General features: G+C 36.3%; 1 protein-coding gene across 3 annotated transcripts; it reads right to left on the bottom strand.

The window, feature by feature from the left end:
• Positions 1-39,924: 39,924 nt before the first annotated feature.
• LOC149774645 (toll-like receptor 2) lies at positions 39,925-71,540 on the bottom strand. 3 transcript variants are annotated; one of them, XM_089944837.1, is made up of 2 exons: positions 71,457-71,540; positions 39,925-43,817 (listed from the first exon to the last, which is right to left on the bottom strand). In XM_089944837.1, exon 2 carries the CDS (start codon positions 43,618-43,620, stop codon positions 41,206-41,208), a length of 2,415 nt encoding a protein of 804 aa, XP_089800963.1. In that variant the 5' UTR covers positions 43,621-43,817; positions 71,457-71,540; the 3' UTR covers positions 39,925-41,205. The 3 variants fall into 3 exon arrangements, 2 of the variants coding, with proteins under 2 accessions (XP_089800963.1, XP_089800961.1); XM_089944835.1 differs by lacking the exon at positions 71,457-71,540 and adding an exon at positions 59,386-59,785; XR_016416733.1 differs by lacking the exons at positions 39,925-43,817; positions 71,457-71,540 and adding exons at positions 47,149-48,655; positions 59,386-59,793.
• Positions 71,541-72,089: the final 549 nt, after the last annotated feature.

Below are 72,089 nucleotides of genomic sequence, written 5' to 3'. Positions count from 1 at the left end.
CCGCTAGGGAGACAAACAACTAGCGTCAACACCCTAACTATTGAACTGCTCAGATACTTATTTCAGAATATATACATTTTAACAACTTACATCATTAAATGCCGATAAGTGTAGGTGCATCACCGCGTGTTGGATTTGCATAAATACATACATAAAGATATACATACATACATTCATATATATATATATATATATATATATATATATATATATATATATATATATATATATATATATATATATATATATCCGTGTTATGTCTTTTACTTTGTGCATATGACCAGTGCGATTCGACGCAAATATTCTCGGTATTTGCCGCAGAACTTCCCGATAGCATACTTATTATACACTTATTTTGAATAACAAAGATAAATGATCACACAGGATAGTTATATATGTGCTTTTGGAGATATCAACTCAATGAAATGACGTGTCGCATTTACAACAAACAAAATTAGAAAATATATGACTGGTTCGCAACACTCTAATGTGCGGCTGTATGCCATTATATAAGGTTTTATTGTCTATTATTGTCTTTACGAAATGATCTTTAGTTATTGGTCTGAAGCCTCGAAACACAACACAAAATTTGTACATGGAGTCGCTATGAAAACTATGTTTTTGCCACTGACATTAGTAGCATTTTAAGGAAGAGAAGTGCATTGAAGGAGACTACAGAGAAGAATTCAAGGACATTATATAAAGAGATAATGAAATATTTGCTTAGAGGAGTACTTGTAAGTAATTGTAAAAACTGAAATACATACATACATAAATACATACATACATACATACATACATATTAAATTGTAGAAAGACAATTTGAGTTATAAACACATATACAGAAATGTTAAAGATAACAAAGCGATAACGTTCCACATCTCACAATTCAAAAGTAAATATGGCAGTGAAAATCTTTAGTTAATGACATTAGAAAATAATACGCATAGTAAAATAGCACACGGGCTGTCTATTCTGGATGGCGCTTAGAGAAGTGCGTGTGAGTCCTTTTACGTATATACACTCAGCCGCTTTCAAGTGTCATAGATCATCATCCAGTGTCGCACCAATTGTACGATGACGACACCCTAAATGTCTTCTGATACATAAGTTTGGATTTTGTGATCCATTCAGCTTCCTTTTCCAATATATAAATCATGGGCAAGTAACCGTATTTATTGAAAAAGGTATTTGTGCTTTAGGACATTGTTACATATCCAAATGTTCCTTATTTTCGAAATTACACGACATAATCACAATACAATCCAGCACACCAGAATTCTTTGATTCTGGTTTCTCAATGTTTTACAAATTGGAGAGATGCACATTTTGTGACTAAAAGATTAGAACACCGTTGTATTTTCAGCAGTTTGATTTATGAACACTGCCGCCAAACCATCACTATATAATAAATTAAAATCTTTCATTCCATTATGACAATCAGCTGCAAGTGTCATTAGATCTGATAATAATATATATTGTATTGAAGGAGATAGTCATAATCCAGTATTTCAACATCCAGTATGCAAGAAGCATCCCTTTGGGTAGGTATGTGTTCCCGAGGATTTGCCTGTTTCTTCCTCAACCGGTTATACCGCATCCTCGTCTGGCTCATCATGTCTTGAAAAATGGTATTAACAACAACGACATCCAGTGATATTTCTTGGTCTTTTGAGTATCGTCCCTAATTTTCAATAATAGCACAAATTTGTGTTCCATCTCAACTTCTGAAACTGTGCTGTTTTCCTTATTCGTCTACAAAATGTACGGAAATCTTCCAAAATAGCAAAGTCATTATTGTGTTTCACTAAATAACAATCCGTTTTGTATTTCAGCTTCCTGTTTTCTGCAAGTTTGTTTCTCCTCTTTTAAATTTGCATGTAATTCCCTAATTTATTCATACCTTAGAATCATTTCAAGAATTTCCAATTGATCATAATGCACGAGGTCTACCTATTTTGTATAAATCGAAATTAATTTAAAATTAGATACAAAGCCACTTTATTGCTTGACTTATAGTTAAATATAAACCATACTCAACATATCAATATTTCAACATCCGTCTCTGTCAGGTGACTTTTTAAAAAAGCATAACGACTCATATTCTCTTGTTACGCTGAATGGAACATCTCTTTTGCTTGAAAATGGAACTATGTAGAACGCTAAAAACTAGTGATAAACTGTTACCTTGGGTATCCAAGGAAGAAATCTATATTCTTAGCTTAACATTAAGAGACATTCTCACACACAAAAGCATGAGTTAGTATATAAATACATACAACGACATTGAGATATACTATCGCACAAATAAATAGTAGTCAGTATATAACTACATACAATGACACTGAGATATACTATCGCACAAATAAATAGTAGTCAGTATAGAAATACATACAATGACATTGAGATATACTATCGCACAAATAAATAGTAGTCAGTATAGAAATACATACAATGACATTGAGATATACTATCGCACAAATAAATAGTAGTCAGTATAGAAATACATACAATGACACTGAGATATACTATCGCACAAATAAATAGTAGTCAGTATAGAAATACATACAATGACATTGAGATATACTATCGCACAAATAAATAGTAGTCAGTATAGAAATACATACAATGACATTGAGATATACTATCGCACAAATAAATAGTAGTCAGTATAGAACTACATACAATGACATTGAGATATACTATCGCACAAATAAATTGTAGTCAGTATAGAAATACATACAATGACATTGAGATATAATATCGCACAAATAAATAGTAGTCAGTATAGAAATACATACAATGACACTGAGATATACTATCGCACAAATAAATAGTAGTCAGTATAGAAATACATACAATGACATTGAGATATAATATCGCACAAATAAATAGTAGTCAGTATAGAAATACATACAATGACATTGAGATATACTATCGCACAAATAAATAGTAGTCAGTATAGAAATACATACAATGGCACTGAGATATACTATCGCACAAATAAATAGTAGTCAGTATAGAAATACATACAATGACACTGAGATATACTATCGCACAAATAAATAGTAGTCAGTATAGAAATACATACAATGACATTGAGATATACTATCGCACAAATAAATAGTAGTCAGTATATAAATACATACAATGACATTGAGATATACTATCGCACAAATAAATAGGAGTCAGTATATAAATACATACAATGACATTGAGATATATTATCGCACAAATAAATAGTAGTCAGTATAGAAATACATACAAAAACATTGAGATATACTATCGCACAAATAAATAGTAGTCAGTATAGAAATACATAAAATGGCATTGAGATATACTATCGCACAAATAAATAGTAGTCAGTATAGAAATACATACAATGACATTGAGATATACTATCGCACAAATAAATAGTAGTCAGTATAGAAATACATACAATGACACTGAGATATACTATCGCACAAATAAATAGTAGTCAGTATATAAATACATACAACGACATTGAGATATACTATCGCACAAATGAATAGCAGTCAGTATAGAAATACATACAATAACATTGAGGTATAATGTCGCACAAATAAACAGAAGGATAATTATATAAATTCTTGCATGGGCATTAAGATACATTCTCACGAAAAAAGACAGGAATGATAATTCTGAAAATACTTGTTTGATTCTTCTTTATCTTTTAAAGTTATGACACACGGTGCTAATTGTATGGAAAAATGGGAATTGGTCTGTAAATGGATGAATATAAAATAGAGTATATATGGGTTTGGCTGGCCATGACTAGTTGGTAATGAAAATGATTTCTAGCAAAAGATAACCTTTCTAAGCTTATCTCAAATGTAACTGAGAAAACATACATAATTTTACTGATGGGATTTCATTCCTTGAATAGTCTTGAGTGTGGAACCCTCATTACTGAAATTAGCACCTTAGAATATGGTGTGGAATTCAAAGGACGTGTTTTAAACGCACGTAGATCAAGAAAATGCCACGGCTCATCTCCTACTGTATACACAGATGCTGTCATCCAGGTTTTATGTATAGTAATAAATATAGGTTTGATCATGAACACTCATACATTTCAAATTGTTGGATTTTTCATATTATTGTGTTAGCGGAAGTTCCTGTGTCCCTTAATACTTGAAAAGGGATAGCATAGTAGAATCACCAATAAATGATAGAGAACCTGTCGACATGAATGGTTCATAATTCTCCACAATAGAATCGGATGTGAGTTTCTTTAATCCATCCAATATATTGCTTTCGATATCAAACTGTGGCGACGACCTCTTTAAAATAATAAGAACATTTGGAATAGCTCTTTATTTATTATATGTCTTATTTTTCATTCTGAAGCAATCCGAAATAAGTACATTAAGGAAGAAGTACAATTGTCTGATTAACAGAAGATTCGTTCATATAAGCTGTACTAGACCGAGATTTGGAAGTACTCGTGTGAGACTGAGTTGTTGCTTTAAGCAGCAAAACCAAAACTGCAAACAAAACAAAAAACAAACAAATAAAACCCTCAACAAAACCTCAAAAAACCATTTCTGACTTTCTGCCTAACCAATATTTCTGCTGATGATTTGCTTTTCAGTAATACAGCTGTAACACATATAATAAATTAAGGCATACATATTAAAATCACATAATACAAAAATACTAATAATCATCTTCTTTATTACTACCATTATATTATTATACCTATATAAATTACGTTTTCTAAAACTTCCTAAATAGTTAACATTTGAAAAATCGCAAACAATTGCATCGTGACACTTGAAACTTTCTGAATGAAAGAATACTCATTACCTGTGCCAGCAGCATTTTCCAAAATAAATAAAAGTAAAGTGGAAAACCTTTATTCAATCCTCTAGCAAGTGACATAAAATAATTCATTTATCGTAGTATGACCAATTTTGGTTTATTACACATCTGTTATCAGTCCTGATATAACGATACGGTTACTTCTTTCGCACTTGCATGAGCCTGGCAGCTCAAACGTCATTATTAATGACAATTATCATTTCGTTTGTGAAGACAAATATAGCTATCATCGACTGTGAAATAAATTCGGTTCATGGCCGAAAACCAAACGATGTAAAGTATCCCCGCTTTTGTATTCATTACAAAATTATATATTCTTTGTAAACAGGATTGGCAGATAAAGACATGCTTGCTTGATTTTAAGAAACCTTAGCGGAAAATAAAGCTTTATAGTTAAAAACCAGTTTCGGTTATACGCAATAAGCATTGTTCATTGCGTGAAAGGACTCTCTTAGCTATGCAAGCTTTGAGTGCCACAGTTTCAAAGACATTCAATATAACGCCATGTGGGAGAGCAGATAATGACGCTCCTTATGATTGTAGCACATAGTCTTTCATACAAAAATGTATTTTCTGCAATTATGAATATAGAAACCTGCTTTGATAGCTAACTGACTGTTGTTCCTTTAGTTAATACCTGTCCAGGTAGTATACGATTTGAAAACAACTTTCACAAACAAATATTTTCCTGTTTTTGAAAATCACCAATTGCATGGAATGCCGCAATTTTTAGACCTATATGGAAAGATCTGTTCACAAATCGAAGCATGGATTCGATTTAAGTTCTTCTCTATTGCGACCGAATGCTTAAAAACTGCTAGCGTAATTTTTCCGATATATAAAGCTCAAGAGATAGCTATCATTGAGAGTATCATTTAATATCTGGGTTGCATTAATATGGGATACAGTGAACTGTTCATTTCTAAGCCGCATTTTTAAGATTTAATAATGTACACTTTTGATTACGCAAGTAATGTTTGTAGTTCCATTTTAATTTCAACCGAACGAACATGAAGAGATGGTTAATGGTATATTACCTTATTGTCTCAGGGTCTACTCGAGTTGGAACATTTCCATGACATCGTGATCGTTCCTGAACACTTCTTAAAGAACATTGGTGAATGACCTATTATAGTACACATATAGATTTTGGAAAGGAACCACAACATGGTTGCATGACATCTCTAGTTTTTAATTTTCACTGAGTGAAACTGAAAGCAAATAAAATGCAAGAACTAAAATAAGTTATGACATGCCGAGGTGTGATTGGTTTTAAACACGGTTTTAATATTTTAATGTGTTCCTCCGAAATCTTTTTATAATGCATGTCGAGAATATCTTTTGTTTGGGGCAGATTAATCATATACTCCCTTTTTCTAATATGTTGAGGATCAATGCTTAATCATGTGTACTTGCAAAAAGCTAAAGTTTGATATAAAACTTCCCTAACGTGTTACGTAATATTAATATGAAGGTAGGTTAAAAGAAGAAAGAAAAAAAAAACCACACACATACTTGTATGTTGCATCGTTTTAGGCCTAAATTATAGAGAATCAAGGCGATAAATTAATTAAAGGCAAAGACATTATAGCCTGAATCACGTGATGCGTTTTTATAGCATTAGTGTGTGTCTCTTCTTGAATCAGCCATTAGAAACACTTGATCCCTGTACAACGATAACATCTTTAAACCATACCTTCCCGACTCTAATATAACGAAGCTTTGTATTTCCTCCATACTACAGAACTGATCAGATATTTTAGCATAATAAACTTGTTGGAGTTTGTTTTCCTCACTCAAAGGCAATATCTGAAAACTTTATGCACCGCGTCAAAATAAACGACAATAAAAACAACAGCATCCTGTGAAAGACGAATATTCGTTCCTGTTTCTTTATTATTATTCCACTTGGACGAAGGAGATAAAGTCAAGTACTTAAACACCATTTACAAAATAATACCTAAGGATTACCAAAAGTGTTTAAACCCCATTTACATAATAATATTCAAGGATTACCAAACGAATTGCAAGAGAAGATCTACAAAGGTGTACGGCAAGGACTTGCCAGAGGAAAATCTCAATAGGTGAGTGTAGAACGTTTGTGTCGAGAAATTCACTTAACGAAAGTGACTAAAGTCAACAAATATGTCATATTTCTCTGATCAAATCTGGTGACCAAAATCTTGATACAATGTACATTTAGTTTAAGAGGAAACTTCTGAATGGAGTGTGACGTGCAAGTTATATTCGCCACTGGATCATCTCTGTGCAGAAAGTAATCTTATTACCACCGACAAAAGAGAGTATAAAAATGACTACCATGCCACAACCTTTTTCATTCGTGTTACAACAGACTCTGTTGAAGGAAGTAAATGAGAGTATTCAAACGGTGGAGGATTACCGGTAATTATTACGAGAACCATGTCCATTAAATTGAGGTCGACGTGCGGTATGTGTCTTACTGATTTGCTTTTTGGGATTTCGTTCACCAGCCTATTCCTTTTGGAATATTTACGAACAGTACTTGCCACCAAATAAAACATGAAAGTGCTCCATTAAATGAGAACGAGAAACTCATTTTGTGTAAAAACTCTTGTCGTGTGTGTCTTCGTGTCAAAAGCGACATTCCTACACAACTATGGCTACTCTACTGGTTCTCCTCCCTCTTCCTCCACTTTCAAAGTCATCGACGAACACTTAGATCGTGCCAGTTGGAAGGCTTTGTATCTTCGTCCTCCCTTTAACGTGCTCATTGCTGGACCTAGCGGTTCAGGCAAAACCGAATTTGTCAAACGTTTGATCGAACATAAACATCATTTTATCGATCGTTCACCTCAACGAATCGTGTGGTGTTGCAAAGAGTGGCAATCGGCAAACAGCCTCCTGCACGAAAATCAAGGCGATTCCATTGTGTTCGTGGAAGGTATTCCAATCGAAGATGACGGCATCATGTCTGATCCTAGTCAAACGTATCAGGTCATTTTCGAGAAAACAGAGATAAAATAAACTATGGTTTACGCGCAAACTGCATCATGGTAATGTCAGTGTCATTTGCATTACCCTAACTTTATCATCAGTCTTAATTCTCATTACGTGGTCTTGTTTAAAAGCCCCAGAGATAAATCGCAATTGCATTTCTTAGCCAAACAGTTAGGAACGCCTTGGCTGACTCACTCGTACGATGATGCCATTCAAACCCCACACGCCTATTTACTTATGGATTTGAGACCTGCCACCCACGATTTATTTGCGACTTTCTACCCATCTGTTTCACCAATGATGCCAAGACGGAGGATATGTCGTGTACACGTCCCGTTGTCGACTTAACTAAATTTTTATAAAACCCTCGGACCGTTTGGGTCTGTCTCACACAGCTGATCCCTGTATCGACACTCAAACAAAAAAGAAAATCATTTTGAAAAATGAAGGTACCGTTTCTCTAGAAGGCGTCATCAAATTAAAGCCACTTCCCAAAAAGCCAAACGGGCCACACATATGTCAAGACCAGGACGCCCCGGAAAAAGAAAAACACACAGTAAAAGAAAAAGAAAAGTCCCCAGACAACAAGCCCTCATAAAAGAACTTCTACCAGCAAGAGAGACACTTCGGCCGGGATGTAACCTTACATCCGCAAACCACGACCTGCAGCCAAGGTGATAATGTTTCCAGTAGCCTTAGGTACTTCCACATCTCCATTTTTGGTGGTGCCTGTCAAACCCAAGATTGAATAACAACTGGGTCAAGATACAGGAAAAGTTTAGATCTATGGAACATCTTGACTATATGCCAGAGAAGGATAAAAAGAAGAAAGGAATTATTGAGAAAGTGAGGAAACGGTTGAAGACCTTAAGACAATAGAAGAACCCTAAGGCCCTTTTTCAGGGTCACTCATTTTCCTCGAAAAGATTTGTTTTCTAGCTTAAATTATTTTTAGTTGGTTGTATCATATATTATAAAAGACAAATAATATATATAAAGATAAGTGTGTGTCTAATTTCAAAAGGCCAGGTTATTGTTATAGTTGACAGTATTTTGCAGATACGACAATAAGAAACATAGGACCCCAGTTACAAAGATATCAGTCAAAGACCCCATTTTGGCGTTAAAACATGTATCTGTTTGCGTTTATGTGTATGTTGAATTTTTAACGTAGCTTTAACAAATGTTCAGTCATATCGCTACGATGTCCACAGTGTGGCAGTTTTAATGCAATGTATTGCAGTGGGCAATCTTGTTGCTGACAGGTAGCATGCTGTCCCGACCAGACACATTATTCTGACACCAAGCCGAACAGTTCTAACACTATCCTCTTAATTCTAAGCGCGTATCAAGGCAGCTGTTAGTACCATTTTTATAAGTCTTACGTACTGAGGTATGAAACAGGTAATAAAAAGAAAGTGTCAACGTAAAAAAAAGTGTATAAAACGGAACGAGCGAGTTCTAAAGAAGGACAGAACCTAAAAATACAAAAGGGGGTTTGATTGATGCTGAGGGGAGTTTCAAACTCGCGACCTCTTGTTCAGCGAGCGTGACACACGTGAACATTTAGGTTTTTATATATAAGATTTCCTACTCGTGTCATTGGTCTTTATATTGTACATGTGTTTTATTGCTTGAGTGAATAATGTGTACAAATTTGTATGTAGCAAATCCAAATGTACATATTAATCTGACTTTACTCTGTTTAACTGCATATATTGTTTTAAGGAGTTTTTTTAAGGAATTGGTTATTTGTGAATATTGCAGAATTTTCTGCGATCTTGTAGCGGCTGAAAATTTCTGGTCTTCACTGATTTCGATCAGTAATTTGCAAACTTAAAGTGGTTGTCCTAGTCGGGGTACAGCTGTATTCTTTCTCACAACTTGTTTCCAGTTTCCCAGTAGTGTGAGCTTCTTAGGTATTGCTAAACAATCCAAAATCAACAGCAACAACTCAAAATTACAGAAGAAAAAACACACAATCGAGTTTTCGAATTTTCTGCCAACTCCCCCTCCATATTCATCTGGCAAGTCACCTACTCGTCCGCGGTATATCACTGTGATGTAACAGGATGTGGACAATATAGACTTCTTTTCTTTATGTCTGCTATATCTGCTATATAAGTGTCAATTATAATTGTAAATTTATTTTGCATACTTTGTATTTCTTTCGGGTATATCGGTGTCCAATTTAGTTGCAATTTCTTTCATTTCTGTTTTGAACTAACTACAACGTACTTGCAAATAAAAAAAATAATTCCTTAGTGATATTAGACTGATATAAAGAGTTTGTATTCTTAATCCAATGAATGGAACTCTACTCAGTGGTGACTGGTATATGTGCGGTTAATGGCTTCAAGAAAACATAGAGATGATGGGTACCTGCGGTGTTGGTGACTGGAACACTACCATGTGAAGTCCAGTACGAGATTAGGGACTGGAACTCAACCGAGTCATTACCGATACGTGCGAAATTAATGACGATACCTTGCTGGAAAAAGGACAACACGTTTTGTTCAACCCTTTTTATATAATGGTTTCAAAATAAAATATGGCAAATAAAATGAAAATGAGTTCCCCGTCAACATAAGATAGCTATACATTATACTTCCTGGTTGAAGATAAATGTACAATATTTATGGGCGAGCCGAGAATCCCGAAATCAGTTTCGAGGTCCTGTATTAAACATTTAACGACACATTGTCCCTTTGTCTTCTTTTTCTTATTATAGAAATGCTGGCCACTGAGTATGTCTCGGAGAAAGTATGTACCTATGTTACTCTCTCTCAAATTCTCTCTCTCTTTATATACTCGCTTCAAATGGAGCAGGTTTCCGCTCTTCTAGAGTATTTCTACCTTCTTCCATCCATTTAGTTGCATGAACCTTGGTGCATGACATATAGGCGGCACTTTCCGAGACACTAATTATAACGCACTAATATGTTGGCCTTGATGAAATTTAATTGATAGAAAGAGATATATCTTTATACAGCAAAAACATCACTAACATATTTATATCACGTTACTTAAAGCTCTTTCGAGTCACAACGGGTATCAGCTGGATTAATGACTGGACCTCTCTTGCAGTAGGAAAACATATTTCGCTCCACCTGTTTTGAATACCGATTTAAAATTAAATTACGGTAATTGAACACGTAATTAATTCCCTTTGGACAAACAAAAATGTTATATATTAACTTCCCGATCGCGTGTGTACAATAGTAATGGGTGAGTCGGGAATCCCGAAACCAGGTTATGTCTCCTTTATTGACTGTTCAATGACACCATTTCCCTTTATCTTGTATTTCTTATTATAGCATTACGTGCATACCGTGGCTTTTAGATTCAGTGGGATCTCTGACACGATTTACATTCTTTCTTATGAACAGAACACTGAAATGAATATTGAAATCTGCATTTAACAGGGTAAATAGGGGAATAATTATATGTCGTTGATAAGGACCGATTTTAGCAACCAATATAGTGGTAAAGTGATGTGAATGTAAGAGTATTTGTTAGGTATATTCACTATTTGTCTATTACAATGTATTTTCAGATGATATAATGAAATTCGGAGAAATTAAGACCTAAATATGTTCATAATAGGCGTCTGTTCAGTCCAAACTCGTATTTTGCTTTATCCTGCCGTATCCTGCTTTTTTTGCCGTATCCTGGAAGAAAGTCAACGCTAGCAAAACGATGGAGTCTGAAGTTTTATAAAAGACACTTTGTATCCATCTAATATACATGCGAATTCTATATACTGTCATTTGCGCTTATCCTAACGAAATGAAAAATGAAGACAAGCTGATAATCTTGTACATCATTCTATTTATTCCCTCTTGTATATTGAGCCAAGCAAAATGTAATTTTACAAGTTCAACGTATTACTAGTGAAGTTCAGGGAAGGATAAATATGCAAAACATTGGTCGTAAGGAAGAGAATGTATGTTTACTAGGTTTAATCGAATAGAATATATCACATTTCTTTTTTGAGCATCTGATACGGTTCGAGAATTTAATAGTCGCAACCAATGAATTTACCCAGTCTGCCTGAGCTTGTGACTTAATAACGTCGTCCCGTGTTAGTTGGGTAGTTGTGCACGCACCCGCGTCTTTTTCTAGCCCAATACATGCAGGATCTCAAATTGACAATTTTGTTTCCGCTGGTATCGACTTCTGATCGTGTCCGTGCGTACAATATAACTGCAGGGTCTCTAATTCAAACTTGTCTTCTCCTGAAACCTGTCAAGCTGGCAAATCCGTTTACCAAAAATATTCCTATATCCTTCTGTCTCTGAGTCAGTCTGCCATACATAAAGCCGTCACACTGGTTGCAGATAATGTCCCCCATTATAGCAGAGGTCCCGTACCTCCAGCACGTCTGGGATTCCATACTGTTCAATACTTGCCCTTACTAGCTAACATTTCCTTTGACAAAAATTGTGTACATGTACCCTATAAGACAAATTTATTTAAATTCTAATCCGCCGTGTGACTGAGTATTAATAAAAAGTAAAATAATTTTCGTCCTTCGGGGTAGCCACCAGCGTTCCGTCTGCAGCATTTCCTTTGATACAATCTCCGTCATCCGGAGTGGGGAGAATGATACCCTCAACGCTAGGAAATGGTATATGTGGCCTCCTCACCGTAAATAGCTGGTTAGAACATGGGGGAATCCACTTGTAATTTTCAAGCTGCCCGGAGGTTTAGTGTTATAATTTTACGTAGAAGTCCAGATTATTCTACGTAACTGAAATCTTTCTGACGAGCCTTTATTGGAACAAATGCTCGTGAGTAAGATGATTTTCGTTCCGTACTCACCTCCCTCGGGTATTATATCTCTGGCTCGGATATCCTTCTCTTCCTCCCTTTTGAAAAAGTTGTGACCTTTGTCCTTACGTCTTTTTGGATTTTGTTTTCACTTTTAATTTATAACATTCGCTTTATGTTTTTGTCTCTTATATTAGTGTATCTTATTGCTTTGGGTTGAATATTCAAATTTTCAGGGTTGTGATACATTGCTAAAGTATGCCATTTTTGTGAGTACATGTGCGCGTCTCTCTCTCTCTCTCTCTCTCTCTCTCTCTCTTGCTCTTTCCTTTCCATTTTATTTATTTTTTTATAGACAATATTTTTCCATATTTCCGAATTCTTTTTAATATTCCATAGTTTGGTTTCTTTCTTTGTGTCTTATTATTTGTTCATTACATGTATTTTGGATATATACCTATATTTTGTATATATTTCAATCTGTCTCCTTCCGATATTGGTCATGTCAACTGATACAAATGCTCCGTTAATATTTTGTCTTTTGCTTGGACAATGTTTTTAACTGAATGGGCTCTTTGGTGGCATTTCAAGTTTTCTTACAGGCCTTACTTGTGTTTCCGGTGATGTTGGGCTATCTGCTATATTGCGCTTTAATTCTTCAAATTCGTGTGCTCTTTTTCACTTTTAGTTACTTCGTGTGTTAGTTCTATATTTCCTGGATCCATTTAGCTGCTACTTTTGTTCTTTTTCTGCATCATTCATTAACGTTTGTGTTCTCGTTTATTCCCCCTGCAGCTTTGTTGGGTAATTCTTTTCTGGTGCTTTCGCGCGGCGTTTGCTTTATATTTCTTGATTCTGGTTCTTCTGCGTTTTCCATGTTTCCCTTATTTCCTTCTACAATTTCATTGCCGCTCACTGCCCATTTCGTAAGTAATTATTTTATGTTGTCTTAGTCAAACGTCGCTATTGTAACTATTAATATGGTTTCTTTATGTTGTGCGTGTTCTTCGTCGAATTTGTTATAGTAATCTTGTACTACTGTCGGAAAGATTGGTAGTACTTTCACGGGCTCTTTCAGCCTCAATGGTCATTTGGTACGCACAATTCTTGTGTCATGACCGATTATACATTTTCGATGAAAAATACGCCATTTTTGCCGCGTCTTTGCCAGGACTTCGTGTAGATAGAAAACGACTTCGTATTCTTCCCCTTGTCCTTATCTGTTTCTAATATTGTTACTCCATTATTGATTGGGCAATCGGCATGTGTCCCCAATCTTGTTCCATATGTTTTATATTGTATTTCTAATCTAGTATATAACGTTGGATTCTAAAGGTATTTCAAGAGGTAGGTTCATTGTGTCTAGCTCCGCGATTTGCTTCATTATTGGTGTTGGCTCCTTGATTAAAACATTGTGCCCTATAATTTTAATGGTTCCTTATGACATGATTGGTGTTTCATCTTTCGGTCGTAGTAAGAAATTTCCGGAGTTACCTACTCTGTTCAGAGCCAGTGTTTGGTCTGTCAGATTATGAATTATTAAGAAAGCTAAGACGTCTGGCATAATTGGTCTTTTTCCAATTCGATATCTGAGATATATTCTTCATGTACACCTTCTGCCAATCGCATTTCTAGGAAAGGCCCCTCGTCAGTATGTGTGCGTGTGTGCGTGCGTATGTGCTTGTGTGTGTGTCTGTGTGTATATGTATGTGTGTGTGTGTGTGTTGAACTTTAAACGTATCTTTAAAACGTGTTCAGTCATATGTCTACAATGAGTGCAATGCCACAGTTTGTAGTGATGTCTTGCACTGGGGCATCGTGTCGCAGACATATAACATGATATCCCACCCAGTCACATTACCCTGACAGAAGGCCTTTTTACTAAGCTCTTAATGCTGAGCGCCTACCGAGGCAGCTGTTAGTACTACTTTTATAACTCTTTCGCATGATTCGATCGGGTTTCGAACCCAGGACCTCCTGCATCCGAGGCGGACGCTCTAAACACTAAGCCATAGGAGTGATCCCCTCATCAACATCCGACCGTTTTGTTGACAAATAATTCTCTCCTTCAGGATCTTTTGCTTCTGTTATTAGGTTCAAGACCTTCACATGAAAAGAAAACAATATTCACTCATCCAAGAAAGATACGCCGTGAGGCAAGCTCACACTATACGCAAAGTTTCATATATTATATTATATTACGTACATACACGTAGCAGTAGAGTTGGGAACAGACCAAGTTTAAACTCATGAAAGAGGCCTTCCTGCGAGAATTTCTTTCGTAAAGGGATTTATTTCCAAAATAATAGGCTTATTTTAGGTGTTATTTTTGTGATAACGGACCACACATGACCAGGTATGTATTTTTGTTTGTATACACGCCATAATACTATGATGATATTTTATGATATTTGTGTCGTGTCATTGATGAAAACATACCAGGTTTGTTTTCATAGATAAAAACTCCTGCGAGAAAATCTCTCGTGGAAGGTTTTGTTTCCTAATATAAGAGTTTCTTTTAGGTATTAATTTTGTGTCCACGGAGTTAAGTTCAAAATATTTCGTCAAGGCCGATTCGATAACGTGTTTGTGGATCAAGCAAATGTATCGTTATAAATCCATGCGGCGTTGACTGAGCGCGACTAAATAAATTTTTAATCTTAATAATATTTATGTCACCGTTGCACCAAGTTTGATGAATATTTCTTAACGTTGAATACTGCCAGAATATTAGAATTATCTCTGATTACTTTTGGAATTTGTGTGCATCGTTGAGTTACATCAATAATATCTGTATTTTCATGTCTTCCACGTGAAAATATTCTGGCAGGATTGGATTGTTTATCCAACATTACGTCAACGTAAACTACTAAATTATTAATATCTGCGTGAAGGTCATCAACCGATGGTGCTTCATCAATATCTGTAATCAACTTGATTACGATGCATTCTCGTTACAATCTTATAAAACATCATAACATCGCTGATCATCAACAGATGGTGGAACTAAATATAATTTATCCCATTTCAACCATCTCATTATCAAATTAAGTAATAGCTGCGTTTTTTCCACTACCAGATGGGCCAATTATTATCATTCTGATGGAATTTGGCAACGCAGCATGGATTTCACAGCAGAAAAATCAATTATATCCATGATATAAATATATTATGGATTTATATTGTGTGAAATGTAAATCTCGCACATCAACGATTAATCCAATTTCAGTCACAACTTGCAATAATAAATTAGCTATTTCTGGTAAATGCGCCGTTTGTGGCACAAGCAAGTACAGGTTTGTAAAAACAAAGTTCACGGAGGTGATATTGCCGCAAAATTAGAATCATTGCCTGGCGTTCCTTGAGCTAAATATCCTGGAGAAAAACATATTCCAGGATATAATGACTGCGGTCCAGGAACGCGACTCGATATTAAACTTGATGAAAAGCATCAACCTAAATTAAATGAAACTCCGATAAATGCTATCGATCGAGCATGTTATGTTCATGATATGGCCTATCAAAGTAAAGACCAACAACAAAGACATCTCGCGGATGTAAAATTGATTTATACGCTAAATTCTATACCTAATAAATCCATCAGAGAGAGATTATCATCGTAATAAAATCAGCAATGAAAGGTAAATTAGTTTTAAGCGCCGGTAATTAATAATAAAGAATTAATTTATTATTTTCCTGTTGGATTTTGGAAAGATAAATCGGCAATTGGTAAACTCGCTAAAGCAGCTCGAGTAAAGATTCCAGTTGCAGCATTATGGTTATCGAAACAAGCTGTATGACAAATGTATTTACCACCACCAAAACAAATCCCTTTCGCTCATTTTGATGTTTGTATTCCTAATGAGCTTCATTACGCCGATATAATGTTTCTTCCACACGATATTATCGGATTAAAGACATACAAGTATATACTAACCGTAGTTGATATTGCTAGCAGATACAAAGAAGCAGAATCGCTAACAGGAAAAACCGCCGTTGATGTTGCGGATTCATTTCGTAAAATTTATCAACGAGGACCAGCAACATGGCCATCTTTACTTCAAGTCGACCCTGACAAGGAGGTTTTAGGTGCTGTATCATATTTAATGAAACAGAATAACGTTAAAATACGACGAGGTCACACTGGAATTCATCGAGATCAAACAATTGTTGAACGATTCAATAAAACCCTCGCTGAGCTGTTATTTGGATATCAATATGCGAGAGAATTTATTCAGGATTCAAGATCATATGAGTGGGCTAAAAGACTACCAGAAGTAATATCAGCGATAAATAACGAACCAACAAGAGCAATAAGTATGAAACCGGCCATCACAATCACACAAAAAATTATACCAATAAAGAGACGTGATTTCTCAACACAACCAGTTTTAGGTAATATCACTGTAAGATATTGGTATAAGCACGGCGAACTTGAGGGTGGCAGAAAAAATACAACTGACCCTATCTGGAGCATTACAACACATACAATATCCGCCGTGACAAGATCAACCGGTAGACCAGCAATGTACATATTCGATTCTAATGCTCCTCAACGGGGATTTACTTGTGAAGAATTACAAGTAATTCCCGTAGATACTCAATTACCACCTAAATCACTTAATTAGCCTCGAGAATCGAATATAAAACAACTCTGCCAAGTTGAGACATTTCTCAAACACGAGATACTGCCAAATAACCCAAATTTGACCACTCGATACGATTATCAACAATCCAAACTCGAGTATCAGAAATTGTTAATCCCTGCGATGAGTGAATTGTCATTGCGTATCCTAGTTTACACGGGGATTTATTCATACTTAGTGCGCAATCAACAACGTTAATATCAACAGCAAAAATATCATTTAATGCCAAAAAAAAAATATCCCTTGTCCTGGTATGTCAACATCATTATTTTGTCGCCGCGTATCTGCAGGTCGATAACAAAGCGGAACTTTGTCATTGGGAATTTTTTTTTTGTTGTAGTTTAAATAATTCTTCTTGAAGCTCATCACGAACTATTTTTCTGCTAGCAACTATTAAATCATTTGGTCTCCATAAATTTAAAATATCTCTCATTGTTGTTTCTGGAATTATTTTTCGCATTACGTTACACTGAATTTTATTTGGCTGCAATCGAATTAATTTTTTTAATTCAACTAATTTTTGTCAAGAGAATATAATCAGTATCAACTTCCTCGTAGTAATCAACAAACCTTTTTAACCAATCGTGAGGAGATTCTCCATCAATAGGATCAGGCTGACCGTGATCGCCACACATTATTACCGCTGTATTTCTCGTTGATAACCAATCGAGAAATAATTTTAACGTTTCCATCGGGACGGTACAAATTTCATCAAATATAATAATTTTGTTTATGTATTTTTCTCCCATTCGCAATGATGTCCAAGCGCCGCCGCTATATTTGAAGTAGCTATGATAGTACAAGAATTACCTCCACGCTGTTTCATTTCCTTCGCTAGTCTATGTGTTGGCGTTAAGAAAACCAGGTCTGAATTTTTAAATAATTCTATAGCACGCGTTGCTTTACCGATGGTGCCAAAGATATTTCTGATATAGTATCGCGATAATAATTATCGCTAACTCTAACATCAGCCGATTCACAATAACTAAAAATACTTTCATTCTTAATTCGCCACGTTCCCCAAGAATCATCTCCAGTTAATTGTGATACTTTTTCCTTATCTTTACTATCGATGTAGAACGAATCAGTAGCTACTCTAACTGCTTCATTGGGAAACTTATTTACCATAGAAAGTAAATTTATACTAACGTACGCTAACATTGATCATCTTAAATGAGTATACTGCGGAGATTCTCACTCAATGTAACTAACAATGGTACCTAATTTTGTTCCGTCGGATAATCTGATAAGTTCTTGACTACAAAATGTATTTTTCGCAACTGTATCTGCGATGATTAAATCTAACTCAATATCATCTCTAATTAACCTGGAATGATTTCTTCGATGATCATAAACACCACCCTGGGTAAAGTTTCCTATTATTTTTCTGCCTAAATCTTTCGCGGATTCATGATCCGTTGGTAAGCACACTGAATTTTGTTTCTTATACGACATAATTGCTTCACTAACTATTAACGAGGTCAACATTAAAGAATCTAACATATATCGCAATAAAACAATTGGAACCCAACGATGCTCAGAAAAGTGTTTTCCAAACCAAATATAACATATCTTATGAAGACCTTTAGCAAATTTAAAAGATACAACGCGAGCAAATCCCGTCAAGGGAAAATCTGGCAACGGACCATTAATTGCTACACGAGTCATTTCATGATTTGGGTGGCCAAACTGAGCAAAATATTTAGCGCATTCTCCCATACCTAAAAATCTTCCGGGATAACACGCAACCATGTCCACGGATATCATATCGGCGTGATTATATTTAGTATTCCAGAGACCACCATGTCCATATTCGATACAACTTGATTGAACATCACTAAGAAACTTCCATCGAGTTGGCTTCCATGATTTTTTCTCTCTAGCAATGTAAGAAGCAACCGATGGCACCGTAAAACAGTTAGATAATAATTGTTCATCTGCGTTATATTGTTTCACTAATTCTTTCATCTCGTGCTGTACTGATTATTTTCGATATAATTCTCCGTTAGGTCAAACAAACTGATCGCACTTCTCATCTCTGCGAAATAGCCACACAGATACCGGATCAGATTTACTTATTTCGTAAATAAAATCAAACATATCTGAAGAATAAAATTTAACAACGCGATTTTGTGGAAATATCATCATCGAAGAAGTCCAAACATGGCAATTATGATCAATTATTTCTATAGGAGATCCTCGCGATTTATTCATAGACGAGTACAAAATTTCTGCATAGAGAGACTTTACCATGATGGGAAATTTTAATTTTGTTGACAACGCAGCAACATCGTTTATAGATGCTCCATCAGTTACTGATTCAGCCCAAGATGTTATTTTTTCGCGTCACAGATCGTTAAACCATTTCCGCGTTTTGATTTCGTAAAATGTTATATTACTCGCTCTGCTACACAATTGAGCTTCACAGACATTTTCATCGCAGCAAGATTTCCGATATCTGGTTTGTCATTTAATTTATACAATCCATAAACATCTGCGGTTACAAGATAAAATCTTTCATAATAGGGTTTCTCTAATCCAGTCAACATCCCTGGTTTGGAGTTTTTACTTAGAATAATTTTTTTTTTCCGCTGATGATCGGATCTCTTTTATCTCGAATTATCCAAACATCTAAGTCATTTATTTGTACAATAAAAGTTATTCGAAATATGTATTTTTCATCATCGAGGCGTGCAATTAATTTTTTGCTCGCTCGTAGTTCATTGTAAAATCAAAATTATTAGTCTTCCAAGTAGACCATACATGAGATGCTCCGTCGTTATAAAATTCTTTCTTCGCAGAATCAATTTCAGGTAAAGTTTCTTCAACTTCATCAAGATCAAGTATCTAAATAATAATGAATCAATGCAAATGGCAAATAGTTGGTTCTCTGACTTGTTGCAATAAATTTTGCAGAAGTGAATTCGATGCAATATTTGAATTCGAGGAAAAACTCAATTGTGTTTGAATTTTGGCAGGAAACGGTACTGAGAACTTAAGCGGCATTACGACAAAAACGTTAACCTTGTTGATAGAATTATTAAATCCGAAGAGGATTATCTAAATAGGTTTTCAAGCAAATCTTGATTTAGAGAGATAGATATTGTATAATGAGCGATATCTTTGCGAGACATCCAATCATTGATATCTACGAAGCATCATGCGACGGCGTCGTCAGAAACTGCAAAACAAAAAAATCGGTTGGCAGTATTATTAATTCTGGTTATCTACTATTTAGTTCTGGACAGAAACATTACTTAAATCACAGATTTGTGTTCGAATGTTTTCACTGATTAATCAAAGATAGACTTGTGATTGATCATATCGACGGAAACAAATTAAATAATTCAATACAACATTTACTAGCAATTACTCCTAGCGAAAATTCCTCGCGAGGAAATACCGGTAGAGGTAATAAAAAGGCCAAAGCGGTTAAATCAATAAATTTATAAACTAACAAGGAGATGATATTCCAGTCAATGAATTCTGCTGGTGAATATTTCGGCATTAACCGAGCATTAGTGCGACAGGTTGCAGAAAAAATAACCAAATCAACTTTCTCCTATCGTTTTGGCGATTGGATTTCATTCTATTATGTTCCTCTGATACTTGATGATGATAACTAACTTAGGTAATTTACCAATGAAATACTTATTTTGCTTCAAATATTTTACTTTTGAACAATTAATATTTAGTATATAAACAACGAAAATATTAACGAAGTAACCAATGAGATTGAAAAATTAAACATGTCCGGAATAAAATTATCTGATGATCTGATCGTCGAAAAGATAATTCCTGATGCTGAGACAATATTACAAAATAAATTCGACGGAAGATACACGTTATCATCCGAATACAGGTTAATAGAAAAGATTACTAGCTACCGTAGATGAATCACAAATAAAAAAGTTTTTGTTAATTTATTTCGCGCGATTGCAAAAATTAGAACAAAGTTATCTAACGAGTATGAATCAGCGAGAACAGTTACTGTCCGTGTTAGACAGCTAAAAAAATAATGATGGATCTGGAAAAATCAACAGAAGTCTCTCTGTAGTGAAAAATCACCAAAATGAATATTTTCCAGTAAAAAATTTGATTAATTAATAATCTAATTTTTGTGTTAATTTTTTCAGGATTTTATCTATTTTTTAGGTTTTTTTTACGCGGCAAGATTTAAGATCTTATCAACAGATTAATGCTTAATGTTTTTCCAGGCATATCTAGTAAATTTCCGAATTGATCCGTTAATCTAAAATTTACCCTCGATAATAACAGATTTTGACATCGCAGATAGACCGGATTAATCGGTTCTTGTATAATTAAAAATGCAGGAGGTTCTTTTGGCGAAAACGAATAAAGAACAAAACCTTGTTGGGCTTGATTTTATATTGACGCATCTGCGCTATAGCTATTTTCGACGATATCACAACTAAGATTAACCGCAACAACTGTTGTAATATTTACTGGTTCGACCGAAATGTGTCTGCCGGTGCCATCTTGGTCGTTATTGTGCCTGAGTATAGATGCTGATTCATTAACGGTGTCACTGACTAATTTTCTTAATTCGAGTACGTCATAACCGGGAAATCTAAAATTTGGTAACGTCGCCTCGGTCACCGAGTACGCGATTAAAAATCCTTGTTTATCGTTTGATTTAGTATCAATTATTGCCTGAATTATTCGATGGTTAAAATATTCCATGTCAGATGTGAGTTGATTTAGTATTTCTACGCGCTTGATGACCTCTTCACACGAACCTGATACATTAAAGTCACACTCCTGAAAATATTGCCGTTGCAGCTGCAGTTGTTCTTTATGTCTTTGATTAATTTCTCTGAAATATCCAATAATTTCATTTATTTCAACAAATAAAATTTTTCTTCTTGCAAGTACTTCACCTCTTTTAATAATTGGTGTACCTAAAAATTATATCGCAATATCATTTATTCCTCTGAAATACATAACAATATCTGAGGAAACAAGGCCTTCATTTCTTAACTCAAGTAATATTAACCTGCAATTTGGATTAATTTCGTGATAAGATTATCTGTGGTATAATCCCTTTTTATTGGTTCTGTGGGTGCTGTTGGTGTTGGTGGTTGAATTAATGGCCATCCTAAGACGGTTCTAATCGACGATTGATAAATATCTACGGCATAATTAGGTGAGGTTATTTCGATAATAGAAGTTAATGTTGGTTCGTGAGCCGTTATTTTTTCCACGTTCCTTATCACCGGTGATATTTTTTTATTCTAAATAATAACTCATTATTAATATCTTCAACCTTATAACTGCCAGTTGGCAATCCAACAACGTTCCAATCAGGTGTTCAGTCTGGTTTGTTTTTATTTTTACAATTGAATTATTTGACATTAATGATCCAAAAGACTTTGATCTAACATTTAGCCAACTATTATAAACGCGTAACTGTGATAATGCAATTTCATTTATGGGAATCGCGATCGGAAAATTAATACTAAATTCTGGTTTAGCTGAGCTTGCAGAGATCATTGTTGTTTTATGCTGAATTGTGTTTGTGGCTATCTGCGAGAGAATTTTGGTCATTATTAATATTTATATATTTAATACCGGCGGAATCATACGCGTTGATCATATATATATATATATATATATATATATATATATATATATATATATATATATATATATATATATATATATATATATATATATATATATATATGCTCAATATCAGATATAATTCCATCGTTGGGGCTTCTCGATAGCAACAGTGATAATTTTGAATAGGCAGCTTTTGCTGTATGCAATTTTATCATACTCGCGAATAATTTTTCTATGGTGCAGTTACATATTTTTTTAAAATTATATTAAAAACGGCAGCGATTGCTGTTGTTGCTGAGATACAGATTAAAAACGCCAGCAGCAACAACAACCGCGGATACCGAGTAAACTAACACATCAGTGATAACTAATCGTCGTTGATATTTTTTTATTTTTTTGTGCACACGTCGATGATATCTTTTAATTTAATTTGCCACTCACGGGCCTGCTTATACCTGCACGCGGCGCCATCACAATTAATCATTATATTTTTTATTATGATTCAAATGATTCGCGATTTAAGTTTTATGTTTTAACAACAAATTCTAGCGTGTATAAACAGTTTATTCCTAATAAATCATCATCGGTTGGTTGCAACGTAAATACCCCCTCAGCATCTTTAGATAATGCAACAGTTACCTGATAAAAAGATTCACTGGTTGTACCTGCGTGAGTTATTCTAAATTCTACCGAGTCAATCACGGATAATCTGTATACGCCAGTAACCGTTGGTGTTTATTTTATTGTATTATTTGTTTTTGTCCATGACACAAATTTTGAAAATGTTACTACGTGAACTATATTGGTAATACCCGCGGTTAGTCTGAGTAACTCCCTTACGTAATCCCTAAAAAGCTCAACATCTTCAGAGGCTTTTTTAATCGCACCAATACCTGTTCTAATTTCTGTAAGTTTTATACCAGCTAGAAGAGGGTCACCAAAGAATTCTTCACCAATTTTGTTTAATTTTGAGAAATTTCTTCTAAGATTCAAGAAATGAGTTAAATGAGCATCATACTCTGCACGTAACGTAACTAACTTCAAATTTATATCATCGACGTATTTTTTTGCTACGGCGTCTTCTTCAGTTGTTGGATCTCCGAGTGAAGATATTTTATTTTTTCCCATGTTAAGTTCTCCTAACATTGTATCACCGGTGATTTTTACGCGACCAGTTGCTAATCTGCTATATTCTTCATTTATCGTCGTGAATGACTTTTTTGAATCTTTAATTTTACCATCGCTGATGAGGATCGGGATATTATCCTCGACGGGATATAAAACGCGTCTAATTATATCACTCCACGAAATATCACTTGTAACTAGTTTGCCTTGTTTGTCTTGAAATATAACAACCTCATCACGATCAACGCCAGCTAGATTAATAATATTATATAATTCATCTCGCATTGCATATTTTGATAAATCCACATCTGTTACTTTTTTGTAGTATTCGTGATAGTAGGGATCTTCCATAAATGTCAACCATTATTTGTTAAGGATTTATTTAATGTATCAGAAGTGTACTCAAGAACATCTTTGTGATTTGGTTTAGTTGATGTTGATATTGCATCAAGAACGTTAATTGCTTCACGGCCACATATCGGAGGATCAGTTAATGTTTGTGTTGGAAGCGTTGAATACCAGATTGGAGTGTTTAATTGTCTTGCATAATAAAGAAATTCTTTGGGTGGAGCTAATCCGTACGAGTCTAAATAATTTCGCGTGGATTAATCGCCTACGAGGCCCAATGAGTTCCTGGACCATCATGTGAACCTAAATTAATTATTCCGGTCTCGTTGTGGTTTGGGTGATTTGGTAGTTGATCTCGCATAAATACTCCTCTCAAGAATTTCATATTTAATTTTGTGGCCGCGTTAGTTAAATGAAAATGTGACATCGGAGTAATTGTTTTTAGAATCTTTTTGGGTACCAACTCGGTGGAGTCCCTGGTAATCTTAGGCCGAATCCTTTTCTTTTTACCGTACTTTCCTCCAGTTACCTTTTGTGCTACTGTACTACCAACATATCCAGCAGCACTTAACGCTGCGGCCTTTCCTATTAACGGGGAAACAGTTGCAATTTTAGCAATTAACGGCGCTAATAAACCTAGCAACGGGAAAAATCCACTTATTTTACTCATGTTGCTGATGACGCCCGGAGAAAGATTAACCTGGCTTCCGGTATTTGCTGATTTGGCTTTATTAAGATTATTATGTTGAGTTTTAGTCAGCGATACTGTATTTGGACCACCGCCAGAAATTTGATCATACTTCAAGGTTAATTTTACCCCACATTTTTTGGTTGAACTCGATTGGACTTTTTTATCTGACCAGGAGTCAGAGTTACATTAACATGGTCGTATGGCATTATAATTAATGGATTGATCTAATTGTCTACACTTTTTCTACTGGAGCGTTGATGATTCTCATTCGGCCAGCAATACTCTCAAGTAACATTGCTTTGTCTCTAAGTATAACCGCGGTAGCCTTAAATCTATTACCAGGTAGATTATCTACTCTTGCTTTAAAATGTATATCAATCACTGATTGTTTTAAGAAATCAATATGTTCTAGTGAAAATTAATAAATCGGATGTAATGTTGTAAAATCTAACTGCAGTATTTGTAAACCAGTATCAATATTTTGATCTCGTCCCATAAAGCTTAACAACCGATGATATCCGCGCGCCACTGAATTACTTTCAAAATCCAACGATATTTCTTCAGATGGTTCCTGATGCCCATTTATCCTTAATGTTATTCTAGTAGCATGATAATTATCGAATGTCATATGGCTTCTCTTCTGATGATACCGATTAACCGCTTGAAGAGCGATAAAGATATGTCTTGGTGCAGAAAAACCCTGCTGTGATGCTATATGCCAAGTAAAATCACCGTGGATGTTACTGCTTATGGTATCAGTTGTTGTTGTTAACCATAACATTAACGATTTAAAGCCCTGAATCATAAATGAGAGTAATTTATTTTCTTCAAGTAATGATGGAGTCATCTCTGGCATCCACAATGTAAGTTTAGATAATACTACTTTACCATTATTAGCAGCATCAGCGGCTTCATCATCAACACCCTCTCGCTAGATTGCATCATTGCTATTACCCTTTTTATAAAAAACAATTGTGCGTTTAGCTCCAAGAATTATTTTTTAAACCAGGTGCAAAATCAAAAAATATGAGATAATGGAATTACACCTGAAAATCTTCTACGATTACCTTCTAACATATTTTTACGTGTAGCAAATCCTATATTAAAATTAGGATTGCCGCCCATAACTACTGGATCAACATCAGCGTCGGCATCACCGGCATGATTCCTTGGTCGTCTTGTAGTATTAGGTGCGTTATCAGCGTGATTATTATTATCTTTTCCAAACATCATAATCGGACCAGCTGACCTGGTAAAATCATCTGAGTATCTTGCTAAACCAATAATTGTTGTAGCAACGTCAACATCATCATTAATTGATTTAATCTCTTTTCCATCGATCATATACGTGGCGCTCTTAAATAATGTCATAATACCATTATTAACAAAACCAACTTTGTAATTGAGTGCGCATTCGGTATTATCGGTCTTTATAATTTCACCGACAACCTCGATATACGCCTCATATGGTACAAAATATCTACTTGTGTCGTGTACTTGTAACTCAATTCGACTATCACTGTTTTGCGTTACCGCGTCGTATGAGTAATATTGAAAATCGCGAACAGATTCGTCTCTCTCTATTGGTTCATCCATATCAAAAGCAGCGTTAGATGCTCGCGTGAACATTTTTATTATAAAGGTTATCTTCTAAAACGAATACCACTTCCCGAAATTAAACTTGTATTTATTTTTTCATCTTGTTGATTTATCAGCGACGCTAATTTTTGATTCGTCGCGTCGTTTATTACTATTACTAGGCATCGGCAGTTGGTTTTCTTTTACTTACTAGATTGAATATTCTATTTTTGATGGAGTTAAATGCCTTACTAGCACGTTACCAATGGCAGCAGTTGCTTTATCACGAACAACATCCATTGCTTTCATTGATAACTGCTTTATAATATGTCCAGCTTTAGGAGCTATTCTTGTAACGAATCCACTAATAATATCACCTAATCCATTTCCGTAAGTGACTCGATACATTGGTAATCGCGCGTTTACTACTCGAGTAGGAACAGGTCTGCGATGATATTTGTGCACGATCATCTTATTTAATTGTTTATTTATCTAACACAACTAATCACTGTAATCATCAACAAGTTCATCAGCAGTATTTCCATAAATTTTAATATCCATAATACCACTCTGGAATAATCTTCGGCAAATATCAGCTGCTTCATTAATAATTTCTGATGAATTATTTCCACCTCGTTTCCCTCCAATAAGAACCTCTAGTCGTGATACATCATTGATAACGCTATCGGCGCAGACAGAATTATTCCCAAATCCGCTACCGGTAGCACCAGGTTCATCCCGAAACTCTTCTTGAGGTTTCAGTCTCTCATCATATACTTCTTTAATAATCTTTTTATATTCTGAATCATTTAGATAAATCCTACTATTCATGTGAGCAAAATATAATACAGGAACCCAACTATCATCTGTAACATCATTAATATATTTTGGTTTTAAATTTCTTGACTTTTCATTATAATCATGCGCAGCAATTTCAATTAATCTGCTACGATTTTTAAGTATTTCAGGAGCATTTTTTTAACATTAATATCGGGAGCATCTCGTGTGATTCTGGTAGTTGTCTTTGCAGAGATGGAGGTTCGGTTTGTTTCCTTTTTAACTCAGATAATTCATTAAGAAATTTTTATATTCTGGATCTTTTAAATTAACCTTTGATTATTTAGAGGCAAAATACACAGCAGGAATCCAATCGCCTTGTTCAATTTTATTAGCAAATTCAGGTTTTAGATACATTTCTTTAGATTTAAAACCACCTGTGGAAATATCAATTAATTCATTTTTATCACCAAAACTATCAAGCGCTTGTTGGGTAAATATTTCATGCGGTAGTGACGGTTTTTCTTGTATCTGCGTAGGTAATTTTTTTTGGGTTGTGGAGGAACTTGATATACAGGAGGTTGTGCTTGTTGTAATCGGAAAAGATAATCGTCTATTGAGTTACCAAAAAAAATAACCTAAGATCATTTCTTCTGCCTGATTAACATTATAACGAACATAAAATATCCACTTGTACCATTTTTCGCGATCTATAATGTCATCAGCATATTCTGGATCTAAAGAATCTCCTCGTAGAAAACATAACACAGCAAACTCACTTAGTCTTTTAGCGTCTTTAATTTCTTTTATGTAATTAATAGCTTCTTCGGTAAACTTTCAATTGCGGCAGCCCTACCAGCTTGTCTTGTGTCATCCTCGGCAAGTTCAGGTGCAGGTTGAGGCGGTACAGGTTCAGGTCGAGTTTGTTCTTCAATTTTTTTAAATACCGGAAGGATACCTCGTTTTCTTTCCTCTGGATCTTTAACATCTCCAAATAAAACTCGCTCGGTAGTTGTAGTTATTGGTTAAAATAACATCTCAGTTGACTCAGTAAAACCTTGCTTTGCATCTTCAACAGCTTGTATTTTTCGTTTAACTGATTCTTTCAGTGGAAGATGTTCTTTTATTGCTTCCTGTCCTGTCGTTCTCGTGCTAATCGAATAGTATATGCTTCTCCGATAGCCATAATATTAATATATCAACAATTTTTAATTTATAATAGTAAAAAAATTATCGAATCGGCCTTGACAAAAAATTTTGAACTAAACTCCGTGGACACAAAATTAATACCTAAAAGAAAACCCTTATATTAGGAAACAAAACCTTCCACGAGAGATTTTCTCGCAGGTGTTTGTATCTATGAAAACAAACCTGGTATGTTTACATCAATGACACGATGCAAATATCATAAAATATCATCATAGTACACGCGTGTATACAACAAAAATACACACCTGGTCATGTGTGGTCCGTTATCATAAAAATAACACCTAAAATAAGCCTATTATTTTGGAAATAAAGCCCTTTACGAAAGAAATTCTCGCAGGAAGCCTCTTTCGTGATTTAAAACTTGGTCTGTTCACCCCTTCTGCTGCTTACACGTCCTTCTGGCAAGTAAACTTGGTATTTGTCTTCTTGACACCTTAGCTGCCACTCGCGATGGAAGATACTCTTTTCCACAATTAGTCATCATAATATAATTTTCTGTCATTTCATATCAATACATACAGCTATATACTTAGCGTGATTGATTCACTTCAAACTTTGCAGCTGATCCTCTGTATAGTCGATTCAAAATTTATTTTAGTTTATTTAAATTTATTTTAGTTTAAGTAACCGCGGAGCAATCATTGGGATTTGAGCGTTGGCCTCCGATGCGGGAGGTCGCGGGTTCGAACCCCGGTTGAGTCATACCAAAAGCTAGGCGCTCAACATTAAGATTTTCTTGTTGTTGTTCTTCTTCTTCTTGTAGGGTTTAACACAATTGTTTAGCACAAGATATGCTATACATGAACCAGCGACCCACGAGAAGCTACTGGAAAGCTATCTCACATACCCACATTGGACGAATACGAGACTAGAACATACGCTGGTAGAGGTGAGATGGCAATGATCCGTAACGGTGAGCGCTTTAAACCTTGTTTCGGGATAATTTGACAAGATGGGACATCATGCTACATGGTCATCAGTATCCACTGCTACACTGCAGTCATGATAGCCATATGACTTAAAATTGTTAAAGTTAGGTTAAAAATCCAAATCACACACACACACACACACCCACACACATTATAGTATGTAATTTTACTTGAAGTATAATTTTGTTTATTAACCCAATAACCTAACTGGAACAAGCGTGAGTTGTCAATGACAGTAACTGGGATCTATCAGGATGCGATGAATAAATTGAAAAGGCCAGATAAAGATAGATAAAGTAATTAAGCATGAAAATTAACGCCTGTCCGCATACTTCAAAATTACAAACAATCATTTACCATCTTTTAACACCATAGAAACGTGAGCTTCTCTGGCAACAACGAAAATAGTCAAGGATATTGCCCTTAGGCTTCTTAGCCCTGACAGGCAACAGTGATAACACAGTTTAGAAGGTCGTTTGATTTTAAGATACGTATATATCATTGTCCGTTGTACTCTTTCTATTACTATGGAGTTTAGATTTAGAATTGCAATTGATAAATCCTCAGGCGTCAAAAAAGAAGGTGACCAAGCGCATATTCTTGAAATGTATTGCTGACGACATCCACGGAATGTATACCTCTTTACTTCTATGGAGGAATAAATCCACGCTTATGTTCAGAGTCACAACTCTTTGACAGTCTTTAATTCAAATAAATATAAAATCACTGAATAGATTGTTCTTTCTTTTTAAAAATTGCCAGATGATGTAGGTGGAAAATAAATCTTATATATTTAGAAATTCTACTTCATTGACAAGTCATTATGCCTTGTACTTCATTGTCGAGTCATTATGACTTGTACTTCATTGACAAGACATTATGACGTGTTCTTCATTGGCAAGACGTTATGATGTTTTGCAACAAAAAGGTAGAGATGATGGTGGAATAATTTATTTAATTCATATGTAAACACAAACATACTGATATTAAAGTAATATATTATATCCTATGTCACATGTTTTGTCAGGAAGATGACGAATTGATTAACAAAAACAACTAAATAAGGACAGGACTGTCATGGACATTCTCAAAATACCATTCCTAAAAGACACCTGGGAGACATTACCCCATGTAGAGTGTGTTAGAACATTACACACTGTGCCTAGGACAACTTTATGACCAAAACTTGTTGTACAGTGACTTGTTTATGTTCCTCTTTGATCGTTTTGATGTGTGTTTTATCGTTGTACTTAACCGTTTGGCTTTTATGTACCTTTGTCTTTCGTGTTGTTCCATTTTAACTTGCAATAAACGTATCCTGAATAATATACAAACTCTTATCTTGTCTGTGTTCGTGTCAAAAGTGCCATTCCTTGCACTAGGCTACCTTTTCCTCCACTTTCAAAGTCATTGCCGAACACTTGGATCGTGCCAGTTTGGATGCCTAGTATCTTCGCCATCCCTTTAACATGTTAATTGCTGAACCTAGTGGTTCAGGAAAAAACGAACTTGTCAAACGTTTGATCGAACATAGACATCATATGATCGATCGACCACCTCAACGAATCGTGTGGTGTTACAAAGACTGGCAATCGGCGTACAGCCTCTTGCGCGAAAGTCAAGGCAATTCCATCGTGTTTGTGGAAGACATTCCTGGCGATGAAAACGAAATCATGTCTGACCCTGGGCAATCCCTCTCGTCATTTTCGACGACGTGTTAGGAAAAGATGAAAAAGAAATTAAAATGTGGTTTATTTGCAAAGGGGATCATCGTAATGCCAGTGTCATTTACATAACTCAGAATTTGTTTCAACAATGTAAAGCCCATCACACCATCATTCTCAATGCTCATTACGTTGTCTAGTTTCAAAGCCCATGTCAAACACATTGGCTAAATCATGCGTACGACGGTACCACTCAAGCCCCACACGCCTATCTAAGCGTGTATTTAAAACCCACCCACTCCCGATTATTTGCGATTTCGTACCAATTTCTTACACTACTGGAGTCGAGATGGACTGCCTGTCCTGTACACGTCCCCGTCGTTGGATCTGTCTCACAGAGCGTCAACATGCCGTCCCTTCAGTATCATCTTTCAGTGAAATTGATTCGTGCCTTGTACACCATCCGTTGCGAAAAAATCCACAAATACGCGCTCGTGTCTTAGAAGACAGCCTCAAATAAGTTTTACGATGGTTTACGGTGACAACACGTCAATCACTGCAAGGCACCATTCACATTCCTTATCAAACCAAACGCTTTTTGAAAGAAACAAAGTAGCCTTGACGCGACTGTCCGATCTCCGCATCGACACTCCAACCAAAAAGCAAATCATTTTAAAACCTAGAGGGAGCTGTACTCTAGGAGGTGTCGTCATTCATTCCCTCTTAAAGTCGGATCCAAATGTCCCCAAAGTTCTCCTCAAAAAAACAACCACTGGCCAAAAAAGCCAAACGAATCCCAGAGAGGAAAAAGACAACGGTGGCAAGACCAGGTCACAGCCCCAGGAAAGGAAAATCCTAGAGAAAAATAAAGAGAAAAGTTCTCAGAAAGAAAGAAAAAAAAAATCAGAAAACAGTTTCTATCCACAAGCAAACTTACATTCGCAAACTACAACCTTCAACGACGGTGACCACGTGTCCAGTAGCACCAGGTTCTTCCGCTTCACCGTTATTGGCGATACCTGCTAAACCTAATTTGACACACGTTCTTCCTCAGTTGATGAAGCAATGGAAAACCACGTCTTCAAAGTCTTCTACTCCACCCGTGACACTCTCCTCCTCTTTGGAAGCTGCTCACAAAGTACCTGCTCCCAAAATCAAAGTCCCAGAGAGATCGGGAATGTTACAGAGTTTACTGGATTTGTCCAAGCAAGAACTGTCCCGATTTAGTCCTCTGCTAACCCCTCCACGACGCGTGATGCCTGTCATCAAGTAGGTACGACGTAAAGACAATCAGTGGCGACGCGTCCCAGTATATAAACATGTCTGAGGCAAAGAATGGGAATCAATGTTTTTGTGCTCCTGAACACCCAACGATGTTAGTCTTCTTCTAAACCCGAATAAAAGAAAAGGAAAGACCTGACTCCTCGTTTAGTAAAACATGGGGACATGTAGTCCGTCATGTCCAAAGCTTCTTCACCCATGCGAGAAAAAAACCCCATTCAAACTGCCTCCAAAGATGTCATGGATACCGAGTGCGAATGTTGTATGAATGTCTTGAAAGACACGATACGTTTGTATAAACACCAGAAACAGATGCTTAGCCAAGCATCCTCATGTTCGTGGCCAAATGGTTAAAACGAAAATACCCATAAGTCAAAAGAAGATGATATTGATACATCGCTGAGGAATTGTGCCTCTGTTGTTAGGACCCTTGATGAAAGGAGTATTGGAAACCATGCTGGGAGGACTCGTTGGAGCAAGATCAAAAGGAACCAAGAAGATAAAATGGACCGCTGAAGTCCAGATATATCAAACATGACCCTTGAAATCGAATGGAAGGACGAAAACTGGCTTTAGCGCCTTACAAACAATGGATGGAATACCATCATTGGGAAGAACATCGGATCCCCCATTTGCCACCCAATCCGAATACGACCTAGACGTCCCAGTTATAACACGAATTGCAGTCGTTGATTGATCTCAACGATTTGTCTGAGACGTAGACGTTTTGATTACTGAATCAGAGAGAGAGAAAAATATGAAGCACCTAGAGTCTTGCGCCTGTTCCAAGTCGGAACTGGATCTGTTTGCTATGCACCCACTATGATGACAATGCTAGAATTCCAATGGGTTGAATTTCATCCCTTTTCCCCTAACAAGAACGCAGGATCAACTCCAATCGAGTTTTAAATCAAAGGACAGCCCAAAGATTACATCGATCTGAATAGCAGTTTCTTGTACTTGAAAATCAAAATTCAGGATCCGAGTGGAAATGCTGAAGACACTAAGCCAGTAACTTCGGTCAACAATTTTTAAGATTCATTGTCCAGCTCAGTGCTCAAATAACAAACTGGTTAGTAGCAGTATGGATACTTACCATTATCGTGCCTACATGGAAAATCTCTTGACATAGGGAATAGACGCCATATAGACTGATATGGATATTTGCGTAATATGGAAACCTGATACAGCAGGTCAATTCAACAACACCGAAGTGGATGTAAAGAAAGATCATAATAAGGGATTTATATAATGACGAGACAACATCATAGACAGCAAGAGTTTAGAAATTATGGATCGTTTGCATTTGGACATGTCTTTAAAAGAAACGTATTTGCTGAACGGCATGGATATCCGCCTGAGACTGAATCATAGCAGTACCGCTTTCGAGGAACCAAAATCGATGAAGCCAAACTCTACGTATGACGTGTGGAAGTTTTACCTAAAGTGGGAAACGATATCAGTCACACTTTGAGCAGAATGACGTTTAATCCATGGTATATTAAGCAACTATGGCTTCAACGGAGTCAAGAATGAAAATCCTTTCAACGTTTATCACTACGATGTATCCAAGATTGAAGTAAGTCGCGATGGCAAGACCTTGTGTACCAGACCATTCGTACTTATGTTTGGTGACAAGAAGAATTACTTAAGGTCGTATTTGTCCCAGTATTAAGTCACCGGAGGAATAGGAACCAACACCAGTCACGGCATTACGTACTAGGATTATGTAGGAGGCTACATTTTGTGGGCTTTTGATTTCACTCCAGACCAAAGCAGCGATGAGGGTCGATATCACCCTATAAAATCAGCCAGATTTGAGTGTAACTTCAGTTTGCTAAACCTCTACCCCACACGATGAACGTCTTCTTGTATTTCGAATTCGATGATACATATAAATCAACAGTTTGAGAGAAGTCATTCTATACTATTAGAATCTATGGATGACACATATTCCTTTTTGAATAGTGGAGAATCTATGGAAATAAAATGGGAGGATAACGTGGATGTAGAACCAAAAGACAAATAGGAAAAGGATGTGGTGAGATGGCCAGATGGCCAGAACAAGAAGAACATTTAGTCTCCTGTTTGTTAAACACTTTGCAGAAAATAATTACGTAAGTGATCAAGAAATATAGCAATGGGCGTCAGTACCATCATCCCAGTCAAATTCAACACAATAAATGCCTGATGCTGAGTCGAGAAGAAACATTGGACGAGATCTCGAGGAAGCTTGTTGTATCATCTCGGAAGAAGCCGTGTTGCATCAGTGGTTCAAAGATTTGCGTGAGCACTCTTGGCTCAGAGTACAGAGATGAAACGAAGAAACGGTTACTTGTCACACATCTTCAAACAAAAGGTCAGGATTGGATTGATGGATTATTATTTCCTGTGACAAAAACAAGAAACTTCACAAAAAATGGATACCTGGGAACTGTATTACCTTAAGAACCACAGTTCGTCCACTGCTTCCTGGAATCCTGTATGAATTGCCTGATTGCAAACCTCACGACCATCAAGCTTATGTCATACACACGGATGACAGTCATCTTCCAGGAACCCACTGAGTAGCCGTCTACTTTCCTAAAGATGATTGTGTGGAATATTTTGATTCGTATGGATTGTCCCCTTTGGAAGATGATATCATCGACTTTATGAAAAGAAATGACCAGCCAAGCGGGTTCAATAAAGTGACAGTACAACGCTCAGATTCCATGGTGTGGACAATATTGTGTGTATTTTATTGATCAATGCAGTCTTGGATATTCTTTAGAACATTTAGAGACTTATTTTGTTCATCATTCTTTCAGAAACTATGACAAAGTATATCGATGGTTACGTGACCATTTTGGTTATCTTTTATCTTCCGCTAGGAAACGTAGTGTAAATCACTGGCCCAATGACTTACAGCAATGAAAGTCTAGCTTCACTTCACAACGTTGTCAACCTTGGCCAAATAGTTTGTTGTTAGAAAAATGTTTGTTAGTTTATTGGATTGTTTATTTAAAATATTTGATGATTGTTGATTGTTAATTATTTGAAACAATGTTTCTGGCTCTTATTTCCAGTTTTATGATGAACCATGCTCTTGAACTTCTCTCTATCCTTCAAATCATACTATTCTAACGTTCCGAATCTAAACAGTGTGTTTATGTTTTCTATCACGTACATAAAGCGGGATAGTCTTTGATCTGACCATCAATTGTTGACTGATCATCCCATGAAGATGTGCTCAAGACTAGCCCAGCTGAACGAATCTTACTTGATATAGGACCTCTTCATAGAAGAAATCAAGAAAGAGTCAGAAGAATGGACGGCGAAGTATAGACTACAGAAACAGCAGTGAGATCAGCAACAGCATCAGCAGCAACAACATAAACAAGACAGGGTTTTCTCGACTGTAATGTAGATACAAAAGAGTTCTCCTTCTCTTTCCGAAGAAGCAGGCCCTATCCTATGAGAAAGCCTGAAGCCAGACGGGGATGCAATCTTAGAGAATAAAAGACTGGTATAGTTCCTCGTCCACAAACAAAATACCAAAAACAGACCTTTTCAGGGCTACCCAATGCTTACAAAAGAGGTACTAATTCAGTTGCCAGGGGTAGTTTAGTAAGTTAAAAAATAAAAATGTGTCTATAAGCACTTAGTTTCTTTAACTTTGTTAGAAGTGTTTATATAAGCACTTCGTTTTCCGTAGCTTGTCAAAGAATCAGTGCGATCCATGTTTATTGGGATAATTCTCTAGGCAATGTAGGTTTTAGTGACAGGGAATGTTTTTCTTCACGTCAGTGGTTGATAAATATAAAGAGAGCGCTCGTCAGTCTGGCTACCATTGTTCATTGGTGAACTACAAGAAATGAAGAGCAGAGCAGAAAGGTTAATGGAACTCCAGCTGCACCTGGAGTACGCGGGGCGCCAGCTGGGTGAGCTGGCCATGTAGGTTGCAATCGAAATAACCATAGCCGAAAAAGAAGAGTAACACAAGAAAAAGAAGAGGAGGAAAAGAAAAGAGGAATCATACCTCACTTAATGATAAGGTTTGTGTGTGAGGTCAAACCCGAGGTCAGGATACCTTAACAGGCAGCTACCACTGTCATAGCCATCGCCATCAGTAGCAAGAGTCGTAATTCCACAGATGGAAAACTGGGAGGAGGAGTTGCGAGAGCAGCCACTTCAACAACAACAAAATAATCCTTGGGTCTGGCGTAGGAGAAGACAGAGGGAAGGTTTCACTATCCCAGAGATGGAACATTGGGGTGCTGAGGACATTGAAGCTGCCTCCGCACTCTGAGCAGCTGCAGTCAATTGGGATAATGATTGGAGCCGACGTTGTGGCTCTGGCGCAAGACCAGGCCGATGCCACCATTACCACGGTGCACCTGGAGTTTAAAAACAGTAGACTGTGTGTTTGTAAAAGTGACTATCGGCATGTGTGGATAGTAGAATTTTGGGTTTGTAAGCGTTCACGTACGCTTGTGTGAATAGTAGAGAGTGTGCGGTTTTTCTTCTTCCCTTTTATGTTGATGTTATATTTGGTTAGTTGTTTTTTTTTTCTCCTTTCCGTGTGTATGGATATTATGTTATGGTTATTTGACTATTATAATAATGGTTTCTTTGGTCTCCTTCTCTTGTGTGGATAGTGAAATTAGGTTTGTTTATTTAATTTTTTGCTCCTCACCTATGTGTTAATAGTATCTCTGTGGTTAGTTTTCCTACTTTCCGCATGTGGATAGTAACATTTTGCTTGTTGTTTGCTCCTCACCTATTTGTGGATAGTATATGTGTGGTTATTTTTTTTTTATCATTTCCGTGTGTGGATAGTATATTTTGGTTTTGGAGATATTATTTTTAACGGTTTGTTTTTCTTCTTCTCGTGTGTGGATAGTAGATAATATGTGAAGTGAGTGTATGGGATGTTTTCCTTTACGTCTGTGCTTCAAGAATTATAAAGGGAAACATTCATCATACGCGCCATTCTACGGAGGAACAAAAGAAGAAGACAATATATTTGTTTAACAACTTGAAACACAGTTAATACTGGATTATTGATGTAGTGTACGTGGTGTAAAGGCTTGAGAAAGAATTGAAGTATCCAAGTAGCCTAGAGTATGTGACCAGTCTAAAAGTATCCAAAGAAAAGATACAAGGCATGATAGAGGAGAAAGTGGAAAAAATAAGAAGATTAATTCAACCCCCGTATGTGAAAGTAGGACGCTTGAAGGAAGATCTTGATAATGTCATTAAAGTGATGTGATTTCTAGAAGACACGTTGTATTGGACAGAGTAGTCTTTGGTAAAATGGAGACTCATCATCATCATCATTGGCGACTCGGTCTCGAAAGACCATGCGAATAGCGCCCTTGGGGTGTTGCCTGTCTCTGTTGGCAACGTCTGCTGTGGCTGTGCAGGCCTATACGTGAGTGACAGTCCCTACTGCAGTTGGTGCAGACATACTGGGAAGTCTGCATTACTGTTGTTGCTGTTGCGTTCTTCTTTCTCTTACGTTTCTCTGCCACCAACTGGCCTCTCCTTGCATCAGCGACTGATATGCCATTGTTTACCATCCGTCTCCAGGTGCCTCGGTCCTCAGCCAGCTCTTCCCAGCCATCGGGTGAAATGTTGCATGCCTTCATGTCCCTCTTGCACACATCTTTGAAACGGAGTGAGGGGCGTCCGACTCTTCTCATGCCAGTGGCCAGCTGTCCATATAAGATGTCCTTTGGCAGCCTTCCATCCTCCATGCGTCGGACGTGACCCAGCCATCGAAGGCGGCTTTTAATTAGCAGGGAGTACATGCTGGGGGTTCTTGCACGCTGCAGGATCTCGCTGTGTGGAACACGGTCTTGCCAGCTGATTTTCAGGATGCGTTTTAGGCACCGTATATGGAAAGAGTTGAGCCGGCGTTCTTGCCTCATGTAGGTACTCCACGTCTCACTTCCATATAGAAGGGTGCTGAGAACGCAGGCCTGGTAGGCTTGGACCTTGGTGTGCTCTGTCAGCGCGTTGTTTTCCCAAACCCTCTTTGTTAATCGAGCCATGATGGTGTTTGCCTTTCCAAGCCTTCTGTCCAGCTCCATATCAATCGAGAGAGTGTTGCTGATGGTTGACCCTAGGTAGGTAAAGTTGTTGACTGCTTCCAGGGTGACACCGTTGATTTTGATTGAAGGGGCAATGGTGGTATCTTGCACGCTGACATTTGTTTTTTCCAAGCTGATTGTGAGACCAAAGTGCGTGCAGGCAACAGCAAAACGGTCTCCCAGTCTCTGGAGGGCTTCCTCGGTGTGGGCCACAAGAGCTGCGTCATCTGCAAAAAGCATCTCCCTGATGAGCACAGCTCTCACTTTGGTCTTTGAGCGCAGTCGTGCCAGGTTGAACAGGCTCCCATCAGACCTGGTGTGTAGATATATGCCATCCGTGGATGTGTCGAAGGCGTAGGACAGGAGCAGGGAGAAGAAGATCCCAAAAAGTGTTGGTGCCAGCACGCAGCCCTGCTTCACACCACTGTTAATTGGGAAGGAAGTTGAGGATGATCCATCATACATGACTGTTCCCTTCATATCTGCATGGAAAGAGACTATACCAGCTAAAAATAGCATAACAAATTGTTAGAAAGGTAATAAACGAGGAAGTGAAGAATATTAATGATACCTGGGCAAGGAGAAAAAGGATCAAGACAACAGAAAGACAAAAAAGGAGTTTGAAAGATTAAATAACAAATGGATCAAGATAAAGGAGAAATGTAGATCTATGGGACACACTGACTGGATGCAAGAGAGGGAGATGAAGTAGAAGAAGAAAAGAAACATTGAGAAAGAGAAAAAATGGCTTCAGAACTTGAACATATAAAAAAGAAGAAGAACCCAAATGCTCTTTTCAGGGCCACTCAAAAGATTTGCTTTCTTGCCTACAAATTGTGTTAGCTAGTTGTATAGTTATTTATATTATATATGTTGTCTCTTATATGTCTTGTCTATGTCCCGTTCCCGCTAAGCGTTCTAAGATTTTTTTTTCTCCCGGTGTTTGGCCGATTGAGGCCCGCTCCTTGCAACATTATTGTTAATCGAATGTACCGTGACGTCACCTCCCTGTTCCATTCCTCTTGTCCCTATACAGTCCCAATACTTTTGTCCGTATATAGTCCCAAGGGATTTTTTATTGAGATTTCCCTTCTTAATATAATTTCGTCCGTAAACGTTCCCAAGGGCGGTCTGTAATGTAATTTCCCATTGTCTATAAAGTATCCCCATTTACTACTATTAAGGAAGAAATCCACGCTTAGGTTCAGAGTCACATCATCTTTGACAATCTTTAACTTTAATTCAAATAAATATCAAATCGCTGAAGAGATTGTTCTTTCTGTTTATTAATTGCCAGATTTCGATGATGTAAGTGGACAATACATCTTATATATTTAGAAACTGACTAGTACTTCATTGCGGTAGAAAAAGATGAAAAGACGTTATGATGTTTTGCAGCACAAAAAAAGGTAGATATAGTGGCAGAAGAATTTATTTAATTCAGACATGAATATAAACATACTGGAATATTAAAGTAAAATATTATATTCAATGTGACATTGTTCGTCAGTAAGATGAAGAATTAATTAACAAAAACAACACAAAACACAAAATTACACATTAATAAAAGTGATTACAAAATGTTGGTGTTAAACATCCATGCATTTATGTGGATGTGGGAATTGCAGATCATCAACGACACGAATTATGCCAATTCGTTATAAACTCAAGAAACTTCGTCAAACTAATTCTTAGCAAAAGGGTAGAGAGTTTTTAATGAATAACATCTGAAGGTATATACATCGTGATATTAAGGTAGATTACCTTTAAACTTAAGTATTGATGACTAGCACCTCAATGATAGCAACGTTTCTATTCTAGTACTGTACTAACACTTCATCGATAACAACTTTGCATATGTACCATTAACATTTCATCGAAAGCCACCTTGTGACTATTGCACTTACATTTCATCAGTAGCCACATTGACAATATAGCACTAGCATTTCATTAGTCAGTAGCCACATTGACAATATAGCACTAGCATTTCATCAGTCAGTAGCCACATTGACAATATAGCATTAGCATTTCATCAGTCAGTAGCCACATTGACAATATAGCACTAGCATTTCATCGAAAGCCACTTTTTCACTATATCACTATCATGTCATCAAAATCCACAATGTCACTATAGCACTCTATCATATCAACGGAATCCACTTTTCACATTAGCACTAGTATTTCATCAATAGCAACTTTGTCACTATAGCACTAGCGCTTCAGACTAAGCAACTTTGTCACTATTGCACTATCGTTTTAGACAAAGCAACTTTGTTACCATTTCACTAGCGTTTCTGCAATAACAAATTTGTTACTATTGCACTAGCGTTTAAGCAACAGCCACGTTGTCATTAAAGCACTAGTATGTCATCTATAGCCAAAATATTTCGTCAAAATCTAAATAAATAACATGTCAAAAACATTCTTCAAAATGCTTCGCCTTGAAACTGGCTCTTTCTTATTTTAAAAATTTGCTACAATGTGATATTTCTAAACCAGTTGACGAGTTGTAGCACAGCCGTATGTCACAAATCTAATACAAATTAGCACCTTCTTCTACTCTGTCAGACAAATCTGCATCTTGACGTGACTTAACGATAAATTTCCATAAATTTATTTACTCTTTTCTTCACAAAATCATGACTACATGCATCTATATTTATTTACATTATCTCATGTTGCAAAGATTCTTCAGCTCTATACCGCATTCTCATTCTCTTCAACAAGTAAATGATCTCCATCGGTATCTGTCTCATCCGTTTGGTTATAAGCGAATTCGATAGATTTGTCAATAATGCTCTGAATTATTATATTCCACTGAGGACGAATCTCGAATTCCCCATCTTTAATTGACCATGATGCCCTCGTGTAAGTTTCCAGCAAATTTTTAATTACTACATTGGCACCTGATATGTCTTGTGGTTCTTGCATGATGACCACTACATTCCTATTTTCTTGAATAGCAACTATGCACTCTGTCGTGCACCACGGAGATTTAAGGAAAGATGGTGTTATAACGGGAACTACCACAAGACTTTCACTTATACATCGATGAATCTCTGCCATAATACGCATACCCGGTATGAAGTAATCTGCACCGCAACATACGAGCTCCAGGTCCCTTTCAATGTTAATATTCAGCTTTTGTTTTAAGAGATTATTTAATGGTTCATGTATATATTTCCTGACCATATCATCATCCTGGCTGCAAAATGGAAGAAATGCAATAAATTTGAATTTATTGTTTTTCTTCTGAATCAGTTCTCTAAGCATTTGAATTTTCTCACGTTTTCGTTTATGTCTTCTCATATAAACAACGAGAATAGAAAAGGCACTTATACAAAAAACTGAAAATATTACCGATGGAACAACGACTTTTACTATTGCAGGAAGAGCAACACAATCAAAGTGAACTTTATCGAGTGTTTCTCTGTTTAGAGGATAATGGTCACTTCCATATTTGCATCTTAAGGACTCCATTTGAGAAATTACGATATTGGTGGATATTATCCATTCTAAAAAATAAATACTTTCACAGTCGCATTGCAGTGGATTTCCAGAAAGCCCAATTGTCAAATGCCTATGCATTACTTCCTTATTCTGTAACAATTCTCTGGTCGTATCAAAGCTTTGTCCATATCCATATTTGTCAGCCAACGCGATTTTATCCAAGAAATATAACGACGAACTATTATCAATATATTTTTCATTGATCTCCGTCTTTGACATCTGATGTCGTGATATTAATTCAAGAGTAAGAATACTGGCTGAGGTTAATCTGTGCAGGCGGTTGTTGCTTAGATCGATATACTTTAAGTTCCACATGTTGCACAAATCAATATTGAAGTCATTAAGATCATTCTCTCTCAGGTCAAGAAGTTGCAATTTGGTATTGAAAGACAAAAATGTCTTTGGAATGGTAGTCAGATGGTTATTTTGTATAGACAAAACTCGAAGTTCTTTGTTCCAAGAAAGTAAATTGCGAAAATCTTCCATTGATTGCATGCTAAATAGTTTATTTGCGTTCATATTGAGAACCTTCATTGAGGGAAAAAGTCTTAGCAGTGAAGGATTTATATATTCCATGCCATTACGAGAGAGGTCTAATTTCTGCAGTTCTTGAAAATAATACGCTCCTTGAAGACTCATGTTTATATAAACCAGGTTGTTAGTGCTCAAATCTATAACCTTGATGGCCGTTTGTGCATTAAAACTAGACAAATTCAAAATAATGTTGGGTTGTAATTTAAACTCGCGCAGTTTGCTGAGAAAAATGTATTTAACTTTGGAAAGGATGAAATATTTTGGTTCCCAGAGTTGTACGGTTTCTACCATAGATGGACATCCACTCGCATCAAACACTTCCCACTTAGGCAGATCATTCTCGTCTCTATCGAGTCCTCCAAAAAGTTGTATTTTAGTGTTGGAGATATTTAAATACCGCAAATTAAAGAGTACTTTCCTGTAAACATCATTCTCAAGCTGAATAATATTTGCACGACTTATATCCAGGTATGTAAGGTTTTTACCACTGAGCGCATTGGCAAATGATTCGGTCAATACTATGGGAAACCGCCTCATGTGAAGGCCGATCAAAGATAAATATTTTAGGCCACTGGGAGTTTCAGTCAGAGCTTTCTCCACAACAGTTAAATACATCCACCATAACATGTAAAAATGTAATGCTTCAAGGTTGGGAATATATCGGAATACCGCTGAGTCGATTTCATCTATACTATAACACGATGATATTGAAAGATATTTCAATCCATCAAGCCCTTCCAGAAATGTTTCGTTTATACGAGTAATATCTGGGAAGTCAACAATAACAAGTTCTGATAAATTCCTCCAACTTGCGTCTACGAAAAGTCCATTTGGAAAATCCGGAGCAGGAAAATCTGTTCCATCCAATGTAACTCTTCGTATATATGATGGAATTGAAATTGGGAAGTCTTGTCTTGATGCAATGCGTCTACAGACAAAAGATTTGTCAGCATTCAAGCATGTTGGAACTGCTTTCAAGTCTTTAATACAAATAGCTATCAAACAGAATAATGGAAATGCAACTTTTGCAGGCATATCCATAGGAAGCAACTGAGAATCGTAAGGCATATCCGTATGACGCACCTCAGAAAAATAAAATCCTCGTTAGATCAATGCTTTCCTCATGTATAAAAGGAAGCAATATCTCCAAATTCATCAATTAGAAGGACGAGAGGTTACTCATCACAGACGCATTATTGTCGATCTCTCCATTTCTGTTCTTAAAATTGTCATCGAATTGCATTAGCACGTTTCGGTCACGTGGACTGAAAAGAGACGTATATGCTTTGTTAGCACAAAAAACTAATGGAATACATCACATAATATTTAAACGAATGTTTTTCACTTTATGCTGCAAAATGATTAGCTAAGTCAAAATTACTATATCTTTTCGACATAGAAAATACATATGCATTCTTATAGAAAATGTCCGATGATCCAATGTTCCAGGCGGCATTCAGAAGTATAACACAGTCAGCATTACGTACACACATTTTTTAAAAAATCTTTATTCGCCATTCTGTCTACAAGAATCTTACAACTTGCCTTCACTGCATATAACAGCCTGTCAGTCTACCGACCATTCACATATAACACTAAAATGATAGGCAGTGTGCATGAAATACATGAATCCTCTAGACTTTATCACTAATTTTCTTCATTTACATATGATGTTCACTGCACTTCTTCAGGGAAATTAAGTCGTAAAGCAAATCGGTATACGTATATAGCAAAGTAAAGAAAAATACACACATGGTCAGATAATATAGGAGGATACAGCTAATCTGACTTTAATAGCGAACCTGTTTAATGAGACGACATAAAATGTTCAACATCTTTCCCTTTCGAAAACGGACCTGTGGCCTAAAATTTGACGATATCAGAAAACAGTAGTCACCTGTGATCTTGTATCCATTGAGAAAATCCTGAGAAATATTGTACACAACACAGTAGAAGCAGTTAGCTCTGCGAGATTAACATTGCTGTTGAGAACGTAGCACTCATAATTGTGTAATCTCGTTATCTCTTGATTAATTGTTGATGAAAATGTGTGATTTATTATTATATGCTCATTTATTCCCTGTTAAGTTTACATTGTCAGAATCGTTCAGTTTTCCCCGATACTGAATGCGCGGGACAATACACATAGAGCATTCACATGCATAAAGAACTAATTTCTATTGCAAACAAACAATGATTCAGACACCAGCAATTTTCATTTGTACACAAATAACATACACTTGCGTAAGAGGCTCTTTGCGTTGTGCTTGTTTAAATTTGTTTCTGAATGAATTAAGACATGTTTCGTGGACTGCAAAAAAACCCAACTGTTGTGGCACATTCAGCGTTGATACAATGTTACGGATTTAGGCTAGCTACGTTATATAAAAGACGGAAGATAAGATCCTTATAAATCATATACAAGTGACAAGGCATATACTGTCTTCTTTAGCAGATGATAAGAATGGCAAAATAAAATAAACTTACAGTTTTACATCCTGAATTTCCTCAAAATGTATTTTCTTAATTCTGCAAATCCGAATTACGTCTTTTTGATAATTGCAATGGAAAAACTTATTATATTTTTCCCACATTATGATTTCAAACATTAAATGACAGAAACAGAAACACGTTTGCAGTCGTAAACACGCTTCTCCTGCGCCACTTCAATCTGATGTATTTCATATATAATTTTCACAGATGAATCCAGTCCAAAATCACAAACTTTCATCGAATCGAAACAAAATTCCAAAATATATTCATTTCAGGTAAAATATGACAGTTGTTTCCTATAGTATGACCATTACTACGACTCTGTGGTCCTACAATATGACCATTACTACGACTCTGTGGTCTTACAGTATGACCATTACTACGACTCTGTGGTCTTACAATATGACCATTACTACGACTCTGTGGTCTTACAATATGACCATTACTACGAATTTGTGGTCTTACAATATGACCATTACTACGACTTTGTGGTCTTACAATATGACCATTACTACGACTCTGTGGTCTTACAATATGACCATTACTACGACTATGTGGTCTTACAGTATGACCATTACTACGAATTTGTGGTCTTAGAATATGATCATTACTACGACTATGTGGTCCTACTGTATAACCATTACTACAAATATGTTGTCTTACAATATGACCATTACTACGACAATGTGGTCTTACAGTATGGCCATTAATACGACTCTGTGGTCTTAAAATATGACCATTTCTACGACTCTGTGGTCCTACAATATGACCATTGCTACGACTTAAAATGATTAATAGAAACGAATAAGAAGCCACACACTTTGTAAAATTCAACTAATATCAGTTTTCCCTATGAATACAAAGTGAAAATGTTTAAAAAGGAACTTACGGTATTGCAAATTTAATCCCAAATTATCCTCGAATTTCTAAACAGTAGTGTTAATCCAAAATAAATTCAACGCTGAAGTGTTGATGTGCCTGTCGTGGTCCGTGTCCTATTGACGTATCAACAGTCTTTTCTTGGATCACTATAATACAATCTAAAAATATCTCCCTGTTTGAAATTTCACCGCACACTGCCCTTGTCCTTGGCTCATGCCAAGATAATAATCATAGTAATTAACCCATGTTGATAGAGAAATATATTTAGATATGTATTGGTTCACAAGAAGTAACGCATACCCTTATCCAGTCATGTTCCCACTTTGTAATTCTTACTCGCTATCTCTGGCAGAGATTGCAGTGGAGAACAGCTGTTTATTTCCTTTATTAAAACGTATTGTGGGGAACAGGTGTTTATTTTATTAGTATAACTTGTTGCGGAGAACAGGTGTTTATTTTATTTATTAGAACTTATTGTGCAAGGCATTTCCCAAACTCCGAAATTACCAATTCCTGCAATCTACAGATGAAATCTATACAACACCTTTAAGAGCAAGTTCACGTATTAAACTTGTAAGAGAATTAATTATTTTTGTTTGTGACAATGTATATATATGTGCATATAAGTGGCGGGTTATAATTCCTATTATGTGTGTGACAAAATATATCTTTGTCCATGTAAATGGAGATTTATGATTCCTCTTTGTGTGTGAGAATGTACCTCTACGTGCATGTGAGTGAATGCACTACAGGTGTTATATCTGCGTAAGCTTATTAAATATCTTCTAGATGTATCATCCCTATCTATAGGATACACCATTCATCGGCAAACGTGATGCTGTTTATATCTAAGTTACTTAGTGTACTTGCAATTTTATTGCAATATATTGGTTGAAAAATTATATATATTCAATTTTTCGAACAATTTATATAGCACAGCAGAAGAAGAATACTGAAGTTACTTATGATGATCACATTATTGAAATTCTTTAATTGATTATAAGTTTGGATTTAATTTGGTGTTTACACGCCTAGTGCAAAAGAGGAGAGACAAATATGCAGAAAAAAGAAGCAGAAACACAAGCTTGACCTACTCTAACGATTCACATAATTTATTCCGCTATGGAACACCTGGCCAAAAGCCGATCCGATTTAAAACAAACGAGGAAAGAGACGGAGGAGGAAGAGATAGTTTTTAGATCAAAAACAAACGTTAACTAATTTTTTAAATCAAATATTTTCTTTATTTTGATCCTACCAATTACATAAATAAAATAAAAGAAAAGGTTTAATTCTAATTATTCTCCTTAAGGTTTAAATTCAAACTTCCTAATATGTCGAACCTTTTCCATGAGTAATTCCCACTCTATGTATATGCTAAGATAACGATTTGTTTAAACTTACGCATAAATGCTTACGAGAAATTTAATTCGTAATAATCGCGTCGTTCATTCGAAAAAGAGGGTATTGTTCATTTTTTTAGACTTTTCTATATATGGTAATTAATTACATTCGGTTAGGAATGAATCAATTAACAATTAGTTAGCCCACATATTGATCTGATTAAGGTCTTCGTTCAAAACGCTGCAGGGAGAGTTATGTTCAATAATAATAGACGAAAATGTATCATCATTAAACAGTTTGCTGTTGAACTGAATGCTCAGTGACAATACCGTTAATGTAAATAATAAAAACAGTAATCTAAGTATTAGATCCCTGGAGAACGCCAGTATTGACATGTTGTTGATCTGCAGTGAACCTTTCTATAACAATTTAATCTCTGAATATTAAATAAACATCTGCTGGTCTTAAAATATGCAACAGAAAGACGTAAAATCGACACGTTTTGTGAAATTCAAGAAATCAATGTTTTCCCTAATAACTAAGTGAAAATTAAAAAGGAAATTAAGTCTAAAGTAATCCTGCGTGGTGAATCAAAAGTCCAAACGAATAGAACACTCCAAATGAACTGCAATAGTTTTGAAGGAGCTGATGTACAAATACTCCTGAATCAGTTGATGTTCCAATAGTCACAATTATATAATCAGGGCGTCTTTGAATAAGTCTACAATAATCTCAAAGAGAAGTTTTGAAACGTTTTGCCCAAAGAGTTGAGTATTGAAATAGATAGATAATTAGAAATAAAATATTTTCTCCTTTTTCGTAGAGTAGCATTAACCTCTCTCCGCGTTATTCGAAAATATAAAGTTTCGATCGGATTATTGAAGATTTCTGGTAACAGTTAGCATGGAAACAGCTTCAGTTAAAATTGTTATAACAGTTGTTAGGAACTAACGAGCAAGAAGGTGCAATATTCCTTTATCTTTTACCAAAAAGCCATAACGTAGTATTGAGGATAAATGTCATTTTATAGTTACCGAATATATTGGAAAATACAAACTGCAGTCAGGAATAAAGTTACAAATGATTAAAGGAGGGAAAGAATAAATGAAAAGGACAATTTAGAGAAACTTACATCAAACTGAATGTCTGTTATAACGGAGATAGAAAAGGGTACGACGTGAATGAAACATTTGATAATTTTGGTTGTTGGAACTATGACTGTCTAAATTTCCGCCACGTATATTAAACCTTTCATCATGAAAACATTTGTTACGAAATGGCGGAGGCATCAAGAGAAATACAATATTTTTCTACACAAATCCAGTTGTAGACTCAAAATTATATCCCAGGATCATATCTCCTTTCCTTAGCACTTCGGTCATGCCTTGAAAGAAAGAGAAAAATTAATTTCGGTTACTTTGACAACTTATACTTGAAATCAGAGACATAACAAAGACTAATTAATGGTTCTTCATTCGAATCGTATTCCTCAAAGGTCTGGGGGTTCTAGAGCCCTGTAATGGCTTCAGAAAATACACATGTTGTATTTTCTTTATTTTAAAAGGTGTTTTGTGTAGTTTATATACACATAAATATGTATTTAGACATGCGCTACATTTGTCATATTTATCGCGTGCCTTGATGTCGCCCGCGGTCGTGCGTAAGGTGTTAATGTGAAAAATACAGCTGCCTGCAATTCATTTGTGCAAATTATACTATTCCATCAGCCATGAAACAAAGTAAAATATTACGAAATATTAGTCATGAAAATATTCATACGTTTTGCAACGAAATAAAAACCACATATCTCCAGAGTAGATAGTGTTCGTCCATTGATTTCAAACGTTTATCTTAACGAATTATCGTAGCGAGCGATGAAGGGCAGTAACTTCCCCTTCTCGGCTCATGCCGACTTTCATTAAGATATGATGTGTATTTCATCGCAGTTATATAAGTACATTACTTTTAAACAGTTTGCTCATTTAATTTGAATTGAAAGTAAATGGTCCGACCGGCTGCCCAAGAATGGAAAATATTTACGTATTCAAAAGCTTTACAACATTAGTTAACAAAGACAATACATGTAATATAAAGACATTAAAACAAAGAACAAACACAATTAAATTAGAAAATATAAAAAAATCAATGAAACTATTAAAGGAAAAAAACAGTATTAGGTCTTTAAATTTGTTCTTGCAGTCGAAATAAGTGAATTTTAAGAGCACTCTTGAATGTCATCACTGTGTCTTTGTGCCTAAGGTCAGTGGTCAATTCATTCCACGTTGCCGGGCTCTGCGTATGCAAAAGAGCATTGTCCATATGACTTTGTTTTCATAGTGGGAATCACGAGTATACGATTGTCAGAAGAGGAGCGTAGGTATCTTGCTTGTGTATAAACATGGGTGAGTTCGGATAGGTATGTTGGACTGCTCTGTCAGTGAAACGTAGCACAGAGAACACATTTTGTGTTTAATTCTGGATCGAATGGATAGCCAGTGTAGGGTACAGAGGAGTGGGGAGGTTTGCTCTGATAGTGATACTCTAAGTATGATCCGAGCAGCTGTGTTTTGAACTTTTTGAACTTTCTGGAGCAGATATTGAGATCAACCAGACAGAATTTAGTTACAATAGTCCAGTCATGAAAGTACTAATGAACACACAAATGTATTATAGGTCATCAACTGAAAGATGTTTGCTAATGGAGCTGATGCGTCTCAGCTCAAGATATGCATCCTTGCATATGTTCATGGCATGTTGGTGCAACACGAGAGTACTGTCCAGCGTAACACCTAGCTTTCGTACTGACTGTGTGAATTTAATGTTGGTGTTGCTGATATTTATTTATGTTGTGATCAGAATGGTCTCAGGTTTATCATCATTCATCTGCAGCATGTTACATGCCATCCATGATTTCACATCCGAAATGCATGTGTCTACAACTTGGATGGTAGCATCAACTTCAGTTGGGTGGCTAGATTTGTATATCTGGATGTTGTCAGCGTACCTTTGGTGAGAGACTGTATGATGATCTATAACACTTGAGAGCGGTTGAATTTATATACGTAAATGGATTCACACGCATTTCTCAAAGCGCCATCCAGAATGGACAAACCGTGTGCTATTTTACTGTGCGAATTATTTTATAATGTAATTAACATGAATTGTCTCAAATGCACTAAAGATTTAAACTGACATATTTACTTCTGAATTGTTAGATGTGGTGATGAATGATTTATTTCTATGGAATTTTGGTGTTGTTGTACTTGTGGGGTTTAACGCCATTTTTTAACTCACGATATGCTATATATGGCTATAACATTATACATGTGTAACTGACCAATCAGAACCCTCTGTGCATGAGTCATAGCTCCACTGGTACTATCTACAGGCGTCTGCCTCTTTGATAGCACTCTGTATTAAGACCTCACAGTAGTCACCTGTATATATTAAAGTATTGATAGTTAGAACACGACGTCTCATCTTATGTTTTAACACAATAACACAACATGGTGTCAGATGTGGGGTACTAATTATAACTGGAATAGCACATGGATCGTAAATGGATATTTTGAAACAATAACTTTACAATCCACGGAAGATTTTGCACGAATTTAAAACCTTAAAAACGTTGAAATTTCTGCATACGAACTTAATACCTTCGAGATGGATCTTTCCGGCGTGCCAACCCCTACCATGGACTGGGACAATTCCAACCTTACCAACTCATGGGCTAAATTCCAACAACATTGTGAATTAATATTTAATGGACCGATGAGCAGAAAAAGTGATGCGGTCAAAGCCAACTGCATTCTACTTTGGGTAGGCGACAAAGGTAGAGATATTTTCAACACATGGACTATGACGGATGAAGATAAAAAGGACCCATCAACGCTCTTTACAAAATTCAAACATCACGTGCAACCAAAATTAAATCCGGTCTTTGCCAGATTCAAGTTTAACAATGAAATTCAAGGCTCCAGGACAATAGACCAATATGTGACTTCACTGAAACTTTTGGCCAAGGACTGTCTCTTCAAAGACGAAGACGACATGATTCGTGATAGAATTGTCTTCGGGGTATCGTCACCAAGGATACGAGAAAAACTTATCAACGAAGGTGAAAAGTTGACCTTGGAAAAGGCTATTAACATCAGTCAAAACCATGAATATGCCCAGGAGCAGCTCCAGACCATGTCTGCATCAGCCAGACCGGAAGTACATGCGACAATTCAACGACAGACCAAGACAAAAGAACTACAGCCAAAGAAGAAATGGACCACATCTTCCAGACGGAGCGTCAACGCGACCTGTGGACACTGCGGATACAAGTCACATTCAAGCCAGGACAAGTGCCCTGCAAAAGGAAAGACTTGCAATAAGTGTCATAAACTCAATCACTTTGAGAAAGTGTGCAGATCAAAAACGGTCAGTGTGATTAACAATGAACATAAAAACGAGGATTTATATATTGACAGTGTAAAAAGGGACATAATTGCCAATGGCCAGGCGTATGCAGCGATAGAGGTAGGACCTAATTTAGTTTCTACTGATTTTAAATTGGATACTGGCTCTCAAGTTAACATCATACCATCGCATATATTCAAAAAGCTAGGCATTAAACATCCACTTCAACCTACATTAAGCACATTATCCGTATATGACGGCAAATTATTGAGTACAATGGGTACAGTCAATCTCACGTGTAAGCGCACTGAACGTACACATGAACTCGAGTTCTACATTGTTAAAACGAAAGCACCACCTATTCTTGGTTTACAATCTTGTATGGAGTTAGGCTTAGTTAAATTTACATACTCCGTTCAGACACAGATGTCAAATTTACAATGTAACAAGAGTACGCCCCTCACTAATGCAGTTGTTCTCAAGGAATATGCCGAAGTCTTCAACGGCATAGGTCTTTTCCCAGGGGAATGTACCATACACATCGACCCCAAGGCTACACCTGTAGTGCACCCTCCGCGGCGAGTACCTCTCGCACTTCAAGACAGACTCAAAACTGAACTTGATCGCATGGAAAACGAAAATATCATTGCCCCGGTTACATCACCTACAGCATGGGTAAATTCTATGGTTGTCGTAGAAAAGCAATCGGGTAAACTAAGGGTATGTCTCGACCCACAAGATCTTAATAAAGCAATTTTGCGTCCCCATTACCCTATGAGCACACTAGACGATATCCTACCCCAATTATCAGGTGCAAAATACTTCACCAAATTGGATGCACGGTCAGGATATTGGGCAATAAAACTGTCACGTGACTCATCATACCTCACAACTTTCAACACCCCTTACGGCCGTTACCGTTTCTTGCGTCTCCCATTTGGTTTGAAATCATCTCAGGATGAATTCCAAAGGCAGATCGATGAGAGCTTTGAAGGTTCAAGTGGTATTGTTTCGATTTGCGACGATATACTAGTTTTCGGAACATGATACAAATTTGAGAAATGTTCTCAAACGTTCCCTCGAAAAAGGAATCCGGCTTAATGAGGAAAAACTAGAAGTAGGTGTTACAGAAGTACAGTACTTCGGGCACATTCTGTCAGCAGAAGGTCTCAAACCCGACCCTGCCAAAGTATTAGCGGTCAGAGAAATGGTACCCCCTCGTAACCGCGCAGAGTTAGAAACCATTCTTGGCATGGTTAACTATTTGTCCAAATTTTCCACAAATTTGGCTGGGGTCACCAGTCCGTTAAGACAACTGTTAGCGAAAGACGTAGAGTTTTCATGGGACTCTCCGCAAATAGACGCATTTCAAAAGGTCAAAGACATAATTACTATAAGCCCGGGACCTGTTCTGTCCTACTTTGACCCTAAGAAACCACTGACTTTGCAAGTTGATGCGTCAAAATATGGGCTCGGTGCCGCCCTAATGCAAGATGATAAGCTCGTGGCTTATGCATCAAAATCCTTGACTACAACTGAAATCAATTATGCTCAGATAGAGAAAGAAATTTTCGCTATACTGTTTGGATGCAAACGGTTCCATCAATATGTATACGCGAGAAAGGTACACGTTCAAACTGATCACCTTCCACTTGTCGCTATAATGAAAAAGCCCCTCTACGCAGCCCCACCGAGACTACAACGCATGCTTTTGCAGCTGCAGCGTTATGACCTAGAGGTAAAACATTACCAAGGTAAGAACATACCCGTAGCAGACACACTCCCCACCTTATCTGAAGGTATAGATATGCATGTGCATATGGTGTTATCAGCATTACCTATATCTGATCGTAAGAAGGAAGAAATTGAATCTCTCACTGAACAAGACCCCCAGCTGGTCATACTGAAACAGGTCATAATTGAAGGGTGGCCTGAAAAGAGGTCAAGCTGTCAATCAGAGATAATTGACTATTGGAATTATAGAGATACACTTTCGGTTGTAGATGGGTTAATTTTGAAAGGTCAAAAAATAGTCATACCACAAGTCCTCAGGCAGAAAATGCTAGAAACTGTACATTCGGGACATTTAGGTATTGAGAAGTGTCTGAAAAGAGCCAGAGATGTCTTGTTCTGGCCAAGAATCTCAGTTGACATTTCCGATGTAGTGTCAAAATGCTCTATCTGCTTGGAGCGCAGAAGTTCTAACCAAAAGGAACCTCTCATCCCCCATGACGTCCCTGAATATCCATGGCAAAAAGTCGCCACAGACCTATTTACATGGGATAATAAAGATTACATTGTTGTAGTAGATTATTTCAGTCACTACTTTGAAGTTAAGGCACTCGCAAGCTCAAAAAGTTGCACTGTTATTAATCACATGAAAAGCATATTCGCGCGCTTCGGAATACCGGAAGTCGTTGTCAGCGACAATCAAACATGCTATTCTTCCCGAGAGTTCGCAAGCTTCGCGAAAGAATGGGACTTTAAACATGTTACATCGAGTCCCACATACCCTCAGTCGAACGGCCTAGCGGAGAAAACAGTTTCAAACTGTAAAGAGAATTCTCTCAAAAGCAAAAGAACCGCTTATAGGCATATTAGATTATCGAGCCACTGCTCTTGATATCGGGTTCTCACCAGCACAATTGTTGATGGGGAGACAACTCAGATCAATTCTCCCAACAACCCGCGAAAAGCTAATTCCCAAAACACCCATCACCGCTGAGGTCAAAAAGAAAAGTACACTTCGCAAGAAGAAAACAAAGAATTATTATGATAAAAGTGCAAAACCACTAAAACCACTTAAGGAAGGGGAATCAGTCAGAGTTCAATTCAAAGGTCAAAACTGGGAACCTGCCGTTATGTTAAGAAAACTCGACGAAAGGTCATACTCAGTTCGCACCAAAGATGGTACCATTTATCGTCGCAATAGACGTCAGCTCATGAAAACTAATGAAACACACCCCCTACAATGTAATATAAATGCGCCCTTCTCTCAGATTGAAAACACACTGTGTATAGCAGTAACACTTCCCGCAAATGCCAGTAAACCAATTTCACAATCAGTGGAATCTCAATGTTTCAGCCGAAGTACGCCTGAGCCTGCCGCAAGAAACCCACAAGATTGTCAGCAAAGCGGATACTACACACGTTCTGGTAGGCTAGTAAAACCAAAGATAATAGAGTCAGTGTAAGATCAGTTCCTAAAACCAGTACATATCCTGGATAAGAAACAGTTAGGAAATCCTGTACTCACAGATAAGAGAGACTCAGCTAACAGAACAGTCATTAGTGTAGCACAATGTATGGTTTTGTTGATAAACACAGACGGTGATACAAGATAAGGACCAGCTGTGTACATTAAATAGCAATCAAACAAGCAGCAGGATATTTAAAAAAAAATATACAATGCATTCTCAGTCTGTCACAGACTTTTATTCATTAATCATTGTAAGCATTGCTATCAAAGACGAACTTGATTTTGATATATTAGTTATAATGGTTCATGATTCATTTAGACAGTTTATTAAAAGTTAATCAAACCTTTTCTTTGTAAGCAGAGAGATGTAACATTATACATGTGTAACTGACCAATCAGAACCCTCTGTGCATGAGTCATAGCTCCACTGGTACTATCTACAGGCGTCTGCCTCTTTGATAGCACTCTGTATTAAGACCTCACAGTAGTCACTTGTATATATTAAAGTATTGATAGTTAGAACACGACGTCTCATATTATGTTTTAACACAATAACACAACAATGGCGGACAGAATTAATGGTGGAGGATGAATCCAGGAAAACCCCGGAAATAACCAACGACGCACGCGAAGCTACTGGCAAGCTTTCTCACATACCCACAATGGCTGAATTCGAGACCCGAACCGGCGCAGACAGAAGTGAGATGGAAGTGATCCGTAACGGAGAGCGCTTTAGGACACACGGTACTAATTATACGGAAGAACTGTGAACCAGTCTAGAAATGGGTGAAGAAATGATAGAGTATTTACAGGTTTGGTGGTCCATAATTGGTTAATAATGAAAATTAAAATTTTAGGAAAAATATCTTTTGAGAGCTTGTCCTATATGTAATGTAAAAAAAATATTGACAAATTTCTACTGATGCAATTTTAGCATTTTTACAGGCTTGACTCAGGAGTACTCAATACTGAAAGTAGCACCTGATTCATTTGGTGCAGAATCAATAATACGTGTTTCATGCACATGTATGTAAACAAATTGCCGCGGGTCATATGGTGTTCTCCACACATAAGCTTGCACCAAGGTTAGATGTGCACGAAAAATTATAGGTGTCATTATCAGCACCCATAAATTTTAAGTTATTGAATTTTGAATATGACAGTGTTTCCATATGTTTACCATTGGAGTGGAATTAGTACCGTGAGTCCTATATGTGACCTATACCATGATAGGAGTTTGTTGTTTCCATGGTTACCACGTGCATCCAGGGTATCAATTTGGTGGTTTTTACATATGACAGTGATAATGGAGTCTTTTTATCATGGTTTGCATGTGATTTTGGAGAAAAATTCTATACAAAAGACAGATGGGGATGGTTTTATACACTGGAGAGTGGAAGTATATAGCTCAGGCCATAGGGAAAAGAGCACAGTATGGCCTGATGGCAGAATTTCATATGATGGTACCCATAGATTGGCCTGTATGGTTAAATACCATTTAACACATGCAATAATTCCCCAAAATGGGGTGGGGTGGGGTAGATTTTATATGTAAGCCACTTATGTCACAATCACTTATGTATCAGTACTGATCATTTAACTTTAGAGACACACTCAGCAGATCAAAGCAGAGAACATTGTAAAAATAAGGACTGTGCACAAAACTGCACATGCTGCATTGCCTCAACCTGTAAATTGAATTATTATATGTCGAGTCACATTGAATATCAATTATACCGGTCTTATTTCTTATCCTAGAATTAAACTCCTTGACACCTATTCTATGTTCAGCATGTTTCTCATATTGGTACATTACATTTTTGGGCAAACAGTATTGGAACTTTTCTGCATTCCTTTTGTTGAGGGAGCAGGGAGGGACATTTTCACTTAAAATAATAGTTTTCAACCCTTCATTCCCAATATAAGTCTGCAAAAGTCCTATCTGTATTGCATTCTTTACACAGGCAGTTTTTCTTCCCCAACCTCCCTTCATACAGTTGAAACATTCTTGATGTATAACTGCATGGTGAACATACTGCTCTCTCCCACCAAACCAGATCTCTTTTTTCTTCATGTACCAAGTCCCATGATAGAAAACCTTTATACTCAGGGTGTTGCAACTTGTGGTCTCAGAACACATTATTCCAAATCTCAGCATTTGATTACCGCGTGCACTAAGTGATATGGGTTTTCTTCACCATATATGTTGTTGTGAATAAATGAAAACAAGCTTCATGTCAGAAATATGGTTTCATATTTGAAACAAAAGCTATTTATTAAACCTACATTGCTCTGTTCTTACCATCAAGTAATAGTAAGGAATCATTTAGCTATAAATTAGAGCTTGCTATTTGGTTTGCCAATTCAAGGTGTATTACCTCCCCTTTGACTGTAATTGAGTGATTGCAATGTTTGCTTTGTTTCTCTTTTGTTCAATAATGTATGCATTTTTTCAGCTTTATATTAAAAAGTAAGTAATTTAACACTGCTTATAGTGGAAAGTAGCCACAGTAATGATTTTGAGACTTTTTCTTAACTTTTTATGAGCTTTGGGTAAATGTAGGTATATGTTTATGTATTAGACAACTTCAATATGCAATTCAATTCTATTACTTAAATTTAACAAGTAGTGTATTCAGTGACAATTTTTATCAGTGTCTGCATATTGCATAGAGACATGAACTTGTCTTGGCATAGCAAAGTTTTTCACACATTTCTCCACCTCCAGCATACTTAATAGCTTGAGTCATAACAGTTTGTGCATACACTTTCTGTCTCCAACATCAATGTCAGCATTATAGGAACTTTGGATAGCTTTTTCAAATTTGTCTCTTGCTGTCCTTATGTAACATACCTCATGCTGATGTGTTATTTGGGTTGATACACATTCCCCCCACCCCCGTTGTGGGGAACATTACCAGGCTTGAAGAAATTACTCTGTCTATTCTTTGCTTATTCACCCTTCCCCATAGTTTTATACTAAAAAGTATCACTATGTTTTTTAATTATTCAGTATAATAAAGCTTATGGAACTCTTCCTTGGCTTTTATACCTTTTTATTAACATTTGGGGGTCATGAATCACATGTGATGATAGTTTAAATAAGTTTGGAATGTCAGCATCTCTTGATGCTTCATGGGTGTGTGTATATGTTTTAGTCACAAAAGGGCAATGGCCTCTTATCATTTTGACCTGTCATGTGGCACACTTATTTGTTTTGTTTGATTGATGTGAATAGGGATGCACTGTATCTTATTTCTGTGAGAGTCAGCAAGAAAAGAAATGCAATTTTGAAATTTAAAACATTTAAAACTTGTCTTATAGCCAGTGAGAGATGAAAATACAATGCGTCATGTAATTTGATACCCTGTGATGTCATACTTGCTGATGTCAGCATGCTTGTGTTTCTTTTGTGTAGCATGCATGCCATAGAAAGATAACATGAAGATACAAAGGCAGAAAACAATTATTTTAATAACAAGAATAAGCCATTAATAAGTACAATACAACACAGCAACATGTGATGCGGATGCAATTTAACTATAGATATTGGTATCACATAAAATGCTATTGCACTATTATCCATGCACAAGCATGGCCAATTCTTTCTTACAATTATGCTCTAATATCAAGGAGTAAAATACAACTTTTTCAAAAAAAATTAAATCTGGTTATAGGACACACGGTATTAATTATACGGAAGAACTGTGAACCAGTCTAGAAATGGGTGAAGAAATGATAGAGTATTTACAGGTTTGGTGGTCCATAATTGGTTAATAATGAAAATTAAAATTTTAGGAAAAATACCTTTTGAGAGCCTGTCCTATATGTAATGTAAAAAAAATATTGACAAATTTCTACTGATGCAATTTTAGCATTTTTACAGGCTTGACTCAGGAGTACTCAATACTGAAAGTAGCACCTGATTCATTTGGTGCAGAATCAATAACACGTGTTTCATGCACATGTATGTAAACAAATTGCCGCGGGTCATATGGTGTTCTCCACACATAAGCTTGCACCAAGGTTAGATGTGCACGAAAAATTATAGGTGTCATTATCAGCACCCACAAATTTTAAGTTATTGAATTTTGAATATGACAGTGTTTCCATATGTTTACCATTGGAGTGGAATTAGTACCGTGAGTCCTATAGACCACTAGGGGCCCCTCTATGAAACGTTATCGCTTTATTATCTTTTACATTTTTGTTTATGTGTTTATAATTCAAACTGTATTTCTTCAATTTAATATGCATATATGTATCTTTGTATGTATGTATGTATGTATGTATGTATGTATGTATGTATGTATGTATGCATGCATGCATGCATGCATGCATGCATGTATGTATCTATGTATGTATGCATGCATGCATGTATGTATGTATGTATGTATGTATGTATGTATGTATGTATGTAAGCATGCATGTGTACCTATGTAGTTCTGGCTTCAAAATGACTGACAAGTACTCCTCTAAGCAAAGAATACATTATATCTTTATCTAATTACCTTGAATTCTTCTCTGTAGTCTCCTTCAATACAACTCTCTGCGTTAAAATGTTACTAATGTCGGTGATAAAAACATCGTTTTCGTAGCGACTCCACGTACACCTTTTGTGTTGTATTTCGAGACCACAGTCCAATACCAAAGCATTATTTCGTGTGGACAATCATACACAATCTAACCTTATATAATGGCACACTGCCGCACATTAGAGTGTTGTGAACCAGTCATATTCTTTCAAATTGACTTCATTGTAAATGCCACCCATCATTTCATTGGGTTGATATCCCCAAAACGCACCTATCAAACTTACATGTGGGATCAATTATCTTTGTTAGGAAATATAATTGTTTGCTATTGGGTAGTTATGTGGCAAATACCGAGAATACCTTTCGTCGAATTGCTCTGCTCATATGCACAAACTCAAAGGCAAAGCACGCAGACATTGATACATATACATATATACATACATATATATATATATATATATATATATATATATATATATATATATATATATATATATATATATATATATATATATATATATATATATATCACCACGCAGACATGCACCTGCACCAATCGACATTTAATGATGTCCATTGATGTAAGTTGTCAAAATGTGTACATTCTAAAATAAGTATCTGAACAGTTCAGTGGTTAGGGTGTTGACGCCAGCTTTTTGTCTACCTAGCGGCGAAATAGTGTTGTTTCAAATATATCGTGGTTTTATTGTACCTTTTTATTATCAAACTATACGGGTTTTATATTCTTAGTTAAGTCAGTGGTACTTACAATAATGATATAATTGCATTGTGTTTGTTGTTGATGTTTTGCCCCATTCATTCAGTCCACCAAACACCAAATTAGCATGGCTTCACGTATATATATATATATATATATATATATATATATATATATATATATATATATATATATATATATATATATATATATATATATATATATATATAGATAGATAGATAGATAGATAGATAGATAGATAGATAGATGATTTAATGTAGAACTGTATTCTGATATTCGGAGAATTAATGTTTTTAGAAGTATTATAATTTTACGTTTCTGTGCAGCAGATAGAAGATAATTTTAGGGCTTTCAGGTGGAAGAGAACATTTTATAAATGTTTCTCGGAAAACATATAAATCTAAAACCTGACGGAATATTTGTGACATTGTCCAAATGCACATGAAAGAAAGTTTTATTGTGAAGAATAATATATCGATGTATCATTGTTGAGAGAAATATATTAAAAATCATGCTGTTATTTTAAATCGATATTAAATATGATCCAAATAAATATGAAGCATATATAAATGTTTCACGGAAAACTTTTAAATCTGAAACCTGACGGAATATTTGGGACATTTGACAAATGCAAATGAAAGAAAGTGTTATTGTGAAGAGTAATATCTTGACGTGGCATTGTTGAGCGGAATGTTTTAAAACTCATGGTGTTATTTGAAATCGATATGAATTGAGATCCAAATAAATATGAAGAATTTAACCTTTGACAATAGACGAACTATGCACTGATGGAAAAATAAATTTGACACATTATGAATTTGTTTTTTGGGCAATACATTGGATGACGTTATTTATTCTCTTTGTTTGTCTTATTTTAATGGGAACATCAAGTTTCAACATATTGTCTTTGATTGGAAAACATTCAACTTCAAGTTGTTCAATGTCTTACCTGGACTAAGGATGAATTATCGACCACCATTTGGGAATTTGTTTTGCGTTTTAGTTTGTCTTACAACTGATTTTATCATAAGAACTCTGTCGTGCTTTAATACTCGAGACGTCAAGTTATTTTATGTTGTGTCAAGTTTCAAATTATTGAATTCAATTGATTGTTTTCATTGAAAATACAAAAGTGCTCTGATAATTCTTGGACAAAAACATTTATTGAAAAAAAACTGGTGTAAATGTGAAAATTTCAGCTGATCTGCAATTCATTTATGCTCATTCAACTATTCATGAAACAAAGTGAAATATTACGAAATATTAGTCATGAAAATATTCATACGTTTTGCAACGAAATAAAAATCACATATCTCCAGAGCAGATGATGTTCGTCCATTGATTTCAAACGTTTACCTGGGGTAATTACCGTAGCGAGCGAAAAAGGGCAGAAATTTGCCCATATCGGCCGATGCCGACTTTTATTATGATATGATGTGTATTTCATCGCAGTTTTATAAGTACATTGCTTTGAAACAGTTTGCTCATTTAATTTGAATTAGAGTGAATGATCCCACCGGCTGCCCAGGAATGGAAAATATTTACGTATTTAAGCGCTTTACAGTATTAGACAACATAGACAATACCTATAAAATAAAAACATAAATAATGATACGATTATAAAGAACAAACACCATGAAATTAGAAAATATAAAAAATATGCTGCAAATATTTAAGGAAGGAAACAGTATTGGGTCTTTAAATTTGTACTTGCATTCAATACAAGTGAGTTTTAAGAGCCCTCTTGAATGGGATCACTGTTTCTTTGCGTCTACGTTCAATGAAAAATTCATACCACGTTGCCGGGCCCGGGGTATGCAAAAGACCATTGTCCATATGACTTCGTTTTCGTAGTGGGAATAATGAGTTTACGATTGTCAGAATCACGGATGAGGTTGGATAGGTATGTTGGACTGCTCTGTCAGTGAAACGTAGCACAGAGAACACATTTTGTGTTTGATTCTGGATCGAATGGATAGCCAATGTAGTGTACAGAGCAGCTCGGAGGTGTGCTCTGATAGTGATACTCTAGGTATGATCCGAGAAGCTGTGTTTAAAACATTTTAAAGTTTCTGGAGTAGATATTGAGATAAATCAGACAGAATTTATTTACAATAGTCCACTCTTGAAAGTACTAATGAACACACAAGTGTTTTAGTGGCATCAACGGAAAGATATTTGCGAATGGAGCTGATGCGTCTCAGCTTAAGATATGCAGCCTTGCATATGTTGATGACATGTTCGTGCAACGCGAGAGTACTATCCAGACTATCCAGAGCAACAACTAGGTTTAGTACTGACTGTGTGAATTTAATGTTGGTGTTGCTGATATTTATTGTTTGAGGTGAAAGATGTGAACGAGAAAATCTTTATGTTGTGATCCGAATGGCCTCAGTTTTATCATCATTCATCTGCAGCATGTTACATGTCATCCATGATTTTACATCAGAAATGCACCTCTCTACACCTTGGATGGTAGCATCAGCTTCAGTTGGGTGGCTCGATTTGTATATCTGGGTTTCGTCAGCGTACAGTTGGTGCGACACTCGATGATGGTCGATGACACTTGAGAGCGGCTGAGTTTATATACGTAAATGGATTCACACGCACTTTTCAAAGCGCCATCCAGACTAGACAGACTGTCTACTATTTTACTATGCGTATTATTTTATAATGTCTTTAACATGAATTGCATCAATTGAACTAAAGTTTTAAACTGACATATTTACTTCTAAATTGTGAGATGTGGGGATGAATTAGTTATGTCTATGGATCGTTGTTGTTGTGGTGGTGGTGGGGTTTGACGCCATTTTCTTAACACACGATAGGCTATACATGGCGGCCAGTATTAATGGTGGAGGAAGAATCCGGGAAAACCCCGGAAAGAACCAACACCCCACGGGAAGCTAATGGCAAGCTTTCCCACATACCCACACTGGCTGAATGAGAGACCTGAATCACAGCTGACAGAGGTGATATGGCAGTGACCCGTAACGGAGAGCGCTTTAGACCACTAGGGGCCCCTATATGGAACGTTATCGCTTCTACAATTTAATTTGTATGTATTTATATATGCATGTATGTATGTTTGCATGTATATATATGTATGTATGACTGACTGACTGACTGACTGACTGACTTTATTTCCTCTTTAAAAGAGATTACATCAGATTAAACAAATTCATGATAATACAAGATCATAAAATAGAACAGAAAATTGACATAAATACAATAGTAATACTGTGTCAGCTATCGTATTGACAAAACGAAATATCTCAATACCTGCAATTATGCAAATCTGCAATCATTTGGCTGAGCATGCCACTGATCTTTTAAACGTTGCATGATGATGATAATATTTCGAAAAGTTAATACGTCTATAGTGTTATGTGCTTAACATTAAGTCCGAGATAGCAACGAAAATGAAATGTAAAACTTATAACAGTGTAATTCTATATGTAGTTTCTTTTCTTCATATGACGCATGTATTTATGCATATATATACTTGTTTGCGCGTATGCGTGCGTGCATGCATTTATCTATGACTGACTGTCTAAATGACTTAGTAACCTCTACAACAAAGAGTATATCAGGTTGCTAAGATACATATTATACATATCATAGAATTATGAGACACATCATAGACGAGAACGCAAGCATGATATATACATCGTCAACTAATGCGTTTACAAAATGAGATATATAAATATAGAAAACCATATAGAAATCTCTTGGAAATAAACATAAACAAATACATAAACAAATACATAAACGCACACACAAACAGCTGTCAGACAACAAAATTTGCGGATATGACAAGAAGACTTTGGCCTTTAATTGTTTATATTTAATGTTAATTTACTACTTACTTTTAATATCATGTTAGGGCATGTTAGTTGATAGTAGGGCACACATTTTATTGTAGAATGAAGCTATGCTGTTTGCGGTCACCAACATGAGCCTATCTGATACGTCATCGTCAATAGACGACATGCAGTCAACCCTGCTTCCAAGAAGTGTCTCCAACAATATATCGTCTTCTTGATTGAATAAGTTAACCCCGTCTCTCACTTCTAAAGAGTCAATCACTCTCTCAAAGAAAACATTTCGTTCCTCAAGCAGCATTTCGCAGCCTAAAATAAGATGTTTCGCTCTGTCGTCAGTCTCTTTTCCACAGAGTTTGCATACCATAACTTTACCAACAGGCATGATATATAGTTTCATTACTTCAGAGAGAGGCCATAACATGGATGGATATTTACGCCCAAGAAACCATATATTACTTGGTTTTAAGTCCAAATGAATGTTTCTGAAGTGAATTAAATCATCCCTTAGTTCCATATTTGCTCTCCAGGTAGTTTCTTCATGGTTTTGGATAATATCAGTAATATGTCGATTCCAGATGAGTTTTTCTTCAGTTTGTACTCTTTCTGCATAGTCTAAAAGAACATTTCCCATACCATATTTCTTAGTTATTCTGTCAATATCAGGTATAAATCCCGTCTGTTTTAGCGGGTTGTTCAGATACTGACATAGGCGCATAATGAAAATCTTTTTCCAGATAAAAGTCCAATCGCCCTTACATAATCGGTTGAAAAGGAGCAATTTCATCCTATCTATGTATGCTTCCATTGACCAGAGTCCTAAGGTACTACTTGTTGCCTCCGTAGGCGAATATTTATCGAAAGCTTGCATACGTCGCGCTGCATATCTCTGGCATAACTCAAGTTCTTCTATATTTGAGTTTGTGATACCTGACCATAGTTCACATCCATATAGGACCGAGGGTAGAATAATTCTTTTCCAAATCTTCAGACTTGTTAGAGGGTTCATTCCTCCATCTCTGATACCAATAAAATATAAAGAGTTTAACAAGTGTTTGCCTTTATCACATGCTTCTTTTATCGCGTCGTTTGGTTTTAAGTTGTATTTTAGAGGTATGCCGGCATACTTCTTACTTTTGACTTCCGGAATTGGAGATTTGTCGAGCATAAAAGAAGGTATACCAGTCGTTCTTTTGTTAGTAAACAAGATGGTGCAACTTTTATCTGCATTATATCTTAATCTCCACCTTTTCGCATAGTCGGAAATTGTATCTAGCAGCTGTTGCATTGAACGACGCGAGTTAGACATTACAATTGTGTCATCTGCTAATAAGACACAAGGCAGGTGGAGATCAACAAGATTTAGACCTCGCAAAGTGTGATCTAATTCCGTGATCAAATCATCTATCATTACAAGAAAGAACCAGGCAGACAAGATACGGCCCTGTCCTACACCCTGCATAATATCGAAGCGTTTGGACAGCTTGCCCGCATATAAAACAGAGCTTGTTACTCTCTCAAACGAATCTTTCATGATGCGCCAGGTCTTCCCTTTGATGCCAAGTCTGTACAACTTGTAGAATAACCCGTTATGCCAAACTGTGTTGAAGGCTTTAGCATTATCAAGAAATGTAGCATAGACAGGAGTATTTTTATCCAAATAGTAGCATATAGATTCTTTGATACAGAACGCTGCAGTGATACTACCGCAATTATTTCTAAAACCCTGTTGCAACGGATTTGGAAAAGAAATCTGTTTAGAAAATATAAGTAGTCTACTATATATAATTTGTTCTAGAACTTTCTGAAGCACTGGAATTATAGTTATATCGCGGTAATTATTCATATCTAATTTGTTCTTTCCCCCTCCTTTGAATATTGGTATAACCAAACCTTGTTTAAAGTGGCACGGGTACTTCTCGGCCTCGTACAATTTTGTGAATATAATTTCAAGTAATTGTACACTGCTTGGAGGGTCCGCAAACAGTAAATGCTCAGCAACAATACCGTCGTGGCCACATGCCTTATCTTTATTGAGAGAGCTAATTGCACTACTGATTTCGTCTCTAGTGGGGATTTTATCAACAAGTTCATCAAAGTGTGAATAGGTTTCTTTAGTTTGTTTTCTGACCTCTGCTAAGACCATCTGGTAATGATTTTCATCGTACAGATAAGTATTGTCAGGCAGTGATAAACTGGAGAAATGATTTGCCCATAACTCTCTAATAGAGTCGTGATCGCGTACAATTTTTCCGTTTGATTCGATTTCGTGAATGTAATCGCGTTTATTTCTTTTATTCCGTATAAACTTATAGAAAGTAGAAATATCGAGCTCTGCAGCCTTTTCAAGCTCACTAAATTGTTCTCTATCGTATATTTCTTTAGCTTTCAATAATTCTTTTGCAAACAATTTCTTCGCTTTCTTATAGTTCGCATATGATATATATTCCCAACCTCTTGGCCTACCATTAGAAATCCATACCCTGCGTTTCAGCCGCATTTCCGTGTGAAACTTTTTTACGTTTAATAGTTTCCAATAGGGGTTAGCGTATGGGCAAAACCTCTTTATGGGGAGAAACCTAGATGCTGCTTCATGTAAAATCTTTACTGTGTCTTGAATAATAATTTCAATATCGACATTCGTCGCTAATTCTGCTTTATGCATTTGCGCTAACAATTCGTTGCGTGTTGCTTCGTTATATCTATTCATTTGTTCTGCTGAGGCTTTCTTCCAATTTATGGAATGAATGATATGCTCGTCAGCCATTGTTGCCTTATGTACTAAAGGTGTGACCAACTCTATTTTTACAGGAAGATGATCTGAAATGTTCAAAGGATGATCATCTATTATTTCTGCCTTAACCACTAAATCGAATTTACTTTTTTGCAATAGTATATGGTCTATCAAAGATTTTGATTTGCCATCGGTTGAGAAAAAAGTAAAATCTGGCCCTTCACAAATGGATTGACTATTAACAGATATTAAATGTCTATCGCTCAGAAACTTTTCCAGAATAGTGCCTCTAGCGTTTGATGTTAAACAATTTGCTTTGGAGCTAAACAGTGAACTTAGCTGACCATTGAAGTCTCCGGCAAGTACGGGAATGCCTTCTTTGCAGAAAATATCAAACTGATCCTTTAGTTCTTCTATTGTTTCGGAGTAACTTGCAATAGGAAAATTAGTTGATGGCAAAAGTGCCCCGAATATAAAATATTTAAGTCTATCATTACATTTTACCTCTATCCCTAAAACTCTGTCACTGCCAACGCTCGACAAGGGATTAACGCGGAGTGATTTCCTATAAAGGATTGCTATTCCCCCGAACCCCGTATGCCTTAGCCTTTCTTCGAAATTTACTGCTAGTCTTTTGTCAGAGCGTGCGAATGATTTAAAATCTGGATGTATATTATCAAGGAAATTGAGCTGCTCCGGAAGAAGCCAATGCTCAGTAAGTACAGCAACATCTACCTCATTTAGCAAAGAATACAAGTAAGGTGACCCGTACATGACTCCTTTTACGTTCCACGTCAGCAAACGAAATGTATGACTAGACATTAGTTGACTTAACGAAAAATAGATTTTCAACACAAGTATTGCAAAGACTATATAGCAATTTACCATAATATATGTATTTTACTTACTACTCCTTTATTTATTTACGCCAGTACTGCTGGGTGTCCTTATCACCATAATCCTCATACCATTCTCTTGCCCATACAAAATTTGGCCAAAAACCTTCCTCTAAAACTTTCTCAAAGTCTAACTTATCTACCGTGATTAAAACAGTAAAAGTGTCCTTTCCTCCTTTTACTCGCCAATGCTTTAATATCTGAGAGTCAATTACTTCTACCCCTTTAATTTTAGCGTGTTTTTTAATACAGGTTCTCATCTCCTCTCTTGTTCTATCAACTGGTATTCTTGACATTAGAACTCGACGTTCATAAGAGTTCCTCATTCGTTTATGTGGTCTGTAGTTTCTGTTGGTTGTGATAACTTCAATCGGTTTGTTTACTTTATCAGTGTCCTTCAATGAGGTGCCCGGATTATTTGCTAATGGTGACCTTCTCTCCCTATCGTTGTTCCTTGTGTGTACTCGTGCCGAGTATTTCTGATCTTGGAGATAATCACGTACATCGTTATCTTTAACTAATGTAGGTTCTTCGTTGGAAGTATTGAGTATGGTGGACAGTGTCGACGCCACTCCTTCCCTTAAGTCAGTTGACTTGGCCGTATATTCCGTTTGATCCGATAAATGCTTCCGCCGTTTGATATAATCAGAGTCCAGAGCATTTATCGCTTTAGCCCTCTTTTCCGTTTGTGTTTCATTTGAATGATTGCCCATACGCACTATATCAGCTAGTAATGTCTGAGTTTCTGCCTCACATTTTGAAGTTACATTTTCTTTAGCCTTGTTATATACTTTATCACCGAGCAATTGGTGTAGAAACAGCTGGTGAGCATTTATAGTTTCCAGCTGGTTATTTTTCTCCCTGAGTGAGATTCTCAAGGCCAGGTTGTTTTGTGATAACTTCTTCTCTTCCTCTTTGCATCTTCCTAATTCTGATTGTAACCTAGTCGAGTTAACATCTCTACTGAGCAGTTCTTTACGTATCTTGTCAAGCTCAGTTTTCAATTCATTTCTAATGTCATCTTTCATTTGTTGAATACTGCTTTGTATAAAATGTTTTAGGTCTATTATCTTGTATAAGTTCTCTGTTGTTATTGAACTGTCATTTTTATCATTTGATAGTGAAGATACTGAATTGTGATCTGATAACGTTATCACCTGTTCTGGTTTTGGTTCAGATCGCTGAGACTGTTTGTTAGATCCTTTTCTTTTAGATGCTTGACTCACGCGTGTACTGTTATCAATCGTGCCCGTGCTCGGCTTCTGTCTCGACGCAAGGCTTTTCACTTCAGATAAGTTGTTATCTCCTGTTAAGAAATGGTATAGAATAAATATATCCTCAGCTAATCTCTCCTCTAGAGGAGCACTATCACATCTTACTGTTCTCTCAACTATACGCGTCACAGGGTAATTGACATTTTCCAATTTAGCCAGGTCGTGAAGTGATAGTCTTATATCTTTTAAACTCTGTACATCCAATTCCAAACACATCTTCTTTTTAAATTCATCTCTGTCCAGAGTTCCAAATTTCGAATCAATTTGAAGGTATATATTTTTTTCGGTCTGGGTTGCTATTAAGTCTTCTTCTAAACCGGACCTTTCATCACCACTGAAGCGCTCATCTATTTCTAGGTTGTCATCCATGTTCAACGGTTTATAGTGAAGTCCGTATACAATTGATAAATAGGTTAATACCTGTTATATATCGCTCGCACTTGCACTAACGAATGTGAGCCCTCTTCTGCTAGGACAGATATGTAACAGTTGTATGTTCTGTTACCTCTCGTGCATCACTTAACTGAAATTGTTCTCATTGTTCGAATGATGAATGATATTTGGTCTAACTCAGAACTTAGCTCAGAATTAACACATGGTAACGGTACCAAAGCTAACGCATCCGCTACCATAATATTTTGAATTCGTACATATGTGATTTGCTCACTATCTACTCACTAAAAAACTAAATATATAACACATATAAGGAAATAACTACTGGCACTAGGACTGAGTACACATTTACACTGGAATGAGTTAACGTGAGTTAACGTGAACAACAGTTCACAAAAGCATCTCACAAAATACATATAGTCTTTAACAACGATACTTAATGTATTTGACATTACCCACACATCATGTTTCCAACATCATGATCCGAATGCCCCAATGTGAATTTAGATCTTATCTAGAATCTGACTGTAGATGGCAAATTTCTGACATGTATATGACATATCGTCATATATAGTAATTATGAGCACTAAATCAGTACATGTACGAATCACAGATCGTGTACGAATTTCAACTCCTTTTTTCGCAATAACAATCACACACAACATAAAAGAGCACTTAAGTGTATATATATATGTACATACATCTATCAGGATATCTCTGCCATTTTTAACGTCATATATTACACATGAAAACTAGAATACTATGCTTAGCTTTTCATCCCTTTGCACATTGTTGACGACCAAGACAAATATGCATTTTTTTTTTACACGTTACATGATTAAATGGAGTGTCACACTCACCCGCTGCGTCCATTGATCCAAGAAGATCCTTCAGAATAATCCAAGAAATTGAAATCCACAAAATATAAAGTATAAAATATAAATTTAGTCCAGAATATAAATATTATTCACATATAATTCACATCAGTTATGCACAGCAAAGTTAAACAAAACTGTGTGCAAGTTAATCAAAATGCAATGATCACGGAATCGAGTACTCGAGTCACAAAATCATGAGAATGCGATTATTTATTAAAATAAATATTATTTATGCCACAGTAGCAACAAGCGGAATTTATGTATCCTCACAACATGTCTCCAACAGCACATGTCTCTCAACATATTTCCAACACCACATAAGATTCACCAGAAAATGCACGATAACGACACACCCTTTCATAGCCTGATAGATGAAAATGGCGCGAAAAGAAGTATGAAAGGAAAATTGAATTTCAACGAATTTCCTTCGAGCTTAGTTTATATAAAACTATGATACACATGCCATTCTGTTGTCAAAGTGTTCACACAGCAGAATTTCAACACTGGATGAAAAGCACTTCTCTTTTATCTTACGGGCGTCCATAATTCACCAGAGCTTGAATACATTACGTCCACCTTGTCCGCCATACGTAAATGGATTCACACGCACTTTTCAAAGCGCCATCCAGACTAGACAGACTGTCTACTATTTTACTATGCGTATTATTTTATAATGTCTTTAACATGAATTGCATCAATTGAACTAAAGTTTTAAACTGACATATTTACTTCTAAATTGTGAGATGTGGGGATGAATTAGTTATGTCTATGGATCGTTGTTGTTGTGGTGGTGGTGGGGTTTGACGCCATTTTCTTAACACACGATAGGCTATACATGGCGGCCAGTATTAATGGTGGAGGAAGAATCCGGGAAAACCCCGGAAAGAACCAACACCCCACGGGAAGCTAATGGCAAGCTTTCCCACATACCCACACTGGCTGAATGAGAGACCTGAATCACAGCTGACAGAGGTGATATGGCAGTGACCCGTAACGGAGAGCGCTTTAGACCACTAGGGGCCCCTATATGGAACGTTATCGCTTCTACAATTTAATTTGTATGTATTTATATATGCATGTATGTATGTATGCATGTATATATATGTATGTATGTATGTATGTATGTATGTATGTATGTATGTATGTATGTATGTATGTATGTATGTATGTATGTAGTGTATTTATGTATGTATGTTTGTATGTATGATTGCACGCATAAATATATGTATGTACCTATGTATTTCAGGCTTTAAAATGACTGACAAGTATTCCTCTAGGCAAATAATACATTATATTTTTATATAATTACCTTGAATTCTTCTCTGTAGTCTCCTTCAATACAACTCTCTTCGTTAAAATGTTACTAATGTCGGTGATAAAAACATCGTTTTCGTAGCGACTCCACGTACACCTTTTGTGTTGTATTTCGAGACCACAGACCAATACCAAAGCATTATTTCGTGTGGACAATCATACACAATCTAACCTTATATAATAGCACACTGCCGCACATTAGAGTGTTGTGAACCAGTCATATTCTTTCAAATTGACTTCATTGTAAATGCCACCCGTCATTTCATTGGGTTGATATCCCCAAAACGCACCTATCAAACTTACATGTGGGATCAATTATCTTTGTTAGGAAATATAATTGTTTGCTATTGGGTAGTTATGTGGCAAATACCGAGAATACTTGGCGTTGAATTGCTCCAACACGCAATCATGCACCTACACTAATTGATATTTAATGATGTCCATTGATGTAATTGTTAAAATGTAAATATTCTGAAATAAGGCGAAACAATGTTGTTTCAAATATATCGTGGTTTTATTGTACCATTTTATTATCAGACAATACGGGTTTTATATACTTACTTTAGTCAGTGGTACTTACAATAATGATATAATTGCATTGTCTTTGTTATAGATGCTTTGTCCCATG

The sequence above is a fragment of the Sinohyriopsis cumingii genome, unplaced genomic scaffold (genome assembly GCF_028554795.1).
Source record: "Sinohyriopsis cumingii isolate HCF-2022 unplaced genomic scaffold, ASM2855479v2 utg000160l, whole genome shotgun sequence".
Classification (NCBI taxonomy): domain Eukaryota; kingdom Metazoa; phylum Mollusca; class Bivalvia; order Unionida; family Unionidae; genus Sinohyriopsis; species Sinohyriopsis cumingii.
Note: the sequence above shows the minus strand (reverse complement) of the source record. Positions and strands in the feature narration are given on the sequence as shown.

Bases quoted from the DNA above. Each gene is read 5' to 3' on its own strand.
- LOC149774645 (XM_089944837.1), bottom strand. From the start codon at position 43,620: ATGCCTTACGATTCTCAGTTGCTTCCTATGGATATGCCTGCAAAAGTT.